The 57,425-nt window shown below is 40.3% G+C and overlaps 1 protein-coding gene across 1 annotated transcript; it reads left to right on the plus strand.

The window, feature by feature from the left end:
- Nucleotides 1-44,548: 44,548 nt before the first annotated feature.
- On the plus strand, nucleotides 44,549-44,926 carry KCNE1 (potassium voltage-gated channel subfamily E regulatory subunit 1). Its single transcript, XM_063304414.1, has one exon. The coding sequence runs from the start codon at nucleotides 44,549-44,551 to the stop codon at nucleotides 44,924-44,926; it is 378 nt and encodes a 125-aa protein (XP_063160484.1).
- Nucleotides 44,927-57,425: the final 12,499 nt, after the last annotated feature.

Here is a 57,425-nt window from a genome sequence, read left to right on the forward strand (position 1 = left end):
ATTGTGGTAGATACCTTACTCCATACCTACTTATTTACTTACTACTACTTACTAGGGCTGTGCAAATTACAGAAATGATTTAGACCTCATGCAGTCATAGCACCTTTCTCCTATTTCTGAAAGTAGCTCAGCTTATTTAATTCTTGCATATGAGCCTCAAAAACAATGTGGCTGCTTTAAGAACCACATTAATCTAAATGAGTCTGTTCTTTAAAGCAGCCATTTTGTTTCAGGTTCCTACAGAAGCCTGAAAAAAGCAGGCTGCTTTCCTGAATAGTAGGTGCAGAGCTTGTACAAGATCTGAAGTACTTCTTCCAAATTATTATCAAAGGATGCACAGTAGCCCTGTTAGCTATTGCTAAAAGACATACTCTTTTTTGTACCATAAGGTAAAGATAAAGGTTTCCCTTGACATTAAGTCCAGTCATGTCTGACTCTAGGGGGCGGTGCTCATCTCCGTTTCAAAGCCGAAGAGCCGCCGTTTGTCCGTAGACACTTCTGTGGTCATGTGGCTGGCATGACTAAACAGAACGCCGTTACCTGCCCGCCGAAGCGGTACCTATTAATCTACTCACATTTGCATCTTTTCGAACTGCTAGGTTGGCAGGAGCTGGGACTAGCAACAGGAGCTCACCCTGTCACACAGATTTGAACCACCAACCTGATCAGCAAGCTCAGCAGCTCAGCGGTTTAACCCGCAGTGCCACTGCATCCCTTTTTTTTTTGGTACCGTATTTTCAAAAAAAAAAAAAAAAACCTCGACTGCCAAGTGACATCACATTGGAAAGCTATTCCTTTGAGAATGGATTCTCAAATGGATTTTAGGAAGCTTTAAACAAAATACATTTCACTGTTCAATGACTAAGAAAAAGTGCTTTCTCCACATTTCTATTTTCATGCTGCTTGCATTTTTTAAAGAGAATCCCGGTTGTTTTTTGTTTTGCTTTGTTTTGTTTTGTTTATAGATATCAATAGGAGAACTGTTTCAGAAGAAGCTATTCTTTTAGTTAAAAAAAATGTTAACAAGGGGGCTTTCCACTGTAAGTTTTGATTCCCACTTTAGAAGAGATGTAGCCAATATGGTATAAATAGCTTTATAAAGTCAGCAATGCAGAATGTCCTGCGTTTGTAATATTCTAGTTTTGCCCTATGTATGTGATACAAACTGTAAAGCCAATATATGAATGTATAAGTGTAGTATATATTTTGTTTTCTTTCTTCCTTTCAAAAGGCAGCCAAGATTCAGTAGACCTAGACTGTTCCTGTTCGTATAAAATATTCATTAATTGGAGCTACCTTCTGGTTAGGTTCCTGTCACAAGCTACATAAGTTTATTATATTGTTTTCCCCCTATAATTATGAATTGCTTCTGTACTGCCAATTTTTTAAAAAATCCACAAACATGAAATCTGTTAAGTCTGAGGACTACTCAATGCCTTAGATTTGCAAATAAGTGTTATTTATTGGATTTAAGCTATGAATAACAGTTTCTTCTATTGATATCAAAGATGTAATTTGCTTAACTATATATAGATAATTACAAAACTGGTAGTTGCTGTAATCTTGTTTACTTTCAATAGCTTGACATAAAGGTGACTGCTGAGCTGAATTCACAATCTAAGTATCTTTCACGGCCATGTCTGTATGTGCGACTTTCTGATGACTGTATCATAGTGGAGCAGGGAAGCCCTTCTCTTTTACACGTACGCTGAGAGCACTAAGGACTAGAAGATACCAATTGTTCACAGTTCACAAAAAAATGTTAAGCACGCGGAGTGTACTGTATATGTTGATCAGAATGTGAAACTTCACATCTCTGCCTGAATTTACCAGTTCAGAAGTAAGGTATCTGTAATGTTGGCAGGATTTGGAACTCTTTTTAACAGGAATACTCCAGTGCTTTGCTTCTCTTTTGTGTAACTTAACTGATTAAAAGTTGAGTCATTTGTTCTTGCCAAATATTACACTCAAGAGAATATCTTCTTTTCAAATTTTGGGGTTTTGTTGTTTTCGTTACCTTTTGAACCAAGTTACCACACTCACAAAAATAACTAATGAAAGAGAAACATGTCTTCCTTAGTTGTCATTAGCATATATCCAAAGAAACTTACATAAATTAGAATATAAAGTTAAATTTACAAGTAGTTATTTAAAAAAATATCAAGCATTAAGCTTGCAGAATTTAACTTAATACGTCCCGTGCTTCTTGTTATTTGCATGACTGGCACAGAAAGAGTTATTTGAAGTACCTCTCTTGTCCTGCAGGGGGAGCTAAATACCTAATAATATAACATTAATTGCTACAGTAAGCTGGAGAAACTCTAGCCTGCTAAGAATCCTTATTGAAAATAAAGAACTTCATGAACAAAAGCAGCTTACATAAACTTTGTGATTGCTTAGGACATTCCATTTCCAGACAATTTGACCTAGGAAGCCCATCACTGAATGCATGGTAATTTCCACTATATGCATGGTAATTTCCACTATAGTTGCATATTAAAATGTATTTTATCATTTCTGGCTTATTCCAAGGAAGCGTATAGCCATGCCACATTATGATTCCTATTCCTATTATGCATGCCACTGAGCCATTAACCTTAAGGCTGCTTTTGTCACGTGCCTAAAATGTCCATGGTCCAGAGTTTGTAGCTTCTCAAATGTAACTGTAGCTTCTCAAAAAATCGTTACATTAAGCATCTATTGCTAGAAAGACTACCACAAAAATGCTGCATTTGATTTATTTGATTTTTCTCCTTTCTTAAGGAAAAATAGCTGTTCTATATTTGTTCAGATGAGAAAGAGTACCATTTGTTTTGTAGCCTTTTTATCTGTTTACTGTGACCCAATCCTGGAAAAATAAAACAATTATTTTTGCAGACTTTTAGAGTTGTTGAGTCAAATCAGAACCAGGGCTATAACACATTGATAGATCTTCAACATTATCCTGTGTTAAAATGTAGCTTCTTCAACACTGAGGAACACTCCAAACAGTAGTTCATATATAAATTACACGTTGGATCAAACATACTTTACGTATAATACCTTTGTGCTTAGCATCTATCCCTCCCTAGCCCAGTGGTGTGTCAGAGGAATAGGAATGCCTTATATCTTGAGGACCAACATCTTTCCCTGACCTGCAACCAACATGCTGACAGATTGCCCATTTTTCCTTTATTAATGTTGGAGGTGCCAATTTCCAAGTAAGACTGGATCTTCCCAAGTGAGATCCAAGACTAATGTCCAAAATTATCCTTAAGTGAGATTAATTTTATGGGACAATCAATAAAATATGATTTTAATGGAAGTTGCAAAGCAAAATTATAGTAACAACAGAGAGAGATGTGATTTAATATAGTTAAAAAGAGGCATCAGGAGATACGGGGAGAATTTTTAAAATACTCATTTTAAAGTCTATCACATGTATTGTTGCAATAGAAAAGAATGAATCTCCTGGATTTTCCATTATTATTGCATTCTTGGGCCAGGAATGCCCTCATGGCTATGTTTGGCAATACTGCTTAGTTTTTACAGAGTTCCTATTCCATAATAACTGGCAGAATTGTAGAAATTGTTTCAAGAAGGAAAAAGTTGTGGTTTCAACCATTAACTATAGTTGACTTGGTTGAGGAGGACTGACTATTTCATGTTCATGGTTATTCGCACTCTTTATTTTATGAATGCGTGTTAATATTTCTACCAGCCTTTTTGCTGGAGGTAATACTTTATGCGTACATTTCTTTTTCCCCATTACAAATGAAAAATAATAAGCATACATTTGCATCATATTTGTGCCTCATAAGCAAGGATGTGATTAAATTTTCCATTGCCTTGAGCTTTAACAAAATACCTTGCAGTCATTAATAATATGATATATGCAATAGAGGAAAAGAATAACTCTGAAATAAGACATGATTCTATTTAATTTCTTTCTTTGATGTGTGACATGAATTAATCCACTCTGTAGTGCTGCTTTGATGTGTGAATAGCTCAGTGAGTTATCAATTTTCATTCATTCTGTGATACAGCCTTTTCCTTGAGATTAGGATATAAACTTTAGCAGGTTCACATTCAGTTTACTATGCAGACATTTAAACATACCTGAAAATAATTGGATCTTGAATCTATTAAAACAGAAATAGCATTTTGAAGATGTCTTTGGAAGTTTGCAGAAATTAATTCCTAATCATTTATTGGAATCTCAATTCATCAAAACAATTGTGCTTATAAAATACAAGTAAATTTACTTCATTATTAGCTAAAAGAAAGACTTCGCAGACTAAAGATGCAACAGGCTAAAGGAAGCAAGATAATAACTTTAAATCAATGACCCTTCTAAACCAGTGCATGAATATTACTCACTGAGGACTTAAAATCCACTAAAGTGAGATTTAGTTTATGGAAGTAGAGCAATTTTTAAAACAGAAAAAAGGCCATATGATGAAGCAGTTGTAACTTGTTATCATGAACCTTACTCATCAGCTTAAAGTAAACTGGGCTGTAATTATTAAGTGTACCTTTACTTCCATTGAGCATGATGGTTGAGTTAGATATTTGCAGAAAAAGTGCTATTTAATCTTTTCTTTGGTATGTAAAAATTCTTCCATCAGTTCAAATATGGAAGCAAAGTAGAGTATATGTGATGAGAAACAGAGGCAAGAAGCCTATGCCTAACATGATGGAAGTCCCATTAAAGTTAATGGATTTATTTCTGAATATAAATGTGTTGTTTTGCATTACATAAGAAATTACCAAACCAAGTTGAATTCAGTGAAGAATGTTAGGTTGGTTTATGAATAATACTTCACAACCGTTAATCTTTTTGCTTTTGATTCCCATTAAAATGATTTCAGGATTGGGAAGGACCTTCAGCTGAGATTTAGCTCCAATCAGTATTATGATGATTCAGTCCAAGATAGTTTGCTTATATATATGTATAAACACACACACACACACACACACAAATACTTCCATCTAAACATAAGAACATGAAGCATATTCTTTAAAGAAATTGATTGTTTTCATGACAGATATAATTAATTTATTTGTTGGATTTGTACTCTGTTTTTTCTCTAAGATTTCAAGATGGCTTATACAGGGATCTCACTTCATTTTATCTGCACAACTATCCTGTGAAATAGTGAGATAGTGTGAATTAGTGATTGGCCCAAAGTTACCCAATGAGTTGTCTGAAGGTGCTGAACCTGGGTCTTCTCAGTCCTAGTCCAGCACTTAACTACTACATCACATTGGTGTAGACAGGGAGAGAGAAAGAGAGAGATCTTAGATTGAGAAATACTCCAAGATCAATCTATCTCTTTTTTGTGAACATGTTTTTCCTCTACCCAAAAGGAAAGTGGAAATCTATAGAAAATTACTAGTGAGCTTATTCAGTAAAAATATCTACACAGTAAATAAATACAATTCAGCCCTGAGCTACAGATATTCTCTTCTATTGAAGTACATTAAACATGTATTTTATATCATAAAGCTATTATAAATTTAAAATATGAATACATGAAATCTAAAAAAAATGTACATACATGAGATGATAGTGAGGAGGGATAGAATGAAACCATAAAAAGCATTCATGCATGCTTTTATTATTTTGTTTATACATCTGGCTTCCAGTTCAGCCTCATCTCTCCTTCTGCAAGGACATGGAGAGCCCATATGTTTCAGCTCCCATGTGAGGCACCATTAAAAACTAATTAGATAATATGGTTGTAAACCCAAAGTATTATCCACATTATATGGAAACATCCATGCCAGCCCCCAAGAACATATGATACCGATGTGAAACTTCCATACATCAACCAGAAGAACCATTTACTATATTTATACTATATATACACAATATGTGGGTGTACACACACACACACACACACAAACACACACACAGCATATATAGACACATTATACACACACACACACACACACACAGTTTTAAAAAGGAAGATAAAAACTAATGCAAACTAATATAAAGTAAGAAGAAGGAAAAAAAGAAATCAGAAAAGAAGCTAAAAGTGCAAGGAAGGAAAAAAAGAAAAAGATACCAAAAAAGTGGCTTCTGATCTTCTTTGCAGCAGTTATAAGTACAAATATAAATTTACCTCTTACACTAAGGTTACAACATGAGTCTCTTCTTTTTATAGTCTATCCTATCTAACCATCAAAACCATAAATCATAAGTTAATTTTTTTCTGTTTTACGGAAAAAGTCCCTAAGGTCTTTCCAGTCAGCAATATTGTCTTTTCTCTGATCAAAGAAATCAATTTAGCCATCTCAGCAAGTTCCATCATCTTCACCAACCATTCCTCCATTGTGGATAATCCCGAATCTTTCTTTGGGCATACAATAATCTCACTGCAGTTATCATGTACAAGTTCCATGATTTTTTTTTCCAATTGTTTGTCTATCAATCCCAAAAAATCTCTGGTCTCAATTATATATTAATCTTTAAAATCCTCTGAATCAGTGTATGGATTTGAATCCAAAATTTTCTAGCTTTTTTACACCTTCACCAAGCATGATAAAATGTCCCTTCTTGTTCACATTTCCAACATAAATTTGAAGTGCCTTTATACATTCTAGACAATTTTTCTGGTAACATATACCAACAGTACATCATTTTATAAAAATTCTCTTTAAGATTATAATATAAATTTCAGTCCCTTCAACCACATATTTTCCCATTGTTCGATCTGTATATTATAACCAAAATTTTTATCATATATTCTTTCACTTGTTCTTCTGTTTCAAATTTCAATAAAAGTTTATATATTTTAGCAATTATATGTTCATCATTTGTACACAATTCAATTTCAAACTCAGTCTTACAATGTTCAAAACCATAAACTCTTTTGTCTACGTTAAATCTTTCTAATAACTAAATAAGAAAACAAGAAAACCGTTGGCACTTATATTCCTCCACCACCAGTATTTCTCTTGATTTTATTTTGTATTCCCCTTGACAAAATTCTAGTATTTCACAATAAGTTAACAATTTACGTTTGCCTGTTATTTCTCATCTATAAAATGTTTCTTGTGTTGAGAGCCACGAAGGTGTTTTTGAGCACAGCCTGGGTTTGTATCTATTCCATATTCTCAATATGGAACGTATTGATTTTTAAATCCACATTAACCTTGACTTTATTGTACCACAAATATCCATGCCACCCAACTATCAGGTCATGTCCTTCTAACTCCAAGAGCCTTCTATTTCTCAGCAGCAGACAGTCTTCCATCCAAACCAAACAGCAAGCTGCAAAATACAATTTCAAGTCAGGCAGAACCAATCATCCTCTTTCCTTTCCATCTTGTATTTAACTCTTGGTTTTTTTCCCCCGCCACACAAATTTAGATACAGGTAGTCCTCACTTAATGACCACAATTGGGACCAGAATTTTGGTTGCTAAGCAGTGGTAATTAAGCGAATCTGACCTGATTTTATGACCTTTTTTGTGGTGGTCATTAAGCAAACCACATGGTCGTTAAGTGAATCACACAGTTTCCCATTCATTTTGCTTGCTGGAAGGCAGCCAGGAAGGTTGAAAATGGTGATCATGTGACTGCAGGATGCTGCGACAGTTGTAAATGCAAACCGGTTGCCAAGTGTCGAAAGTTTTTAAATCTTTGAAACCCCGCCCCTTTTTTTCCTTTTTAATCCAGAAAGAATGTTGACTCACCAAGTAGAATTCTCTTATCCTGTTGCTCAGAAACTCTCTCCTTAGCTGTAAATTAATTACATCCACAAGTGTTTAAGGAATGAGGCTTGGTGAACCTTGTGTCCATATAGGCTTCATTATGGCTGTGGGCTTGGCTGAAATCCCTCAACTCCCAGCTGCTCAACTCATGAGCCAACCTCAAAAAAACTCATTTCCTGCAATCTACTCATGAGGAATAGCTATCTGGAGTGCAAGTGGGCAATCTCATGTCTCTCCTTTATCTGGAAAGACTGCACTGGCCAGAATTCACTGTCTTGTCACTGATCTCTGCCACAGTGCCATCCCTGCTTCTTCATTTAGTCTGCCATAAACATCAGAAGCCTCCAGAAGAACCATTTACTGTAAGGATGGAAACGTGTTATCCAGATGTTGGACTCCAAATCCAGTCATCTCATTATTAACCATGATGGGAAGAGCTGCTGATAGAAGTTGTAGTCCAACAGAATCTGGAAAGCTACTCCTTAATTTAGTAGAACTTAGTATACAATAATGCTTGAATGGGACTAAGTAGTTTATGATTCAGTGTAAGAGTTAGAAGTTCAAACCCATTGTCTTAGTTTGTTGCCCAAATAAGACCATAATGCCAAACCATAATATGGTTGATTTGTACTGTATGAATGTATCATATCAATGTGAACATAGCAATTGTGTATGGTTAACCTGCATTCAGCGTTTTGCATGTTGTAACAACAGCAGTGGCAGGTTCAAGAATCTGCCCCAGGAAGTCTGTTTCAGGAAGATTGTACATGTTAAAGGGATGTACCAGGGATAGTGAAATAGATGCCTCATCAGATATTACTGAACTAATTCCCAGCAGTCTTAGGCAACATGACAAACTATGACAGGTTATGAAACTATAATTGAATACCATCTGGACAGCCATATCTTTGTAGGTGTCCAGTAGAAACCATTATGACATTTTATTTATTTTATTTTATTTTATTATTTATATTGAATGTATAGGGCCACCCAGGGCAGCGTACAATAAAAAGCATTAATAAAATACAAATGGAAAACCCTAAACGTATGGGAAAAAACCACCATACTAGCCAAAAGAAATACAGACAGTCCACCACTCACTCAACCCAAGTCCTGGGGGAAGAGCCAAATTTTCAAGGCTGTTATAAACACAGTCAAGGTGGAGTGGGGAGGGCAGATGAATCTTGAGGGGATGAAATTCCAAAGGGCAGGTGTTGCAACAGAGAAATGTAGAAAGTAAAGAGAATGACCTTGACAGAGGGAGGGGAGATTTATTACCAAACAGCAAGGAGGGAGACATTGCTTTGGTTGTTTAAAAGGAGGAATGTAGAAACATCTCAGACACTCCCTAATTCACATTAGTATAAAAGGGGTGGAGGTTAACCATAATTAGACTTGCAAGCTTCTATTACTATAGCCAAGCTTAATAAAAGTAGTTTTAATCTTAATGTAGAGTTGATTTCTTATTATAAACTACATCTTGGGGCTGACAAGAAGATACCACATGCTAGTATGACTTCATGATGATATCATAATTCATGTTATTTGCATAATGACAAAATTGTATGCATGACATGCTTGCCCCCCTGCAGATGTGCATACATATATTTTTATAGCAGATGTATGATACTGATTTCTGCTCTGATTACACTATTTAAAAGTTGTTGCCATCCAGGTAAGGGTGGGTGTGCATGTGTGTACATGTAAATGTCCCTACACACTTTAACCATTCTTAACAATTGGGTTAATGAAGAAATGTAGGAAGACTTATTTTCTAAATCTTACAGTGGGTATCTGTTATTCTCTCATAGCACTCATGTAACATGCAAATTGGCCCTGAGAGAAAAAGCAGAAAAGAATTAGAACATTAAGCTCAACAAAATATATATAGCCCTGAATTAACTTTTACTAGTTCTTTTCATAATAGCATTATCTTACAGAAATTAGGTTCTGAGTTCAACTGAAGAGTTGAACTAAGTGTAATATAATTTGAGAGGAATTAGGGATTATGATTTATACCTAAAATGGTAAGAAAAGAGAAATGTGATGTCTTTGGGTTTTTTTAAAAAAAAAAACTCATAATAAAATCTGGGTGAAAAAGCACTTGAAAGGGATGCTGATGATGCAAAACCCAAAAGCTTTTGGGAGGAGCACAAACAGAAGGACAGCGGTTGCAAGAATCACTGTGTATATATTGTCTGAAAGGGTAGTTGTCCTCATATTCTTGTTCAAGAGAAGGTATGGAAAGACTCAGTACCTGTTTTTTACATCGCAGAAATCTTTTATTTCTGAAGTGTTGTTTTGTGATATGTTCTAGTTTGGGTGAAGAAAATGTTCAGAGGGAAACAAGTATTTATTTTTGCAAATAAAAATATTTCTAAATTTAAGCACACATGTGTCATGTTTATAATATTTTCAGTTCAGAAGAAAATGGTTTTGAAACTACAGTATAATTCCGAAAAGAAGATAAAATGGATGGGCCAGTTCACATTCTTTTCTTTATGCCAAAACAGCCTTTTCTTTTCTTTACCATGCATGTACTCAGGACCACTCAGAGAAAAATTACTGTAAGTCAATTCAAATTGTCAAAGAATTTGAAAAGAGTGTAAATAGTTTTGTCATATCATAAAGATCAACCCATCTATTTTTGCATGGGCTTTTATGGAATACAGCCTGTTTCAGCTGATGCATTCATACACCTGATGAAGGACTATAATGAGACAGTAACTAGTGGGTTAATATTTAAGATAGTAAGAGGGTCTGTTGTTTTTGCTACAGAAAGATTAACATAGCTAACTCTTTAGAAAGAATGGTCTAATTATTAGATCTCTAGGGGGGGGGAAAGAATCAGAAGAAATGTGTCTTTTCTGTGTTGACTTGCTTCTCTATGCCCAACCATTTTGTTGAATTTAAGACAAATCATCACCCATCCAAATTAAGTACCTAGCTTCAGGGAAGTCATGACTCTACTTATTTTGTAGGCCTCTACTATGGGCCAGCTTTCATGTACCAGGTGCTCTCCCATTATGTCCCAGTCAATATTGCCATTGGAGTACTCCTGACTCATTTGGAGGGAAAGCTGAAAAAGGTTACTATACATCCTGTGAAGTTTTCAGAATAATATATAAAAAAGAAGGAATAATACACTAAGAAAAATGAATAACATTACAAGTTGAGCAAATTTTCATAAGGTATATTTTTAAAGGAAAAATTAAAAATGAAACAAGGACATTTTAACCCCTACTCCACCCCAATATTCCATGAAATTGCCACTAATTGGCAAAATGTATTAGCCAGAGTTAGCAGTCTCTCTGATATCATTCAAAATGGCAAGTTTTAACTATAGGGTGATTGTGGGGGTCCTGAATTTTTACTTTGCTTGAATGTGAGAACTGGAAAACAGTGTGCTTTCAGTCACATCCACAGCTAACCATCATGATACCAAAATGATGACATGTGGGGGGGGGGATATTGTCAGTTAAATGCACCATGATTGTATGTTTGCATCCCAACATCTGACCCAACTGTGTAAGTTACTGCACTTGCATAATTATATCATCACCACACATGTTCAGTCATTTGCTCCCCTGCAGACTCCCCATGCATGCTTTAGCTATACCTGGTGCACAGACTACTTAAGTGCAGTTCTGTGAGGAACTGACTGCAGTGTTTGCACACTTTGTTAGTTCAAGGTGAGATCAGTAGAAAGAGCTCCCTTGATTATATCCCTTGTTGGTTTCAACATTGACTTTAGTCTTTGCAAACAAATCCCACCTCAAAAGTAAAGGGGCTGCTTTTGATAAATTAAATAATTTTTACTGAAAAAAAAATCTGACCATGGTAATCTAAGAGAGAAGCATCGCATTCCCAGTTGGCTCCATATCAGAAATTACAAATGGTATGTATATTTGTATAAACCTATAAATTAATCACTTCCATGAGAAAGAATTTTTGTTCTGAGAATGAATAGATTTTTGAAAAGCTGATTTTTTAGCTTCAGAGGAGTATCTGTTGTTCATGCTTCAGTTATGCTTTTGTTTCACTTTGTTTCTTTGCCCTTTGAACTCTTTTTCAAAAACTATGATGTTAACTAAATGTACAGAAAGGGTATTCCTTTTCTCTTTTTTCCCTACAAAATTGTTTTATTATAGAATGCAAATAATACATTGTAGAATACAAATTCCCATTGTAGAATACAAGTCCCATCCTTGGGAGAAGAGCAATGACAAATCTCGATCAAATAGTTAAGAGCTGTCCTAACAGCCAGGAACCACGCTGAGACAAGGAACAGGTCTCTAGTGTTTTATTGCTGCTACATAACAGGAAAATCCTAACAAACTGAAGAAACGTGGGAAAAACCCAGACATATAAACCCCAAAGGTTAAGGCGGGCCCGATCTGTGTCTCTTGGAATGGCCACCTAATTCCTCAGTGCTACGCATGCGCTTTACAGCCTGGATGGGAGCCCCCTTACTCATGACATCACCCTCCCCTCCAGATTCACATTCCATTTCAGCCCCCTCCCTTCCAGAGTCTTGATAAGATTCGCCATCTGCTTCTAAGGTCCCATGGGAACTGGGCAACGATGGAAAGTCTTCAAAGGAAAACTCCTCCAAGGACGAATCAATGCTGCTCTCTAGGTCTGATAACGCTTCTGGCCCAGGTGGCTGCTGCTGGAAAATAGCTAGATAATTAGAAGAGTCGTCCCCCCTCCCCCCTGGGAAATGCATGCCTGAGGTGGAGGGCTGCGCCCCCCCCCTCCTCTGTAACTGGAGTCAAGGCTTCAGGCGGGGGTGGAAGGTGCAAACTTACGAACTCTTCTGCTTGGGATTCCTCTGCCTGCTCAGCCAAATGAGGAATCTCTGGTAGAGTGCGAGGCTTGGGTTTGTGAGGGAAAAGCTGATGGAAATGATGAACCAGTGCTGGAGCATGTACATCTCTGGCATTCTCCCATGTGCGCTCTTCCTCAGGGTACCCTTTCCAGTGTATGAAATATTGAATGCCCCTTCCCCTCCTCCTAGAGTCCAGAATTTCCTCAACTTTGTATTCCTCCTCCCCCTCCACAATTACTGGAGGTGGAGGGGGCAGTTGCGATCGCAAGGTGCTTGGGGGAGGGTCTTTGGCTAGCAAGGCTCTGTGAAACACTGGATGGACTTTCATGGATGCTGGTAGCTATAAACGATAAGCCACTGGATTTATCTGCTGCGCCACAGTGAAAGGGCCCACAAACTTAGAGTCCAACTTCTTGGAGGGCCTGGTAGAGTTCAAAAACTTGGTAGAGAGCCACACTTTGTCTCCTACTGCAATCGCTGGCCCCTCTTGTCTGTGAGCATCTGCAGCTCTCTTGTAAGCACTCTTTGCCCTGTTCAGCTGCTCCTTTAACAACTCCTGTGCGGCTTGTTGCTCTTTAAGAAAATCAGCCGTGGCTGGAACAGTTCCCTGCTGGGAGGAGGTGGGCAACACCCAAGGGTTAACCCTGTAGAATGCTTGGAAAGGAGACATCTTGGTAGAGGATTGCACAGAGTTGTTATAAGTAAATTCTGCCATGGGTAGCAGGGCTGGCCAATTGTCTTGCTGATAAGTGGTGTAACACCTGAGATACTGCTGTAACCATTGGTTAATTTTCTCAGCTTGCCCATTACTAGCAGGATGATGTGCTGATGACAGGTGGATCTGGACCCCTAATGACTGGAAAAGGGCCCTCCAGAACCTGGAAGTGAACTGTGGGCCTCTGTCACTCACCAAGTGATTCACCATGCCTCTATACCTAAAAACATGGTCCATGAACAACTGCGCTGTGGCTTGTGCAGATGGGAGGCCCTTGCAAGGAATGAAATGCGCCATTTTTGTGAAAAGGTCCACCACCACTAGTATGGACGTCAGCCCCTGGACCGGCGGTAAATCAGTGATGAAATCCATGGAGATTGTATCCCAAGGCCTACTGGGGGTGGGTAGGGGTTGCAAGAGTCCTGTGGGCTTCCCTGGGAGAGGCTTGGCTCGTCTGCAGGTGTGACAAGAAGCAACGTAACCCTTTATGTCTGCGGCCATCTTAGGCCACCAGTAGTCTCTCAGAGCTCTATGGAGAGTTTTGAAAACACCTCCGTGACCTGCCGTTTGGTGGTCATGGCAAAGTCTCAGTACTTCTTCCTTCAATGAAGGGGGAATATATAATCGCCCACTATGCCAGAGGATTCCTGCCTCCACATTGAAAGGGGGGGCAGTGTCTTGCGGGCCCCTCTGGAGGTCATCCATCCTGGCCCTGGCATACGGGTCCTGTTGCTGCTGAGCTCTGTCTCTTGTAAATAGGTCCTCTGCTTGTCTGCCTGCTGCTAAAATCTCTGTTTGGTTCCCCCTCATAGACTGATCAAAGTTGTGAGGTTGTAATATGGTAGCCTGTACCTCCTGGTGAGTAGCGGGGGTTGCCTGAAAGGATCGAGACAGGGCATCTGCCAAGCAGTTTTGCGCCCCGGGCACATAAGAAATCACAAAATTGAAACGGGAGAAAAACTGGCTCCATCTGATTTGGCGTGGGGTGAGGGATCTGGTGTTTTGTAGAAGCTGTAAATTCTTGTGATCAGTGCAAACTTTCACAGGAAAGGCTGCACCTTCTAGCCAGTGCCTCCACTCTTGGAATGCTGCTTTAATTGCCAGCAACTCCTTGTTAAAAACATCATAGTTTCTCTCTGCTGGTGAGAGCATGCGGGAGAAAAATGCACAAGGGAGCAATGTATTCTCGGTTTTGTTTGCATATTGCAATAACACCACCCCAGTGGCAATATCGGAAGCATCTGAATGCATTATGAATTGCTTCGTGGGATCAGGGTGTCTTAACAGCGGCTGGGATGCAAAGAGTTGCTTAAATTCTTGGAAGGCTGCTTGCTCTCTCTCCCCCCAAATGAATTTTGATCCTTTCTTCAAAAGCTGTGTGAGGGGTCTAGCCCTGTCACTAAAGTTTTTTATGAACCATCTGTAAAAATTGGAAAATCCTAGAATTCTTTGTACATCTTTAACATTTTGGGGAGGTGGCCAAGAGAGAATTGCCTGGACCTTAGAAGGATCCATGGATATGCCTTCTGTTGATACTTTATAGCCCAGGAAATGTAATTCAGTTAAATCAAAGGCACGCTTCTCTAGCTTGGCGAACAGCTTGTTCTCTCTCAGTCTTTGTAAGACATTACATACATGGGTTACATGAGTTGTAGCATCCTCAGAGAAAATTAATATGTCATCTAGATAAATGACCAGATACTTATCTAGTAAATCAGGGAAAATTTGATTCATAAATCTGGAAAATATGGCTCCTGCATTAGACAAGCCAAAGGGCAAAACAAGGTACTCAAATTTACCAAACCTGGTGTTGAAGGCAGTCAGATATTCATGCCCCTCTTTCATCCGGATCAGATTGTACGCATTCCTGAGATCCAACCTGGTAAAAATGTGTGCTTTCTGTAAGCGATCTAGCAGATCCGAGATTAAAGGCAGAGGATAGGATTCTTTTTTTGTTATTTTATTGAGGGAACTGAAATCGTGGACCACTCTCATGGGTGTCTCCTGGGTTGCAGGTGCCAACGGGTCAGGCTTCTTTGGTACGAAGAAGGTAGAAGCAGACGCTGGGGAAGTAGATGGTCGAATGAACCCCTTTTGGAGATTAGAGTCCAAGTAATCCTTTAAGGTGGCTAGTTCCTTGGGAGACATGGGATATTGTTTCTTTGCTGGAACCCTGGCTCCTGGTATCAACTCAATGGTGCAATCACAGTCCCTATGGGGGGGTAGTGCTGTGGCCTCTTGTTTGCTGAAAACATCTGTGAAATCTGCCTACTTGGCTGGCAACTGGACCCCCCCTGCTTCCGTGACTGCGTTGGTTGCTGGAGAGCAGAGAGCGGCTTGAATCTTGTGGTGCTGGCATTCCTTAGCTGGGAAGGAGATTGCTCCCGTAGTCCAGTTCAGCAATGGGTTGTGGATCCTCAGCCAAGGCGTGCCTAGGAGTACAGGCACATTAAGCGATGCAGTAACATAAAGCTGGATCCACTCAGTGTGGTCTCCCGTTGTCAGTTGCACCGGTTCTGTGAGCCTTCTAATCGGCCCTGCCTTGAGGGGCTGGCCGTCAATGGTCTCCACTTCTATGGGACATGGCAATTCTCTGGTCAGGATGTTGAAGTCTTGTATGGTCTGCACATCAGTAAAATTGGTTGAAGCTCCGGAATCCACGATGGCCTCTAGCTTGACCTGGTGCTCTGGGCTGACGTGCATTATTACGGGTAAGTAGTAAAAGGCTTGCCTGGAATCCTCGGAATGAGCCCTCCTTAATTGATTGATGGTCTCCCTGCTGAGCTCTGTGGAGGGAGACCGATGGAGTTTCCCTGGTTGGAAGCAGAGGCGGAGATGGCTCTTGTTTCAGCTGCTTGCCCTGGAGGTCTTACTGAAGTTGCTTGGCCTCTCGCTGGGCAAGCTCTCACCATGTGCCCCTGGGCTCCGCAGTAGAAACAAAGGGCTCTCTCTCTCCTTCTCTGCCTCTCAGCCTCGGAAATCAGCCTCCTGCTCACCCCAATCTGCATCGGCTCCTCTGGTCCTGAGTGAGTGGATGCTACGGAGAGAGCTGGAAATCCTGGAAACGCTCTGAGGGCCCTGTTTCTCCCCCGCTGCATCTGTCTGAGCTCTTCTAGCCTGGCATCTATGACCACAGACAACTGATATAAGGCTTCTAGGGTAGCTGGTGTTCCCTGGCGCACTAATTCATTCTTAATTTCTTCATCCAGCCCCTGTTTGAATTGGTCTTTTAATGCACTCTCATTCCAGTCCAGATCTCCTGCTAACAACTTGAAATCAGCAATGTAGATTCCCACCCTCTTGTTACCTTGCTTGAGCTTCCGAATTTCCCAGCTGGCAGTGACCTCTCTGATTGGGTCGTCAAAGTGTGCTCGGAACCCTGCCAAAAAGTTCTGGTAGTTGTTGAGAATCGGGTCATTGTTCTCCACCATGGGAATAGCCCATTTGGCTGCTGGTCCCTTTAGCAGGCTTAGGATAAAGGTGACTCTGGTTCTGTCTGTGGGAAACTCTGCCAGTCTGCTGTCGAAAAACATTGTGCACTGTGTGAGAAAGGTTCTCAACTGTCCTGCTTCTCCTCCAAACTTTTCTGGTAGACTGCCCTGGGATCTCAAGACTACTGGTGGGCATGCTACTGCTGCTGCTGGCGCCGGTTGTGGGTTAATCGGAACTGGTTGTTGTAACTGCTGTAGCATGGCAGCTTGTAATGTGTTAACCTATAGATCTACCTGTTGTTGGTGTTGCTGCAGGGCTGCTGCCAATTGTTGGATGGAGAGCCGAATTTCTTGGTTTTCTGTAGACATTTCCAAATGTCTCTCCTTAAATTCTTGTTCCTCCCTCTTTCGATGGGAGTAGGAGTTTGTTAGGATTGATGTCCTAACAGCCAGGAACCACCCTGAGACAAGGAACAGGTCTCTAGTGTTTTATTGCTGCTACATAACAGGAAAATCCTAACAAACTAAAGAAGCATGGGAAAAACCCAGACATATAAACCCCAAAGGCTAAGGCTAATCTGTGTCTCTTGGAATGGCTACCTAATTCCTCAGTGCTACGCATGCACTTTACAGCCTGGATGGGAGCCCCCTGCTCGCCATCCTTACTCATGACAAGAGCAGAGACATCACACTGACAACAAAGGTCCGCATAGTTAAAGCAATGGTGTTCCCCGTAGTAACATATGGCTGCGAGAGCTGGACCATAAGGAAGGCTGAGAGAAGGAAGATCGATGCTTTTGAACTGTGGTGTTGGAGGAAAATTCTGAGAGTGCCTTGGACTTCAAGAAGATCAAACCAGTCCATCCTCCAGGAAATAAAGCCAGACTGCTCACTTGAGGGAATGATATTAAAGGCAAAACTGAAATACTTTGGCCACATAATGAGAAGACAGGACACCCTGGAGAAGATGCTGATGCTAGGGAGAGTGGAGGGCAAAAGGAAGAGGGGCTGACCAAGGGCAAGGTGGATGGATGATATTCTAGAGGTGACGGACCCGTCCCTGGGGGAGCTGGGGGTGTTGACAACCGACAGGAAGCTCTGGCATGGGCTGGTCCATGAAGTCACAAAGAGTCGGAAGCGACTAAATGAATAAACAACAGAATACAAATAAAAGCTCAGTACAGTGGTGTCTACACAATAGAAACTTGAAGCTGTTAATGCTGTGATGATTAAAGTCAATTAAACCTTTCAAAATAGAAACTGTATATCAATGTTAAATATAATCTCTAAAATATATATGAACATAGAGTTGCTTAAATTGTAGTTGGTGCTTAGTATGACATTGATAAGAAGTTGCAAAGTGCATTTATTTTGTAATATGAAAATGTATATACTACTAAAACTCTTGTGTCTGTACTTTGTAACCTTTAACTGGGTGTGTCACAGGCAACAATTTTTGAACCAAGGTACCTCAAATGTGCTAACTTACAGAATGTGTCCAAAATCCAGGACCCATGACTCCCATGGAATAGAACTTTGGCCAATTTTATAAAACATTTTATGACATAAAAATTATCATAAAACATTTTATGACATAATACAAAATGTCATCAAACATTTCCTGTGGTCTACTCCTGATGTTTGACTGGGCTATACAGTTCAACACTGGCTACTTTCAAGGCAGATACATCTCTGAATATCTCCTTGAATTTTTAAGAACTTTCCAAGTGAAGGCAGTACGTTAGAAGCTCTGCCACTGTTGAAGGCATTGAGGAATCTGATAAGGAAATATCTCTGAAACAATGACCCAACAGGTCACGAGTCATCTAGTAGTTTATATGATTGAACTTAATACTAAAATCTCGACTCTATTATTATTTATTGTTATGTATGATTACTAAAAAAAGGAAAAAAAGGAAAAGAGAAAAAAGAAAGGTGCTTGGAAAAGGAAAATAGGTATTTAACTTCACTCTTCTCTGTACTTTTATTGATTCGTGATTTTATAAACATTTAAACCCCCTTAAAAACCATACTGTAAATGTTTGTATTTGCCTTGCTGCATGATGTTCTGTATATATGGAAGCCATTCTTGCTTAAATTTAATTAAGCTTCTGTTGTGGATATATGCTGTTAGTTTTGCCATTGTTGCATGTTCTCCAAATTTTAATTCCCAGTCAGATATTGTTGGTATTGTATCTTTCTTCCAATGTTGGGCAAAGTTTATCCTCATAGCTGTGAGCATGTGTCTCAAAAAATTATGGTATTTTTAATTAATATATTCTGGGATTATACCTAATAAGAATGTAATTTCATTTCAAATTTAATTTCTAAAATTCTCTGAATGGTGCTATGTATGTTTCTCCAATACTTTTGAAAGTTTTTGCATGTCTACTATATCTGATAAAATGTTCCTTCTGTTTCATGGCATTTCCAACATTTGTTAGTGTATGATTTGTCTGTCTTTGAAATTTTTGATGGAGTTGTATGCCATCTATAAAACTTTTTATATCAGTTTTCTTTTGGGTTATAGTTTAAGAGTAAATTTTATAGATTTGTTCCAGAATTCTTCCCATTGTTGTATTGTGACTGTTTCTTTAAAGTGTTGCATCCATTTTATCATGAAGTTTTTAATTTGTTCTGTTTCTGCATCATATCTAAGGAGGAGTTTATATATATGCCCTACATATGGTATTGGTTTTTGTATAATCGTTTTGAATTCTGTCATTTTTCTTAGAGTCCCTCCCTCTTTTTTAAAATCAGTTTTTATCCTTGTAAGTACATCAACCCTGGTATGGTCGGCATTCAGTGAATAATTCTTGTTGTGTATTTAGTCTGTTTGTAGAATCTGGGTGGACCATATCTGCATATGCCCTTTCTTACCCCCAACAAGTTCTATCACTTTCTCCAAATAATAGTTCATTACCTCTATAATATACTTCTAATACTGAATTAACCAAATGTTGTGATTGTCTAAATGCGTTAAGTGCCAGCGATTACTGTAATTCTCATTGTCTCAAAGACACATATTTGCAAAGCATGGTATACATAAACTATTGACATCACCCAAGTTACTTTCACTTAAATGTGAAATTGGAGCTACAGAACTTTTACCCATCTTTGACATTAATATAACAGCACAAAGCAGACAAAATTATTCATCTCATATTCTTTGGGAATTAAAAATAAGTTTGTGGATGTTAATTCTGGGTGTTTAAAAGTGACTTTATCTTATATCACACAGACCATTTGTAACCCTTATTCAGCAATGATTTTGGTATAGTGGTTAAGGCTCTGGGCTAGGAACCAGGAGACTGAGAGTTCTAGTCCTGCCTTAGGTGTGAAAGCCAGCCGGGTGACTTTGGGCTAGTCACTCTCTCTCAGCCAACAATGTCTGCTTGGGCGACAAGCTGGTCAGTCAATTCCTGTCACAACCAATGGATCAACATTCAGTTGATCTGAAAAGCAGAGCCTGAACTTGCAGGAAAACACTAGGAAGAAAAAAAAATTGCCACATAAAAAGAAAGAGGTTTTCATTTCTTATCACTTCAGAGTAACAAAACTGATTTTAACTACTTCCAAACAATAAGATTAAAACAAACAAACAAAAAACCTAAGGCAGAAACCTTTTTAGCTTCTGCACATGTAAGAACCAAATATGCTATTTAACTGGAATGCTAGTTTGATTTTAGGAATCAACCCTTCATACAATGTCAAATTCATGTCTCTTTTTTACCAGAAATGTAATTGACTTGGAACATAGAAACTGATGTGCTTTGTTTTGTCTTATCCTGAGGACCATCCTTGAACATGATCCCTTTGTACCTAGTTGGGCCTGAAGGATTTATTGGTCTACTTCCTCTTCCCCTCCCCACATTCCCACTGCACTGGTTAGCACTGACTCTGGGAGGAGGAGTGAGAGGCAAGGGGCAAACTGGACTTCTTGAGCAGCACCTTTCCTGCCTTGTCTTCCATCACTGCATCCCAGGAACAAATAAAAATAAAAATGGACACCTGGCCCCCACCTCACTTGAGAATGAAGAAGAAGAAGGAGCAAAAAGGAACAGTTTCATTTTCTTCTTTCTCAAGTGAGGTGGGAGTTAAGCAATTTATTTTGCTCTCTTCTTCAAAGAACAAAGAGCAGTACCTGAAGCTTAACCTAGCTAACTTCATGCTAAGTCCCTCGGGGTGGGGAACAAGAAGCAGGCAGTAAATAGAAGTGAAGAGACCAGATTGTAATCATGCTCAGTTATTAGTTATAAAACATTATGCTTTTTCTGAGTTTCTGAACACAAAAAGTCAAGCTTTTAAAAAGTTTTCACATGTCCTGATGTAATGGATTCTTTTGTTTGTTTTTGTTTTTTAGGTAAATGTGGCCAGAAGTGAATTTTATTGTCGCAGAAATGCAGTTTGTTATTATCAGAATCTGAACAGTTTTTTGGATTTCAAGCTTCAATGGAGCTAATATATATATATATATATATATAAATAAATAAAATGTCTGGATCCCAGAATTATCACTCAGAAAGAAGTAGTAGACCTGATAGTCCCTTTCTTCTGTTTTTTTCCCCCTTCCAGATTTGTTTTCTTTGCCTTTGTTATTCTGTCTTGTGCTCTGTGTGTGTGTGTGTGTATTTTGTATTTATTTTTGTTCTTGAATGTTTTTAACAATTATAAACCGCCCAGAGTCACTGGGAGTCAGGCGGCATATGAATTTATCATCATCATCATCATCATCATCATCATCTAGTTATATACCCAATTTATGAAGTTTGGATCTATCATTCTTTGTATATCTGGCTTCAATTATAAGAGGTTCCTGAGTACTATCCGTTTCCTTTATTAAATGTGCAATTATGCATGCAAAAACTAAGGTAGCCATTTCCACCCTCACCCACCAAATAAGCAACAAGAAAAGTTAAAAAATGGAAAAAATACACTTTTTCTTCAGTGTTCCTCACTAGAAAAGACTCTCCCAACAAATGTCATTGGGGCAGTTTAAGCACTCACCAAAGCTCCAAGATGAAGAGAAGGCACTAGAAACTCAAAAGGGTATAACAGCTATTTTGCACGCCAAATTTCCTAGGTTTACTTCATCACCTCTTGAGTAACTCAGAAGATTCCAGTCTGAAACTCTGGACAACTACTGAGACACTGTATGCACAAATTACAATACCATCCCACTGTGCCACTTCCTATCTCACCCTTAAAATTCCTGCAGATTCTAAGGTTAAGTCCAAAACTCTATACCCCTTCTTGTAATTTCATCACAGCTATTCACTGGTTCAGCTAATCTCCAAACCCTTTAGAAGTTCCAGATGTTAGCTTCTGTTTCTAGCACTTCCTACAATGCCCTTTGCTAGGAATGTTTTGTATGTGGAAATTTTGATGCAACGTTAATTATACATTGCAATACAATAATTCAGTATACATATATAGGTCAGAAGAGTTCTTCCTTCATATTTCTGTGGTCTTCTGTTGCTATATAGAATAGTCACCTGTGCAGAAATCCTGATGTTTGCTTGCTTAAACCTTGTCCATTTGTTAAATATTAGAAAAAGGCTTATCATCCTAATGTAATGTAATGTATTATACAAAGTTCAGAAGCAATTCAATTCAAAATTTACCTAGAGAGCACTAAAGAAGACTTTTAAAAATGTTAGTTGCTCAGTAAATAGGCTGACCGTACGTCCCGTTTTGAATGGGACAGTCCCGTTTTTCTAACATTTCCTGACTGTCCTGTCATTTTAATATAAATGTCGATTTTGTCCCATTTTTTAAAAATGTTGGAGCCATTATTGGGAAAAGCAGGAAAAAATTGAAATTGAAATCGAAAAGGAGGCTGACTTGGCAATAGTTCTCAATCCGGCAGGAAGCCTCGAGCGGGAACCGCAGAAACAGCTGATCGGTGGTGAGCAAGAGGAAGAGTCGCTGCCGCCAGTCAGTGCAGTGGAAGACAGTCGGAAAAGCCCACCCAGCAGAAAAGAAGCCGATTTGTCCAAACAAGCAGGAACCACGCCGAGACAAGGAATAGGTCTCTAGTATTTTATTACTGCTACAGTAGACAGAAAATCCTAACAAACTGAAGAAGCGTGAGAAAAGCCAGCTAAACCCCAAAAGTCAAGGCGGGTCTGTTCTGTGTCTCTTTGAATGGCTGCTCAACTCCTCAGTACTATGCATGCGTTTTCCCCCCTGGATAGAGGCCCCCTCCTGCTCGCCATCAGCGCTCATGACACGATTGGCTCTCAGGCCAAAACAGTGGGAAGAAAATAAAATAAAAGGACACACCAGAGAGGAACAGGTTGTCAGGGACAACCGTTCACTAGACTCCTCCGTTCCTGTCCTCCCGTCCCAGCTCGCTGCCTCCCTCAGCCCTCCTGCAACCTCTCCGCCCAATACCACCCCTGCACCAGCCTCTCCGGACCCAACCATTGCCGCACCTCTCCCTCCTGCACCTTCCCAGCTTATTGTCGATAACATTTTTTTATCGTCTTTTTTGTGAATACAGAATATTACATAAGTTTAACCCTGTCCCATTTTGCCATCCCAATGTCCCATTTTTGTCTCAAGGAAATATGGTCAGCCTATCAGTAAATCATCTAATGTCAAACTGCTCTACTACTATTTAGCCTAATTTTATGTTGCATTTTTATGATGGCCAATCTTCTCAAAGGAGTTTCTTCTGTTTGGCTCATTCTAGACTTTCACAATCCAGAATGAAGTAATATGGTAATCGATGGCCTCAGGTTGCACCTCTAAGAACATGAGGAACAGGTGTGCCTTTTTCAATTTCTTGAAAGCTGCTACTTACCCAAGTGATCTCAGCACCATCCAGGACCTCAGCAGATGTGGTGGTTAGTGTGATGGGGTTCTTTTTTGAACTGAGGTGTATTGTTTTGCAAGGGTGGCAATTGACACAGAAAACAAGACAGTGGAGGCTTTTTATGCTGTTTACTACATACAGTGATGTTATTTACAGCGAGTATTTACAACACAGTCCCAGTGTTCACCTGGTGACAGGCTTCCTCCTAAGTCTCCCTCCCAGGGACTCTCCCCCTCTAGCTCTCCTGCCTCCTCCCCCTTTCTCTCCGTTTCCCTCCCCCATTTCTGGGCTTGACGGGAGAGAGAGTGAAAAGAAAGGAATGGGCTGGAATTTACTGTCCTGTGCTCAGCACAGCTTGACTTTCTCCTGGATCTGCTCAGCCAAACGCCTACTGCTTCTCCACTGGGGGAGAACCTCTCTCAGGGTCTTCTGCCCAGCCCTTCCCCAGAGACCAGGGCTTCGTCACCAACAGCTGATCTCCTCCTTTCCCTCTTGGGTCTTGGGAGAAGCCGCTATCTGGAGCCAACAGGGTCCCTCTTTCCTGGTCTTGGGTCTTGGGTGGAGCTCTTGTCCCTCTGCGTCCTCACTTCCCTTCTTCCAGGGATGCCATCCATGGACCCTTCTTCTTCCTTCCCAACCAGGAACCAACAACTGCTCCACACACTCAGCTTCTGTCTCCAACTTTTCTCTCCAGCCACTCTGTTCACTCTGTTTTGCAAAGATTTTTCTCCCCTCTCCTTCTCTCCTCTCCTCCTCTCTCTCTCCAATTTTTAAGGTTCGACCGGCAGCATGTCCCCCAGCAACTGAGGAGGTGGGTGTCCCCCCAGGGCTCTAGTCCCCAACACCTAAATACCAGGCTGCACCAATGAGACTGCTGTCTCAACATCTCACCACAGCAGCCCTGGTTAGCAGCCAGGTCAGCTCATCAGGCCTCGTGACAGCACAGCTGCCCTTCAAGGCCAGAAGTGAGCTGCTGCTTCTCCTTTTACTTGCTCCAATGGCTGGCTCATGCCAGCAGAACAGCAGCCAGGCCAGGCCACTAAAACCATGTGCCACAGTGGCATATGGGACTGTTTACAGAGGAAGCAGAGTCACCCAGGTTGAAAGCTGTGATTATCATGCAAATATAATCATCCTATAGCAAGTGCACACGTGCTTCCCAAACATGCCACTCACAGAGTCTATTGTCTAAGGAAGGAAACCAAAAGCAGTTCCCACATGCAGGAGTCATAGAGCTGCAGAGCAGGAAGAGACTCCAAGACGGCCTAGCACAATTACCTGCCCCAAGGCAATGGCTATTTTAGCTGCTCCCTGAATATCATGGATCTGCTTTTGGCCATTCCGTGATAAATATTTGCACCTGGCACTTCAATAAACAGGAAACAGCTTCTTGATGAACTCCAACCAATTGCTCCAGAAAAAATGTGGCTTAACAGGCCAGGACCGTTTGTATGTTTATCAAAGGGAAGATGATTTGGGGATTATATGACTGTAAATCAATCCAAGCTATCAGACTATATCAAAGAATGAAGAGTCCTTGCACAGCAGGGTTTCTCAACCTTGGCAGCTTTAAGATGTGTGGACTCCCAGAAGTCCCCAGCCAGCCTGCTCTAAAGTGCTCTAAAGGACAGGGAAAACAACAAAAACATGCATACTCTGAAACTACCGGGCAAATTCTGCCACAACCTTAGGCATGCTTATTGGAGCATCTCATAATGGGAGGAAACACAACTTTCTATAAAAATGTTTATATTCAATATTCAGATCATTGAGGTCCCCCTCCCCTGGATTTTGATTGTGTGTGCCTCCTTCTCCAATACTTTTAAAAAAAAGTGCTTCTTAAACTAAACTTCAGGGAACATTATTTGGAATTCTAGTGTGATTTTTGTCCTCTTGTACTGTTTCCTAGTAAATTCCTTTTTATAACTATAGATTTAGCATTATTAGTTTTATAAGGGAATATCTCATTAAAATCTTTATCATGTACAGTGGCATCTGCACCAAATGACGCCAAAATGACACATTCACAAATGCACCACTACACACCTGTGTCCCAACATCTGATGCAAGCAAAAAAGCTACTCACATCACACATGTTATCATTTCACACCCCCACACCCCCAGTTCCTTTTAGAGATGCCCATGCCCATGTGCAAGGCTGTATGGTTACACAGCAATCCTTTGTGTTTCCAGATTGTCTCAAAGTATGCTAATGAAAGCACCTTTCTCTCTATTTTTCTGCAGATAGGCTGAAGGGGGAAGTCCCAAGTAGAAGGCTTCAGCTGGATAGACCAGGGAATATTAGAAGTTCAATCCAACCAATAGCAGCCTATTTTACTTGGGAACCCTGGGAAGAACATTTTTAAACTATCCTTCTGGTGCCCATGCACTTGAGTGGCGCCAAGAGTATCCAGTCAAGAATTGACCAGAAGGAAACCTAATTCCCACTTGACTCCATACAGTGGTGAAGGATCAAGAGGAGGTTTCTGGAATAGTTGCAAGTATGCTTGTTTGTAAAATGCATGTGCATTCCGTATATGAACAGTGAACACACACAGGATTTTGTGATGCTCAGTGCTGGGCACTTAAGGAAAATCTGGTACCCCCAAAACCACAGACAAAGCTCTGAAAAGTAGTGAATTTATTAAAGAAGGAAAGCAAGTTCAAAAAATACATCTGGGGAATTAGAATCACACATGAAACTGAGGATGTTACTATTGCAGGGGGATTAGAATCATTTATAAAATATGATAAACATGAATCAGCAAGATCCAACAACAATAATGTTTGCATTTCTGAGACAGTTTGACTGGAAAACTACATCTGTACTATTTTTAGAAAGGGGTGTATCTGAGTAGCTTTGGAAACAAGAGCAGAATAGCAAGGAATAGCAAGGCCAGATTGTCCAGCTTTTGAGAAAAGAGGAAGAAAACGAAGAGTATAGGTGACCTAAACATAAAACTGAGAACATTCCTAAGGGAAAGGGAACTGTTCAATATAAACTTCAGAAAAGTTTACGGAGAGGTTTATTGGCTTATGGAAAAAAAATAGGAATTAGCATAAAAGTATACTTATCCTTATCTGCTGGCCTGGACGCCATAGAAATTGGCATAGCTTCTTCTGAAGAAGGAAGGTAGAAAGATCAGGGGCCGGGGTACTCAGCGATCATGAGGATCAGCCTTGCTGAATACCAAGAATCCTTCTTCTCCTTCAAATGCTGTAATGAGTATGGGTCTTTTTCTCACTTCACTGGAGTAGTTAGTAAATCAAAACACAAAACTAAGAGGACCCATCCAGATTTTGGAAATTATTGATAAGGGTGTCCTTCAGAAAGAAGAAAAGGAAAAACCACTCCTCCTTCCTGGACTGAAGAGTGGAAGAAGAACATAGAGACTTTTCAGCATACAAGGCTGCTGCAAATTAATAAACTGCAATGAAAGACTGTTTTTTACCAATGGTTTTTCAGGAGTAACTAGATATGGCTGCATCAGAAGGACTTGGTACATCTGGATTTTGAATTGACAGATTATTCAACTACTCAAAGGTTTTCAAAGTATAGAAGTTATGTCTGTGTGCTAAGTTACTTATAAAACCACCTTTACTCCCTTTTGGTTTAAATGGCAGGCGAGCAAAAGGAGCCTGACAGCCACCTGCTGACAGTACATCTCTCCCCATAACATTGCAAGCTGAAATTCAAAGCAGAGCCATGGTAAAGCTGTTCCACAGCTAGAAGCTAGATCTGTCAATCACAAAATGATAATCCTGTTCTCTTCCTCCTAGCATTTTCTTTATATAGGAAGCTTGGCGGGGAGGGGAACACCTCAGTATTTATAGTCACGTATTTTCACTGAATCACTCCCATACTTATTGCAAGACCTTTGCATTTGTAGGTATTGTAAACTGTCTTCTGAAGTGGATGGTATATAAATGTTTGCATGACTGAATGAATTAAAATATCCTGAATCTGCCTGAATCAGCATAATTCAACTTAGAATTCATTATTTATTCAAATCATGCAAACCTCTAGTTGAGATATTTGGCACCCAAAGTTTCATCCAACTGCATGAATTCCAAAAGCCTGTTTTTTAAGGAATGTTGCACATCTAGCACAATAGTTTTGCTGAGGTTTAACTAAGTGCATCTTCATAATAATAAATCATGTTTAGGCTGACGTTACTTATGACATTATAGCAGAGTTGACCTGGATTTCTCCAAACAGTTGCTTAGGCATTGCAGTTTACTATACCACAAAAACACACAACAAGAAAGCCTTGCTTGTTTCTCATTCTTATGGGAAAAATAAAAATACAGTTCTTCATATTTTTTGTCAATCCCATGTCTTTCACAATGTAGATGATCAGATGTAGCTCCTCCCCAGGTGATGAACTACCAATGATATCTGCATTTTTATTGGACCAGGAAATGAACTGCCAACTTTTAGCATCACTGCATTGCCTTGATTGTTCAAAAAAGCCCATGAAATTTGGGAAGTCATATATACTTTATTTATTTATTTATTTATTTATTTATTTATTTATTTATTTATTTATTTATTTATATTTATGGTATTTTAATGCTTTTATCGTTGTTGTAAACCACCCAGACTCCCCTTTGAAGGGAGATGGGCGGTAGCTAAATGTAATAAATAAATAAATAAATAAATAAATACACACACTTCGAAACCTTATAAACATGCAAATGTCCAGTTTTATCTTGGAAGCTTGGTCAATATTTGTGATACCTTGGCCATTCTCCTACAAAAGAAAACAGTAAGACTTACATCAGAAGCATTACCATATGTTTAACAGACATAATTCCACCTCTACTAAGGAATATCTGTCTTGCCTTACACAGCTATTATGAACAAAAAAAAATCTGTGGAAAAATGTGCCAACCATTTCTTGTTCTTATGTGGCCTTCATATGTACTTCCTACATCAGTATCTAATTAGCCATTGTGCAAAATGAAATTGTGGACTGACCGACCTCTTTTCTCAAAGACTCTTCTTAATTTTCATACGATACAGCCTTATCTTTGACTTTCAGAATTTTGTTCTAAACCAAATGAGTCATTTCCATCAACAAATGTAATTTATTTTTCCATATGATCATTATTAAGAACAAGAAAATTATATTCTTGGTAAAATCTAGTTTCTACCATTTCAGAATATCAGTCACAAGTCTGCATATTTCCCCAATTTCTGGAGTTTTTTTCCCTGAAGAAAAAACTGCTGTAGTGATTTAGTGGCAACTAGCCAAATTATGACAACAGTGAATCATTTTTTAATTTTTTTTCCAAAGCCAGCATCATTTCAGATTTAATTAAAATTGGTAACTTCCTTATTTTTCCATAGTGATCTATTAAGCTGATGGGAAATATTGGTCCTCACCCAGAAAAGTTTCATGGCAAATCACATATATTATATACACATACCAGATATGCTTCTAAATTTTATGCTATCTGAGGACTATAGGAATTAAAATCCAATAAAAGTCACCAAATTGGAAAAATCTGCAGGGCATATCACATGTACTTTAGCCTTCAGTTTTGGGTGGGCAGATCTAGGCAAGTAGAATTCAGGTCTTCTGCTTGTGCAAAATTATGTCCATTGAACATCAGTCTTTACTGAACGCAAATATATCAGTCTTCCCAAACTGAGGCTGTTCAGATGAGTTGGGATAGATTTCTTGGTTATAATAATCAGACTGAGAAGGAATGATCTGGCACTTCCTATAAAGGCCATGAACAGATTATATGGCCCTTCCACATGAAGATTCCCTGCAAGTTTGAAAGCAGCTCTTGACCTCTATATTCCTATAGGCTCAGAGTGTTGGAAAACTGAGCTCAATTATTTCTATCTTAGATGTAGTGTGGTTGAAATTACTGGGAATCTAGGGTTGGTTGGCTGGTTTTTAGATACTGTGGCTACTCCCTAACCAATGGAATTCCTACATCACCCCTTACACTGTCTTCCAAGGCCATTATGCCTTGGGCAACAGGAGTCTAGCTTTTTCACACAGGACTCTCCTATTGTCAGATCTTTGCGACTGTTTGGAAAAGAGAACCAGCTGAAATAGCAACTGACCTGTAATGATGGTGGGGCTGCATAGTGAATTGAGAAAGAGGGAGTCAGCCTCTTGCTGCCATTTCATAGTGCAACTCCTTCATGCCTTTCAGTTGCTGTTGAGACTGCTTCTGAACTCAGGTTTAGTGATCTTCTGGAAGTTTGATAAGTCCATGTTTAAAAACAGCCCGAACAGCATCCAACAGGTAAAGTGGCAGAGAGAAAGCTAACATGTACAACCCCTACCACCACATCTCTTAGCTATTTTTCATGCTGTTTTTGATATGGGTTTACTGCTCTTCCAGAGGGGCACTAAACTCATGTAAGAACAATCTACAGGTTTAGCACTTCTGGAAAGTTTTATTTTGTGCTCAAAATAAAACCAAATAGCAGCTGACTTGTAGTGAGGGGTGTAGCACAATGAAGTAGAAAAGGAAGAACTAGCTCAAGTACACACACACACACACACACACACAATCAGCTTTTGTTCAGGCTGCTAGCTATATGGGCTAATGATCCAAATATCTGAGCTGGGGATCAAATTGGAGACCTAGCAAGAAAACACCCTCCTCTCCCCCTTCATCTGCTACCTTTCCTATCCTACTGATCCTAAGACTGGGAAAGGTGGTGGTAAAAAGAAGGCTGGTTCTGACAGATGGCTAAATGTGTAGGTCTAGCTATCTCTCAAAACTCTTTCCAGTTACAACAGTGCTATCATTGTTGGAGAGCCAGTGGATAAGGCATCAGGCTAGAAACTGGGAGACTGTGAGTTCTAGTCCCGCCTTAGGCATAAAGCCAGCTGGGTGACCTTGGGCCAGTCATTCTCTTTCAGCCCTAGGAAGGAAGCAATGGCAAACCACTTCTGAAATCTTCCCAAGAAAACTGCAGGGACATGACCAGGAGTCAACACTGATTCAAAGACACCTCCCCTCCCCGCCAAAGCAATCATTGGTGGATAGTTTTCCTGATGCTTAATGACATTGAGAAGATATTTGAATTGGCAGTGGGGTCATCAAAATCTGTGCCGGTTTGCTTTTCTGCTAGCTCCCAGATGGAAAGCAATTTAAGTGAGGCACGGAGTATTGCTCTGGAAGAGAGCAATACATGTGGGAGATTGCCTTTCAGTTTTAGCTAACTTATTTATTGAAATAATTGACAAATATGTTTTCTATTATACTAGCCCAGCCAGAAAGTTTATTCAGTATTATGACTTAACCTTGATGGAGTTCACTCTGTACTCTCTTCTGGATAGGAAAGTCTCAAATTGGCCAATATCTCCTTGATAACACAGGAGGATGTCTGTATCTATTCTTCAGTACTTTCAGTATTGTAACTCAGTATTCCCCAACCTAGTAATTTTCAGATCTTTAGATTTCAGGTCCCATCATTCTCAATTAGCATAGCCAAAGGAATGGGGATGATGGTACAACATACGTGGAGGATAGCAAATTGGGAAGGACTGTAGTACACTACAATGTATCATTCAGAGATGTAAGGTCAGCATTCCATATTTCAACCCTGATTTAATGGGATGGTATCACCTATTCAGTGCAGGTGCCTGCCAACTTATTTCATGTGACTGTCAATATCAGTACAACTGTTGCTGTAGGTCTCATTAACTTTGGCTGCCATATTATAAAGCTTTTCGTTAGGATATATTGTTCACTTAGTTGCTCTGCCACTATAGTGGCTATAACCTTACTGTGCCTAATATCATCCTCTCCTGTTTTTGTGTTTTTTATACTTTTTAATAATGTTTTATATATTTATTGATTTTTTAATTAAGTGTTGTATGCTGCCCAGAGTCACTTTTCTGTGAGATGGGTGGCTATACAAATTTGATAAATAAATGAAAAATAAAAAATAAATAGTATCAACTACACATATTGTTCTGTTGTAAATACTTTTCTTTCTCTCCTGGACAAACCACTCAAGAAATCTGAATAATTTTGAATGCTTGTTCACACCACTATACGTGGTAAGCAATAAAACAAAAGTTGCTGCTTTCCAGCATTTGTATTTCAGATATCCTTTTTCCATAATCAGTGAACCAGAATAGAATACTTCTTTCAGATTATATTGTGATGTTATGGCTAGCTTGGTAAATCTATTGGTACAACTCATTTTGGAATTTTCTTTAAAGTTCAAGACACCTATTTTTGCTGTTTCTTTCTCTCTCTTTTTAGAGTTGATATTTTGGAGGGTGAGTTACATGTGTTTAGGCATTTTGAAGAAGAAGTGTTATGCTAGTACAATCTTTGAACTGTAAATTGGGAATGATGGGAGTGGTATTTCAACATATCTGAAGACAACAGATTGGAGAAGAGTAATATTCCACCTCCTAGAATTAGCATGTGGTTGCAAACACTTATCCTCATCCAGCCAGTCCCATTTCATGGAATGTGAGCATTTTGTTGAGTACAGGAACTTACCAAAGCACTGTGACTTAAAAATATTTGTTCCTGTGAGAACAATGCTCTTATGACATAAAAGACCTGCTTATTCCAGCATAAGTACAGGCATTGTGCTTTGTTCATTGTTCTGCAGAGTATCTGATCTACCATTGTACGGTATACTATCAGGCTGGTCTTATTACTCTGCTCAATGTGAGATACAGGTTTGAATTGCAGCCATAATTATAGATGTAGTTAGAGAGATTAGATTCCATTCTCATGGCTCCTTTCTTGCTGAATGAGCTATAACATTCAGTACTTTAATTTTTGTGTATGATCAGGCTGCACTAAAAAGAATATGGGAGATCTTGATGGTCAGAGGAAGATTCTCCACAGGGTTGTATCTAGGGAAGGGTTTTACATTCTGTCTCTTCTGCCTCTCCAGTTAGTGCTCCAAATGCATCGGACTTCCCATCCCATAATCTCCACCAAGCATAGCCAATGGGATGGTTAGAGATACAAGTTTTTTTCTCCTGCAGGTAACAGCAAATTTAAATGATGGAAATAACATGGAGAGAAAGTGTCAACCCCTTTCCCAGGGACCTGATCACAATCCATTTCATTCTCTATTTACCAACTGCTTACTTTTATATCTTTAAAAAGTATTAAAGATCCAGCCACAGATCTTCATATCAGTCGAAGTTATAACTTTAAAACATTCCTTATTATCCCCAGATAACTAATATTTAATGACATCTTTGTTCCAGTTTATTTTCCAAGAATATTTTCTAATTCTTTTAAAATATATATTACATTTATTTTACCATTAAATCATTTGAATGAGTGAACCATAAGTGCCAATTGTTCTTAAAGAAAGCTCCCAAAAAAGAGAAAATAGTTTTAAAATAATTGGGGGTTTCATAGTTCCAGACTACAAAATCATAACAACTGCTGTTTGTAGTAAAGAGTAATTCTGCATCTTTCTGCACTGTCCGTGAAGCCACCAGAAGTGGGGTTCAGTAGAAAGGAGACTTTTACTTTTTATTTTTCCTTAGGAGTTTACATACAGTGTATGTTTTCCTATGAAGGCACATGCATATACTTGTTTATCCGACTGGATTGGCTTCCTGATGTTCTTCCAAACCCTTGCTTTGTGTTCCTATTATAATTAGAGCAAGGCAAAGTCAGCTTGAGTTTGCCAGGTGTCCCAACCCAACTTGCTTCTCACTGAGGAGAAATGACTCCCCTAAGCTTCATTCAATCCTCCACTGTCAGTCTTCTGAGGCAGTCCAGACAAGAAACCAAAACCATGAGCACTAACACTACCTTTATTGTAAGGCCACCATAACAGAATCTTGCAAGTCTGAAAGCACGTCTCCCCTCCCTTGCCTTTACTTTCCAAAGAACAAGGGAGGATCCCTTCAGAGACGCTTTCTCCCCTTCCTTCTGTGGGCAGAGATATCTCTTGTCAGACCATTGTCTAGGCTGCAGCTCTTCCTCCTAGTTATTCTCACAGGCCATTACATCCATGTACTCCTCAGGAAAGCTGGCTGCCTAGGGAATCAGTGCTTCAAGGTGCTGGCAATTTCAGAGAGCTGTTTTCTTAGGTCTTTGCTGAGCAAACAAGGACCAAGTGAAGCAGGCCAATCATGGATCAGCTGCTTCCAGAATGCACAGAAGTCAGCAGTGTTTCCCCTCCCTGGTGTGCACTGAATCATGTGAGTGATGGGGATATATGACTGTAAATGGTGTGGATGTGTTTGAGAAAGAGAAAATGAATCAAGGTGTTTTGTTCAGGGTGGAGAGAGAGAGAAAGAGAGATCAGCATTATTTGGGAATGCAGATCTCTCACTGGGAACCCTACCTGGTCCTTGTAAAGACAATTTAAAATGGGGGAGGATAAAATGCTGGGGGTACCTCCTTGCCCCTCCAGTTACAGGCCTTTGCAGGCATGTGATTTTTATTTGCTTCCCCATAGCTAATGTGGCCTTGAAGTAAAAAGAAAACAGGATTTTAAATTCCTGGTTTAGAGCAGCTGGGTTTCTTGCATTTGTGTTAATATTATTTAGCAGTGGCTTAGTTTAAACAACCACAGGGAGTGTCTTTTAAATATTTCTCGTCAGTGTATTAGGTGTGATTGATCTGTGTTTATTCTAAGATTAACACATATTTTGGTAGATATTTGTTTTGTTTCTGCAAAGACTGATCTCTGTGTGTATCTGTGCATGTGTGTGTATTGTTATTCATAGCTTCCTTTGAAACACAGGCATAATTACTGATCTGCTGAAAGAATGTGATTTCTCTTAACACAGAACTTGTGTTCATAATATGTTTTACATACATAATGAAAGAAGTTTGCATACTTTCAGTAGTTCAGTAGCCTGAGAGATATATCTGAGAAGCATGTCTAAGAACACTCAATAAATTCATGGCTGATGTGAGATTTGAAACTGGAGCTTCAAGAATGCATTCCTTCCATGTGACTTACATACATAGAGACAACCAGGCAGTATTTCTTGTACTAAAAACAAACAAACAAATACCTCTATCAGGAAGAACCCTAAATGATTAACTGAATGATCAAAGAGATGTTTGAAGAGCCAGTTCTAGGTGTCATGGTTTGAAAATGTCTTCACACAAAGTACATTTGCAATGGCTGTAATCCAGAACAAAGTGACCCAGCTTCCAACTGATCACAGTAATTCTGAAAAACCATTTACAGAGATTTCCTTGTGCATAACTGTGGCTGACTTGGTAGCATTGCTTCTTGAAATAACTATGAGACAGTCATTTCCATATAAACATGTGCATGGATCCCTCATATAAACAGTTTCCCAACAATAACTGCTGAAGGCAGCATCTTTTCAAACAGAGGTATGTGCTCTGATTTGTTAGATACTAGTGTGATAATCCATACACATTTCCCAAAGTGTTACTGCTTATATAAATATACCTTTGGCTTAGTTTGTCTCTGATGGCATAATCTAATTATTAAATCCACAACCTGCACCTTGAGACTGATTTTGAACTACAGACCTCCTGGTTGAACCCACTGTCCTAATTTTTGGCCTGTCTTAATTTTTGCCAACCCCAGTTTTTATAACCACTTCCAAAAAACATTCTGAAAAACTCAAAAACTTGTATACTACTTGTGAAGTTTTAGTTAGTGCTCAGAAAATTAATATTCATCTATGGATTTTGGATTCTTCTTTCATGGAGCAACATTTCTTTTTATCTATGTGACAGAACAAAGCAGATAAATACTGTCTGCCATTGAGTAACATGATCTCCCAGACATATATGCTGTACTTATAGCTGATAAGGTTGGAAAATAACTGAAAGTAAAATAAATAAGGTTTTCACACAGAGAGGGGCTCTCACACTGGAGGAAGTTAAAATGGGCTAAGAAGCTGGCCGTTGGTGGGGATGAAGGGATGGAAAAGATGGCTGGCAAGCCAAATGGGATTTAGGTAGTTTGGGCTGCTGAAGAGTTGCAGTTCTGGGTTAGATGAAATATCACTGCATGCTCCTAGATGAATAAAGGTCACCAAAGATGCAGGAAGATGAGGGATTGTACTTACCTGGAAGAGAAGGAGGGAGAAGTGGATTCAAAGAAAAGATCAGCATTCCGCTAGCCATGAGAGATTGTCAGCTAAGTTTATCTGAAGCCCTTGATTAACTTTAAGGGGACCCTACTTATAACTACACAAGTCACAATAATGTCAACACACTGACTTCAGAAGAAGTATTACTTTGCAGGTAGGTAAATAGTTAATCACCGAATGGTAGAGCAGTTAGAATGGTTTCCTGCTTTTACTACATTTCAACCTTTCTGTAGCAGTTAACCCAGGAGAGGATCCAAAGTTGTTTATTTGCTTTAGCTGCATGATGCTTACAGAGCCATCTAACTGCAAATGTCAAACTCTCAGAGAAACCATTTTTTAAAATCTTACATTGTTACCAATTAAAAAAAATAGTGGAAACTGGTTCTCAAGATGGCTTTTGTGTGCTATGGTTTTGTCTGTCTGATCCTGAGAAAGATGCATTGTATCAAACCCGTCAGACACCGAACATGTTATATAAACCGGTCTTCCCCGTTCTGATGCCTTCAGGGGTATGACAATTTTAACTCCATGAATAGCTAAACAGAATTCTATATATTTGGAGGTGCCAGGTTGTAGGAGGGGGTTAATTTGATCTTCACACATTTACCCTTGCCCATGACCAATGAAGAGTTTACACATTAAACAGTTGTGTAATGCTGGTCTTTGAATAAATGTGTAGAGACAGAATGTAAGGTAAGATGTATAATTCTACTCCAGCTCATCAAATTTTTGATATAGACATATTCTGAACATGTATGTAAAACCAACATGGAATTTAAGTCTATGAAACACAAAGGTGTATACTAGTTAGGATACTGGTAAGTGATAATTAATCATTCATTTATTAGTGCTACCACAACATTAATCTGCCTGTTTCTTATGATATACATTGGTCCTCTATTTTTTTCCATTCAATACTGCTAGCTATTTGGAATTTCCTCCTGCTTCTGAGATCATATGTCTAATAACAGTATCTAGGGAAGTCTTTAGCTTTGAAGACCCAGGTTCACATTCATCTTCAGCCATGGAAGTTCACTGGGTAGTTTTGGATCAGTCACTCTCTCTCAGCCCAAACTACCCCACAGGGTATTGTGGAAAATATGGAGGTGGGAGTTTATGTATACCTCCTCGAGATCCTGGAGGAAAGTTGGGATATAAATCTAATAAACAATTAAATACAATTACTCAGTTGACTGAGCACAGGCTTCTTGTGGTGTTATTTGTAAAAATAGGCAAGCATTGTTCAACCTAGGGATCCAGGTTTCCAAGGGCTTTTCAAAAGTAGCATGAGACTAAAATTTTCTTGAGAAAAAAGGAAAAAAATTCATGCCCATTGGGAGTAATTGTATAAAGTGCATTTAAATAATTTGATTTAATTTATGATTCAATAAATGCCTTCATTTAAGTTACATGCTTGAGGCACATATACAAATTTGCTTCTGCTTGCCCTGTTTGCAAAAACTAGTTCTATGCATGTTTGTGTTTTTCCTTCATCCTCCATACCTCACACGAGTGCTGACTCACTCATTTCAGAATTAATATAGGTTTGTTTATAGTCCATGTGATTTCAGCACCCTGAAATCTGCACCGGTGTGTTTACCATGCCATGAATCACTAAGCCACTATGTCCCAGCAAGACAGATCTCCAGTGCAAATGATCCTACAATGGCCAAAGAATGAGCATACCTCAGCCATGGATGTCCAACGTTGTTATGGTCATGAACGGAAGTTGGTGGTGCTATCTTCTAGGCCTGCTTGTGTGTAGAAGTGTTTTTGGAAATGTGTCTCTTTCCTTTGCTAGAAGGTCACCAAATACTGGCAAAAGTATAGATTGTAAAAGAGAGTGAGCACTGCTTTATTTCTTGCTGGCTGTCTGAAGAACTTCCAAATAACTGAAGATCTAAGGCACAGGTCCAGAAAGCAAAAGTCATAAAATATGCACAAGCAAATGTGTAAGTATTCTTTCAAATTTATAGTAGTTTGAATGTATTTAGTTTTCACCAAAATAAACAAAAAGTGTGCCTCTGAATTTGCAGAAAATACTTTTTTTTTCTGCCCCTAAGCAGTCACAAACATATCTTGCTTCCACAGAGATGGCAGAACTTCCATACAGATGATGTTTCAGCATTCCACTGTTAGGGATTAAGCACTGACTCACTCCTTTCAAATAAAATATATTTACTATATGCAAAAATAGGGATCCCCTAGACATAACACTCTTGCCTTGGCTTTCGTTCCTTCTGTAATGCTTCATAAATAGATTCTTTCTCTATTCTCTATTTTTAATTTAAGTTGTGCCATGATTTCATCAGGAATATCTCTATAATATTAAGTGTAAGTATCTGGAAAGTATCACTGAACATGTGCAAAGCATCTTTGCCCATGCCAAATACAGTACTGCCGATAGCTGCCTTCCTTTAAAATTAATCACTAATACCAGCAATTTGATTTCAAGGTTTTTTCACCAAATTAAAAAAAAATAAGAACATGCTCGTTCAAAACTGCTGCCAAGTTGACAAATAGAATGGGGCGAGCAATTGATTAGCTTAGCATACAATGCTGTCAGCTGAGGATTTACTTGAAAATTATAGGAGATAGAGAGTCTGGTAGGGATGCTAGTGCTTTTTCTTCCTTTTAAACTTTAAACTTTAAAAAGTCCCTGTCTTTAAAATGGTAAAAGCCTTCCACGCAACAGTTCTTACAGTCAGGCTCTCAAAAGGCCCAATTCCGCAGCATTCTGGGAGAAGCAAGACCCACTGTGTTGCTAGGATGATTTTGAGATGCTTCTGAAGAAGAAACATTGCAGTTGGACAGTGTAAAACCAGATGCCATGCAAAATATCAGTATTTCATATGAAACTCTTTGCCTCCTGGTAAACAACGTTTTGCTTCATACAAATATACATACTCACACATCCTTTTCAATATATACCCCCATACTCATCTCTTTCTCTTCCTCCCAGCAATGCACTGGGCAGGAACCAGCAATCTGGTCCACACAGATTAGTTGATCATAATCCTCTGACTACCAGTGACCAGAGTGGCTGTGTTCACATGACATATTTATCCAAGGCAACTTAAGTACAATTTATTCAATAAACCCAATGTTCAGAATTTTCATAGCATTTTGAATCATAAATTAACTACATTGGCTAGAATCTCAGAATATTCTAGGGTAAAATGTGGCAGGCTTCTTTGTGGTTTAATATGGTGTTGTTTGATTTCCTGCCATTAATAGCAGCAAGAATCCAATGATCCAAGCTGATCAGGGTAACTCTGGATAGGGTAGTTGTTTAATATTTTTCACAAGACAGAAAGTTAAAGGAGAGACAAATAAGGTGGGACATTTCCTTTATAAAAACAGAAGGAAAGGATTCATCCCAGCTCAGAACTGCTTTGTGCATGCTAGGTGGGAATTCTGGGAACTGAACTCCAGCAGACCTGGAGGATATCAGGTTAGGGAAAGCTGCAAAATCCTTTGCCAAACTTGTCTTGTGCCATGAAATAGAACTTTAATGCCACCTTTTTGCAAGTTTGCGATTGATAGTGGAGTGATGAGGCCTTGCCCAAACTTTCTAATACGAAACTGCTTAGTCTACTCTGGATCTCATCACTGGCTACAAAGAAGAAAAGGAGCTCTGCAGAGCTGAACCGGTGACTTCTTTAATTGCGCCTGCCTATTTGTTCTTTGGTCAAAGCCAGAGTTATTTTGACCCTTGTGTTACAGATGATTGATTGACTGATAGATTTTAAGTGATTTATAGAGTCCCCCCACCCGCCAAATTGCGATTCTGGACACCTACTGTAGGATTAAACATGAAGGAAGCCAGTCCAGGGAATTGCCTAATGGTGCCACATGGACAGCAGGCTGCTCTCTGCACATGGCACGTTTCCTCACTTGTTTGCATTCCCGGGCATTCCTTCTCTGCCTGGAAGCCTGTGTCACCTTCCTCTAACTTGTGCTGCTGCCTTGCCAGCTGGATATAGGCTGCCTGCTCCTCCTGTGCATTCATAGCATGAGGCTGTGAGCTCAGCCACTAGGTCCCTCCCAGAAGGCACAGCCATACGGGGTGGATTCCCAACGCCCAGACCTCAGGCTTCTTTCTAGCCACTCTCAGAGGGTGAGCCTGACTCACAGCATCCAGGTTGCAATCTCCCTCCTTCGCACAACTCGGTGAGTTTGCCTGTTTTCCAAGTTTGCTTCTGCCCTTGCTTCTTGCTAATCAGAAATGCAAATCTTGTTTTCTGCCAAGGCACCTGAGGCAGTGCCTGGTGTCTGCTCTGTTTCTTTTCATTGACTTTATTAATTCTTTTTATTGATTTATTGATTTTGTCCTGATGTCATTTTATACTGTAAAATACATTTACTGCTGAAGAGGTAAGTGTGGCAAGAATTCATGCTTTGAAGCATCACAGTGCTTGAAACAAGAGGTGAATGAAAAGGTTTAACTTTTACATTCACTGTTACATTGGTTACATACAATGTTAACATCATGCCTGGCACTTCACCATTCAAATATTTTAACATTGCATGTGTGTGTGTGTGTGTGTGTGTGTGTACATGTGCACAAGTGCATGTGTAGAATTGCTAAGAAGAATTTTACAAATCGACATTATACGTGCAAATTAGAATGTCACAAACAACTGTAACTGTTCCCGCTGATGTAGTAATTCTTTACGATATTACATCCATTTATTTGGAAATAAATGATATTTTTTTTAAAAGATGGGATTACATTGTATTTAGAGCCTGGAGTCTTATATTAATAAGACCATACAGTATTCTTTTTTTTTTTAAATCCATGTAGGCAGGTAGCATGTTCCCTTAAGTACCACTTGATGCAAAAATCCACAGCTGCTTTTAACGCGCATACTGCACATTGCTTTGGGGCGGGGGGAGCAGAAATAACAGCAGGATTCTTGGGCATGCCTCCTGATCAGTGGAAACCTAGACACCTTTTCCAAAAATTTCTTCTGTTTATATCCAGGAAGATGGATCAGTTTGACATGAATCAGTTACAATTACAAACACTTAAGAGTGACTATATGGGCAGCCTGCAATGAATACAGTTACATGTGATCAGCACAGAGATATTATGTGCTTCTGTCTTCCTCAAGGTAGTGTCTCCAGATGTGTTTACAATTCCACCCCCCCAACTTCAAAGTTCTCAGGCGAAAGCCATATGAAGCAAAACATTCAGGAAGTTATGGTCCCAATAAATTTGGGAGGTGCTAAATTGAGGAAGGCTATTCTAACTGATATTCTCCTGAAAAAAAACTCCCTCAGAATGTACCCCCAGCCTAATCAATTTAATACACACACACAGAGTACAAAAAATAATTCAAGAACTAGAACCCAAAGCAACCAGGTATACTTATGACATGCGTGCTGCAGTCCTGAGCAATTTTTTTTAGAAACTGAAACCAGTGACAGAATCAGCTACAGAATTGAATCCAACCCAATTATTTCCACTAACAAAAGCACATTTTTCAACAGCCAAAGATCATCCAAGCATACAAATGAGCTACTGTGCCCTTCCAGATTTTGCTTAACTACAGCTCCCAGCATCCCTTGTTGCTGATGATTTTGGCTAGGCCCGCTGTGAGTAGAGTACAGCAATATCTGGAGGGGAACAGGCTGTCCTCTTCTGCATTGCCAAGCTCCAGATTCAACTATCAAAACCAAACTCACATCACAATAAGTGCACGGTTCCTAAGGAAAGCAGAAGTTGGGGATTATACATGGGCTAGAGTTGACCCAGTATAGTTTTTAGCAAATTTAAAAACCTTTCCCTACTACCAAGTTAGAGTGCTGTCCACCATCCTTGAACTTGCAGACACTTATACTGGCATAACATTGGCCAATCAACCCCATTGCTGATCTGTTTCCGACTTCTACTGCATCTGGTTGAAACCCATTAACAAAGACTAAGAGATTTACATACAGTCCCTTGAGGCTGCTTTTGGATGGTATTGGAGTAAGAGGAAAATATTGTTTTAACATTGGTAGAGCACAGGATATCTTAAACCTATATCAGTCATGGGCTAGGGATGCGATATAGGTAATATTACAGGGAGTTGGCATAAAAAGGATGTTGACAATGCATGTTTGTGCCATGATTACATGGAAAAAGGGACATGGCCAAATATTCAGAAATCTGATATGGAAGTAGGATATATTCATTTTGTATTAGCACTGTAATTTTCTAGAAATGACTGGGGGGGATTTCCAATAAATATGTCCTGAAAAATTAAAGAACAATACAGTCATGTGAAAATAAAGATATGAAAAGTTCTGAAATCTATTTTTTCCAGTAAAAAGTATTTCTTAATCACTATCCCATCCTAAGATTCCAGGATATCATCCACAAAAACAAAGAAAACCAAAATGTGCCACAAATGTGATATTACAAAACATAAAACAATGATCACTTCATTAAGAAACGGCAGTGTAGACTCAGAATATACTGTGAAAAAGGCACAAAACTATGCAGCACCCATATGCTTCATATTAGTAAAGGTAAAGGTTTCCCTTAACATTAAGTCCAGTCGTGTCCGACTCTAGGGGGCGGTGCTCATCTCCGTTTCAAAGCCGAAGAGCCGGCGTTTGTCCATAGACACTTCCATGGTCATGTGGCCAGCATGACAGTCACAGAACGCTGGTACCTGCCCGCTGAAGCGGTACCTATTAATCTACTCACATTGGCATGTTTTCGAACTGCTAGGTTGGCAGGAGCTGGACTAGCAACGGGAGCTCACCCTGTCATGCAGATTCGAACCGCCGACCTTCCGATCGGCAAGCTCAGCAGTTCAGCGGTTTAACCCACAGTGCCACCGCATCCCTATGCTTCATATTAGGTTGCTTCATATTCAAAAGAGGAGCCTATCTACTTAGACAGCTGGGCCAACTGCAATATCCCACCTGTGCTCCCACCTATCGCAATCATCTTCATTCCCCTCCCCCTCAAATGCCCCAGAAATTCCATGTTTCTGAAACATTGTGGATCAGTTCTTGAGGTTCTTACTGGTTGATAGTATGTTATTGCAGTGGTCACCAGATTTCTGAATGTTTTAGGCACTGCATTGGGGGAAAATTAAGCACACTTGGAAGCCTAGATTGCATCACGATCAGCAGTGGGCCTGGAAGTAGTTGCACAATCACATCAGACCTGCATACTCTCACCTAATCAGGTACTCTGCATGATTTGGGTCCCCAACTGCATGGAGAACCATTCCTACAACTCTTTTCAGAAATTAATTACATGGGTACTAGGGATGAAGGGTGGAGCCAGTAGAGGAATCCACTGCCCATTTTCCCCACTAGAACTCCTAATTTGCATCAAAATTATCTGCCTACAGCACAAATTATCTGCCTAATGAATGAAGCAATTTCACTCTCCTGCTTCTAATTTTCATACCTGTGAAGTTAATTCATAAAAAGGAAATGGTGTTAACCTTTCATGTCTCTTCCTACAAGGGTCTTGTTTTTAATTTAAAACCAAGTCAGAGTTAGACAGTGATACAAAATGGGTATCAGGTAGCTTAACTAAAATTTAACTAAAATTTGGGCAATCCCTAGCCAACCAGGGAATATAGCAACTTTTCTATTGTTGGTTCCCTTTTTCCCTTTACTAATTTCTATCCAACAGATAATGAACCCCAGCCATTTCAGTGTACAAATATTAATCAAGGAAGTGCTTAAGCAAGCTGTAATGATTGTATAACTTCCTTACAATGAAGAGAAATAGAACTGTAGAGCTCTGAAAATCTGATCTGTTCCTATGCTGAAACATTTAAGTTAGGAAGTTCTATGTAGAAGAGTCACTGTATATTCTGGTAATTAACAGCTGCTGTATTAGTCATCTAGCTGCTATAGATTTTTCCCCACAATAAAGTCACCTTAAATGATAAGCATTGCCTGTTTTCAAAAATCAGATATCAGAAATAATAACAATTATTTATTTAGCCAGCCAGCTAGCTAGCTAGTTATTTTACCAAGGATTATGTGCTGCTCCAGTCAGAACAACCAACAAGAGGGCTGTATAAGCACTTGTTTTCCTTGGCCAGAGTTGGTTGACTTTTGGGGACATCAGAGCAGTGGAGTCAGTGGCTAGTAAAAGAGCCGAGAATCTTTTACCAAACTCACTTACCATGAGTTTGTGCAATGGCTAGATTTCCATTGCAGCACAGCAGAATGCAAATAGTAGGTCTATCAGACCTGGGTTCTGCCAGTTCAGATGATCACTAGATGGTAACAAAAAGGGGCTTTGTTCCTGCCATGTAGGGTTCATCTGGATTTTGCAGCCCAAATCTGGTAGCCCTAGCAAACAGGTCTCTCCTCAAATGTGCATCACAACACTGACTCCTACAATGCACTACTTGAGATGGCCACTTCACTGTTTAATAGTAGTGGCAGCTTAGTGACAGGTTCCATAAAAATAGAGCAAGTGAAAAAGGAAAAGGCGTGGAAAGGAGAGATGTGAGAACAAATTGTAACCACAAAGGTTAACAGAAACTTGTTATTAAAAAAAAAAAATTATTGCTGAGGGACAATTTGCTTCTAAAAGTTTCTTATGAAAAGTATGAATAGGTGATAAGTTATAATAACCAACAGCCTACAGTAGATACTGAGGAATAGGGCAATGCATACCGTCAGATTTATTTTGTCTCCATTACTAAGGATATATCAATTCCTTCATTATTGCTTCACCAGGAATATCTTTCAGTACAAACAGTAGCAATATCCTAGACGGGGGGTGTTGGTCCATGGTTCACATGATTCATTCAAATGAAATAAAGATTTAAAGCATTCACAGTTCAAGAACCTATCTCAATTTTTTTCAAAGTGTAGCATATTTCTATCATTTTTATAAAGGAAAGTCAGTCTGAGATTTATACAGGTTTTATAATTTTCATGCATTCTTTTCAACTATCTTTTTTCAAACTTCTCTAGCATTTGTGGAAACGGCTGCATCCTTCATGACACAATGGCAGTGCCATCCAATAACACAGCTTTAACCTTGATCCTCTCAAAACTGCTAGAAGACTATGTAGAGAAGACAAACCATCCCAAGCCTGCACCCGTCATTGACTCTAGTGACCACCTGGAAGTAGTGTTTATACTTCTGCTGCTTGGATTTTTTGGATTCATCACCTTAGGGGTCATGATTAGCTACATCCGCTCCAAAAAGCTTGAACATTCCAATGACCCCTACAATATCTATATTGCCACTGATCTTTGGAAGAAGAGGGATAAAGCCAACTTGCAGGCCAAAGTGGTAGAAAATTATAAATCATGTTGCATATGGAAAAACCAGCATGCTGTCGAACAACCTACGAATCATATCCCTGAAGCGAAAGCGTAATAACAAGATGGTCAGCTTGTTTTAGAGGCACTGTGCTGTCCCCTCAAAAGAACCAAAGAAACAGCAGTTGGGCAACATGTTTCGAAAAGCAAAGGGATAGAACCTATAACCCCAGCTATAGCCTTCCCTAAACTTCTGCCCTGCAAATGTGTTGGATGACATCTTCCAGCAGTTCCAGACCAATATGTGATTACGGTTTATAGGAGTTGTTATCTGGAGAGCTCATTGTGAGGCACCATGTTGGGAAAGGCTGCTGTTCTAGCCTACAGAGTAAAATATAGGAGGTCTCTGTAGGCTGTGATATGTCCCAGCAGTTTTCCCCCCTCAAAAATCTGGATGTACTGTGAACAGAACCTTGTTCTAGACTCCATTCTTAACAACAAAACAACAAAGACAACAAAGTTGCCTCACTCTCACATTTTGCAGGTAACTCCATCTCGCCAACAGAAAACATGAAGCTGATTCATAAGAGGTGGCGGAAGATCACGCCAGTTTAATATAAACTTAGTCACATAATTTCTTTGCGCATAATATAGGTCATCCAAATGGATAGGCTTTTAGCCATTTACAATTGATGGCTGGGGACAGATTTTTTTTAGATTTAGGAAATAATGAGAAACAGCCATTAACAGCTGTGCAGTTTCACAAAATATGAAGTTCCAAGGGGAAAATGCATACAAACACACACACACACATACACACACATTGTGATAGTAGACAAAGACCAGAAGACAGCAGTGGTGATAGATGTAGCGGTGCCATGTGACGGCAACATCAGGAAGAAGGAATATGAGAAGCTGGAGAAGTACCAGGGCCTGAAGGAGAAGCTAGAGAGGATGTGGAAAGTGAAGGCCAAAGTGGTCCCAGTGGTGGGAGGGGCACTCAGGGTTGTGACACCCAAGCTGGGAGAGTGGCTCCAACAGATCCCAGGAACAACATCAGAGCTCTCGGTCCAGAAAAGTGCAGTGCTAGGAACAGTTAAGATACTGCACAGAACCCCCTGAAACTTCCAGGCCTCTGGTAGAGGATCCAAGATTGGGGAAGACACACACCACCCATAGGGGTGAGAAGGGAATTTTTTTGCTAAGGGCACCTCCACACCAATGTTGAACACCATTTGGGGATCAGCTCTGACCCTCATTGATCTCATGATGTTTGTTTTGGGGAGCTCAGCTGATTTATATCTGACTTTGTCCTGGTTTATTTATTGCAAAGCACAGGAAAGTGGTCATTGTCCCTTAAATCTCAGTGGTTCGCAAACCTTGTGGATTATCTGTTTTGCCACTGGTAGGACCTCTTGCTTCAACCTGGTTCATGGGCCCCAGTCAACCCAGTCCTTACTCTCCTTTCCCCAGAGTTCAACATCCGATTCCTGGAATTTCTCTTTCCCTCTATGCATTGCTTAGAACTTATTCTTCTTCTCACAGTCCAGACAGAAAAGAAACATACATATGATTATATATATGATAAGCATTTCACTGATAGCTGCTGATCAGTCCTTTTTTGACAACTCACTGATTCTTCTTTTAATTTGCATGATCTTGCTAATTTTCCTTCAATAAGTAATTTTTATTGAAGGTGTCTATAATTTCTGGTTATTATATAACTTCTATAGTATTTTAAACATATGGTTTATTTTACTCTATTTTTATACAATATCCTCTATTGAGGAACAGTTGATTAGGAATGTTAAATAGTGATGTAGGAATATGTCATTAAGGCTGTCAATTGACCAGAAAAATGAGCTAGTTTGTTCTTAAGTCTTGAACAGCACCTTGAGTTTCAGAAATCAGCAAGTAATTGGTATAGATATAAATGCTTTCAAATAATTGCAGCTTCAGCTGCTTTTGTTGACATGTCTTTATGTATACAAGTAAGGTTTTTTTTCCTGTGACTGCAATTAATCTTTATACATTTGTAATTTTTCATCACAAAATTTAATAAAAATGCTAATTTCAAATATTTGGCATATTGTCCTCTGTATATAGTCCACTCATGACAAAGTTACCTTGTCTTCTTCCCAGAAATAATTGATCTCTTCCCCTGGCTACTTCTTTGAATCTCACCAGGTTTCTCTTGGTTTAGCAGTCTATTGCCATCAGAATAAAGGTTCAAAAAAATCTATTTTGTATCCTCACTTTTCTAATTGTTGGAATAAATGAGTGTTCAATATTCTTTCCACTTAAAAGGGTTCTTCCCCAGACTTTAGCCACCCGTCAGTCCTTTTTGTACTAGGAAAAAAAAATCTAGCTGATCATCATCCAGAGAATTTCAGAGCTAAATGACAGTTTGAACCTGGATCTTGTCGTATCTCCACCTAGGATTCCCCAACTTGGTGCCCTCCCAGTGTGTTGCCTACAGCTCCCATTATATGCAGCCAACAAGCCAATTGCTATGTTGGCTGGAAAAAAATGAGATTTGCAGTCCAATACAACTGGTAAGCACCAGGTTGGGAAAGGCTGCTAATTCCATCATCCATATCATGATTTTTTAAGTGTGCTGCTACATAAAAGCTTGCTAGGACCTCTTAAAGATACTTAACTGCAACAATTACATTTTTAAATGAATCAAGAGAAACTGGGGTTAAAAAAAAACTTCACTTTTAAATAAAACTCTATATGGAGCATTCACTTTTCCTGGAAGGTAATTCTTGGAAAGTAATTCCTGGCTGCGTTCAGTGGAGGGTTCTTCTAATTAAATGTACATTGTTTAATATTAATTAAACATGGAATTAAAATTATATTCCATAAATAAGTTATCCAGTCCAACATATGATAAATCATGCTATAGGTAAAGGTAAAGGTTTCCCTTGACGTAAAGTCCAGTCGTGTCCGACTCTAGGGGGCGGTGCTCATCTCCGTTTCTAAGCCTTAGAGCCGGCGTTGTCCCTAGGGACACTTCCGGGTCATGTGGCCAGCATGACTCACGGAACGCCGTTACCTTCCCGCCGAAGCGGTACCTATTGATCTACTCACATTTGCATGTTTTCGAACTGCTAGGTGAGCAGGAGCTGGGATTAACAACGGGAGCTCACCCCGCCGCGCGGTCTCAAACTGCCGACCCTCCGATCGACAGCTCAGCAGTTTAACCCGCAGCGCCACCGTGTCCCCTAAATCATGCTATAGTTGCTATCAAATATACTAATAGTGGACAAAATAAAAGGTATACCAAAGTCAGGCCCCAAAGGTGAATCACAGTAAGTTTTATTAATTTTATTAATTAATATTTTTTTCAGGGAAAATGTTACAGTACTTAGGAATGTTCAAAGGTCATCAAATGAGTAAGGAAGTGTTTAGAAGAAAATGGCAACCAATTCGAAAACGTAATGTAATTTGTATAACAAATTGTCTGTGGGCCCTTACTTTTGGTACACCCTGTATTATATAGAGCATTTTTCTTCATCATCCATTCAAAGCCATCACATTTATTTATTTAATTAATTTATACACTGCCCATCTCACTATAAAAGTGACTCTGGACAGTTTACAAATAAAAAAGGCATAAAAATCCATTATAAAAATACAAAAGATACAAAAGATAGAAGAAAATAAAAGAGGGAAACTAAAAGGTGGAGAGAGCGTCCTTAAGCCATCAGCCACCCCCAGGGCTGGCTATCACTCTTGGATCCCCAAGCTAGTTGGCAGAGCCAGGTCATGATGCTCTTGCTGAAGGCCAGAAGAGTGGGGGCCAACCTCACCTCAGGGGGCAAGATGTTCCACAGGGCGGGGGCAATGGCAGAAAAGGCTCTTCAGGCAGAATTCTTTAGCCAACAGGGTTCATAACATGCCCTTCCTGCCAGACTGGGTGGGATGGGTCAATGTGATTGGGACAAGATCATTTGCTACATGAATGAACTAATGCATTTTGTGTGTTTGCTTCTTTACTGATCAGTGTAACTGGCTTGAGAAAACACAGCATAACAAGTATTTTCTTTTAAAGTGAATTCTAATATAACATTATTAATATTAATCATACTTGGTGTTTACTTGAGTCAAATATAGATATAATCTGGAAGAGTGAGTAGCAAAGCATCATATTTAAGCTTGACTCAGAAATAAATTAGAAACAAGTTAATTTCTGCATGTTGTATTCCCCTATGAATTACTCACTGACTTTTTTTTTTTTTCATGCAGCAAAAGCCATCCATCCTGTTTGTAAAAATTATGATCGAACCACTACCTGGGATAGATCACCACATTTAAGCTGAAGTACCTGCTTAGATCTGCTGACTGTTTTCTAGGGATCACTAATGCCAGGGTTTAGTGTAATATGTGAACTTGGACACTGTCTCATTGATGGGAGGTTCCATTAACATTTTGTTTCGTGTTTTATGGGCCCAGGGGAAAGGGTAAAGTCTGAAGTATTATGCTTAACCATATTCTTGCTTGAAATAACACTGAAAATCACTAATTATAATGAAAATGTCCTATACCTTTGGTGCTGGTTACGCTCTCATCAGCCAATTCATTCTGTCACTATCTGCATCTCAGAAATAGTAGCCTCCCCGACATTTTAATTTTTTAAATTTCAGATGCAGATTTTAAGAAACCTAAGGTTTCGGTATTATACCATGACATCCAAGTCCTCACACTGCTCAGTCATAAAGTTATCCATTTTCAAGAGATGTTTTGTAGTTTTTATAGCAGCATATGCCCAGAGTGTAAGAAAAACGTGAAACACACCAGGATTCATTTCTTCAGGTTTGCAAAATAAGAAATGGGTTTCATTTTGTGTGAGCACCATCTGCTGGTGGTATGATAGCATAAAGGCAACCACTGAATGTTATGTCATCATGATAATCCAAGCTACTAGTAACAGGATATTTATTTATTTGTTCATTCATTTCGATTTATATGGCTGCCCATCTTGCAATTCAATTTAAAAAACAACAGTAACAATAATCATATATATATATATATATATATATATATATATATATATATATACACACATACATACATACATACACACACACACATACACATACACATACATACATACACATATACATATATATATACACATATGTATGTATGTATGTATAGTAGTAGCCAAGGACAACAACAGTCAGTACAAATACATCCATCTCATGGGCCCCACTAACCTCCTAATCCCCACACCCAGGAAAATAGCAATGTTTTACAGTCTTTCAGAAATGCTGGCAGAGTTCAGGCCCGCCGGATCTTCGGGGTATTGTGTTCCAGGAGGCAGGCACTGCAACAGAAAAGACCTGCTTCCTAAGTCTCACCAAGTGACATTCCCTGATAGACAAGAATTGAACTGACACATAGGAGGGGAGCTGCACTGCTTTCTAATAAAGGAGTCATAACGAGATAAACCTACTCCACATACATTGTTTGAGAAGTCATTATAGGCATATTCACATTAGTAGAAAGTTTTTTAGTAATGCTGTATCATTGAAGATGTCACCTATGAAAAAGCAAAGTGCAATGGACAACTTGGACAAAGTAAGAATTTTACTTAGCATAACTGAATGGGAATAACCTGAAGTTTAATTATTATTGTGGAAAATATGTAGGCTACATATCAGTCAGGAAGCTACATGAAGCTTTTCTTATATTTCCCCAACAAGAACATAAGACCCAGAAAGCTTCTAACTTCATCTAGTTATAATTAAGTCTGATACAAAATTGATCACATGATGTAATCACAATATCCATATCTGTGTTACAAAGTGCATTCTAGGACCTTCTTTTTGGGAGGAAGGGGAGATCTCAGCAGGCCTTCTTAAAATATCATGGCCAACAGGACTTTGCTGTAGTGTGTTGGACCATCCCATAGTGCTAGAATCAATGGACTTGTGCTCCTGATGGGATTCCCTCACCACCATCCCTTCCTGAAGGAAAGAACAAACAAGCCACAGATGGCTGCAATGAAGAGGAATAAGTGCTAGAGACTTAGAGCATTTTAGGTATTTGGTTTATTTGCAGGTATATAAGTTAAAATTTATGGAAGCAAACAGCATACAGTCAGCATACTAAAATCTACAGAAACATGCATCCCAAGGTGCTTTGTCTCTATTTTTGCCAAAAACTGTAGGTTTATAATTAATATGACACAGCCACAGTGTCATGTTCCCCCTTTCAATGTTCTGTTAACATTGTAACGTTTCACATGTCAAGCCGTTTTCCGTGTATACCCGCCTTGCTCATTTCTGGGTTTTTCCATTCCTCCGCCCTCCGTTGTTTTGGAGCCTTGGAATGTGTGTTTGGGTTTGCACTCCTGTTCAAGGTTACTTTCCCAGGCACGTGTAACAGTTGCTAGCACCTGGGAGGGGGTGTGTGCTGACGGGTGCTTGGGGCGGGACTGGATTGAAGGCAAGGCTTTTAAGTTTGTATTTGGCGCGCTTTTGCTCATTCTCAGCTTTCTCTGTATTTGCATACTATTCCTTTAATAAATCAGTTATCTTTAAGCCCGAGCTTGTGAGACTGAGTATTTGGGATTAGGCAACCATTACATAAAGCTGAGAATCATTTATATCATTTCCGCTAGCCCCATCCAACGTTTGGGTAAAGAGGAGCGCTAGCGATGATCGAACCTCCGCTTCGCGAGGAAGGGAGCAAAGAAGAGCCGGACTCGATGAAGACTCTGATAGCTCCAACTTCGAGAGCGCAAAGGGCAGCACGTCAGGAGAGGCGGGATGTCCAACTGGATGATCTATTGTTGGCAGTGCAGGGCGCCACAGGGGGTGTACCCCAACCCCAACCCGAAGTGGAAGCAGCACCGGGGAGGGGATCTCCACAGCCATCCTGGGAACCCGAAATCCCCTTATCGCCGAGGGTGGTGGTGACCAATAGACTCTTAGAAGAGCCTGTCACCCCTGCCCGCATGAAAGCAATAGAGGACAAAATGGATATGATAGTAACCCTCTTAAAGGATATCCCCAGAGGCCCGGGGTCCCTACAGGAAGACTGGGAAGAGGACCCCTCTCAGCTGGTTTTCCCAAGACAGAGGTCCCTGTCACTCAGGGGAAGAAGTAAGACTCGGGCTCCCCGACAATCGGGAGGAAGGGAGTCGAGGGCATCCAGAGATCGGCCACCACCGGCGGCTCGACGCACATTGTTGTTTGCCAAGCCACCACAGCCGGTGGAGCCGGTAAAGACCTTCCCACCCTTTGGGGTAAAGTTTGATGGGAACACTACCACGCTCTCCTTCTTCATTACAAATGCTAGACATTATATGGAGGACTGGGGCCGAAGTTTTCGTTCTGAACAGGGCAAGATTAATTTTATTGCCAACAAGCTGAAGGGGAGGGCAGCTGATTGGTACGTACAGCTGTGCCAAGCGGAAGCCACAGAGTTAGAGGACTTTGATGAGTTTCTGTGGTTGCTAAAACAGCACTTTGAAGACCCATTGGCTCAAGAGAGAGCGAAAAACTCCCTGAGAAAACTTTTTCAAGGAACCCTCTGTCGCCGACTACGCTTTGGAATTTAAAGCCCTGGTGGGAAAGGTGGAGGACTGGTCCCAGTCGACTTTGGTGGAGATGTTCAAGCAAGGGCTGGAGACGGAAACCCTCCGTTGGGCTTTGTGTAGGGACGATTCTAAAACTTTATACGGCTGGATTCAGTTGGCAGGCAGTGCGGAAAGCGCTCTACAAATGTATGCCCATAGTAAGGAACTGAGACAAACCCGAGTCGCGAAGGGAGCTCGTACTTCTGGATATTCTACTCGCCCTAAATCAAAGACTTGGGAGGAAGAAAGGGAACGACGATTTGTGAAAGGCCAGTGCTTAAGATGCGGGAAAGATGGGCATCGTGCTACTTCGTGCCCAAGACGCCGACCAGAGGAACGGCCCGGGAAAGCACCTGGAAAATTGCCATCCCTGCCGCGCAAGATGAAGGCTGCCTGTGCTGAACTCGACCCTCCGGATCTCCCATTCGGGGAAGAGGAAGAGGAATTACAATTTGACCAGCTGGCAGAAAAAGCCTTCCACCTGCCCTGAAGGGCGCCATTGGGCAGGTGGAAGAAACCGGGCGTGACCACGATTCGGTGAGTGGGAACTTCCCTACAATGACTGTCAAAGTAAAATTGGGCTCTAGAACCAAAACTGTCGAAGTCTGGGCCATGCTGGACTTGGGTTGTTCTCGTTCGCTGATGTATCCTGATGTTGTAGCTGCCCTAGAACTGCCCACATTCCCTTTGCCACGGCCCATGATCTTCACGCAATTGGATGGGACCATGGCGGGGGGGAAAGCAGTCACTCACTCTACAGGACTGGTGGCTTTACAGATGGGCACCCATTGGGAGAAATTGCCTTTTGTCATAGCTCCAGTGGGGGGGCCTTTGGTGATTTTGGGAATGCCTTGGTTTGTGCAACAAAACCCTTTCATCAATTGGCTGCACAGAACTGTAACGTTTGCTGATGGATTTTATAAAGTACCTGAAAAGGACTTGTTAGAGGACATGGAGGGAGGACGGGTGGCTAACACTACAATACAAACACTTCCGCCACTAGAAGGACTGCCCAACCAATACCAGGATCTGGCTGATGTGTTTGGGGAGAAGGAAGCAGATCGCTTGCCACCTCACCGGAAAACAGACTGTGCCATTGAATTTCTCCCTAATGTAAAGTTACCTCACCCAAAAATCTATCCCATGTCTCCTAAAGAGCTAACTACGCTGAGGGAATTCATTGACAAAAACCTGGCTAGGGGTTTCATTGAGCCTGCAAACTCCCCGGTGGGGGCACCTGTTCTCTTTAGACCAAAAAAGGATGGCTCATTGAGGCTGTGTACCGATTTCCGTGGGCTCAATGCAGTCTCAATATTAAATAAATATCCTTTGCCCCTTATCAAAGATATGTTGTCACATCTGGCCAGAGGCAAAATCTTCTCAAAATTGGATCTGAGAGAAGCCTATTTTCGCATTCGCATAAGGGAAGGGGATGAGTGGAAAACAGCGTTTAACTGTCCTCTTGGAGCTTTCCAATACAAAGTCCTGCCCTTTGGTTTATCGGGGGCACCTGGGGTTTTTATGCAACTTATCAATGAGGTCTTGCACGACCACCTGTTTAAGGGAGTACTGGTGTATTTGGATGATGTATTGATTTATACTGAAACCATGTCAGAACATATTCACTTGGTGCGTCAAGTGCTTACTAAATTGAAAAAAGCTGAGTTGTATGCTAAACTGTCTAAGTGTGCCTTCCATCAATCCCAAATCGATTATCTAGGATATAGAATTTCCGCTAAGGGTATTGAAATGGACCCTGCCAAGGTTGAAGCGATTGTGGCATGGGAGCCTCCCCGTACCAGGAGGCAATTACAAAGTTTCCTTGGATTCGCCAATTTCTACAGGGCATTTGCCCAAAATTTTGCAGAAATCGCCCTCCCCCTTACTGAACTGTTAAAAACTAAAGCTCAAGGGGATACGCGACGCTCGAAAAACCCCGGAGCACTCCTTAAATGGACTCCAACTTGCCAACAGGCATTTGAGGCGCTCAAACAAATCTTCACTACCGAACCCATTTTGCAGCATCCAGACCCCACCAAGCCTTTCGTGGTACAGGTGGATGCATCTGATTTCTCCGTCGGGGCACTACTGCTCCAGTCAGACCAGTCTGACACCTTGAAACCCTGTGCTTACCTCTCTCGCAAGTTCACGGAAACAGAGAGACGGTGGCATGTTTGGGAAAAAGAGGCTTTTGCTGTAAAAACCGCTTTGGAAACTTGGCGCCACTTATTAGAGGGGGCTTCAAACCCTTTTGAAGTCTGGACTGACCATAAGAACTTGGAAGCATTAAGCACCAGTCGTAAACTCAGCCCCAAACAACTTCGCTGGGCTGAATTTTTCAGTCGTTTTGATTTTACCCTCAAATTCATACCAGGCAAGAAAAACTTTTTAGCTGATGCGCTATCACGCAGACCCCAAGATGCTGGCCCAGGGCCAACAGTGCAGGGTACTGTGTGGACAGAAAAGCAACTGAGTTTGGCAGCTGTGACACGCAGCCAAGCGCGAGCGCAACAAACTCAGCCTCAAGCCGCTCCGCCTACCTCCCGGTCGCCGCGCTTGCCAATTCCGGCAGACTTGCAACAACAGTTGCTATTCCACCTTAAAACTGATACTTGGTTACAAGCAAACTTACACACTGTAACTTTCACTGACAATTTTGCCTGGCAAAACGATCGTCTCTATGTGCCTGACGCTTTGTGAAAAACGATCCTCCAGCGTTGCCACAACGACAAGTTGGCTGGACATTTTGGATATCTTAAAACACTTCACCTGGTTAGGCATCAATTTTGGTGGCCAACTTTGCTAAAGGACCTTAAGGCATATGTCACTGCGTGCCCTGTCTGCGCGGCTACAAAGCGCAAGACTGGCAAGCCTCAAGGTCTCCTCCAACTGGTGGCCACCCCGTCCTTCCCATGGCAGGACATATCCATGGACTTTATTGTCGACCTACCACCCAGTCAACGATAAACTGTCATTTGGGTGGTCAAAGATTTTTTTTCTAAACAAGCTCATTTCATCCCATGCGCCTCTATCCCCACCGCGCAACAGCTGGCACGCATCTTCCTCGTTCACGTGTACCGCCTTCAAGGAATCCCCGCCCGTCTGGTGAGTGACAGAGGCACACAATTTATGTCACAGTTTTGGCGGGCATTTTTGAAACTGCTTGGCACCAAACAAGCCCTATCCACTGCATGGCATCCGGAAACGGATGGATCTACTGAGGCAGTTAATTCTACACTTGAGCAATACCTCCGAGCTTTTGTCAATTACCAACAGGACAACTGGGTGGACTTACTCCCATTTGCTGAAGTTGCTTATAACAACGCCATGCATCAAAGCACTGGTCAAGTTCCCTTTAAAGCTGTCTTCGGGCGTGAGTTCGTCCCCATACCGGAACTCCCGCACTCGCAGCCACTCCCAGCCTCTCTCACTGACTGGGCTGACACTCTCAAAGACTCGTGGCTCAATATTCAACAAGCTCTGCACCATGCCCAAACCACCTACAAACGCCATGCTGATGCTAAACGCTCCCGCGAACCTACTTTTGCTGTGGGGGATAAAGTCTACTTATCCACAAAATTCATCAAATCACCACAACCCTCCAAAAAACTTGGCCCTAAATTTGTGGGTCTTTTTCCCATTGTTGCACAAATTAACCCTGTTACTTTTAAACTGGATTTACCCCATAACCTCAAACGTTTACATCCTGTTTTCCATTGCAGTTTGCTCAAGCCCTACCTGCAGTCGGACCGCTGGCATCCCCAACTAGCTCCACCACCTCCGATCATGATTGATAACCAACAACACTTCAAGGTTACCGAGATCCTTGACTCCCGCCGCCAGCGCTCCACTTTGCAGTACCTCGTTCGCTGGAAACATTTCCCTCATCCTGAATGAGTTTCTGCTCCCGATGTACGCTCACGCCACCTGGTTGCTCGTTTTCACTCTACCTACCCGGACAAACCGGCTCCTTAGCATTGTTCTGGGGGGGGGGGGCGATATGTCATGTTCCCCCTTTCAATGTTTTGTTAACATCGTAACGTTTCACATGTCAAGCCGTTTTCCGTGTATACCCGCCTTGCTCATTTCTGGGTTTTTCCATTCCTGCGCTCTGCTTTGTTTTGGAACTTTGGAATGTATGTTTGGGTTTGCAATCCTATTCAAGGTTACTTTCCCAGGCGCGTGTAACGGTTCCTAGCACCTGGGAGGGGGGGTGTGCTGACGGGTGCTTGGGGCGGGACTGGATTGAAGGCAAGGCTTTTAAGTTTGTATTTGGCACGCTTTTGCTCATTCTCAGCTTTCTCTGTATTTGCATACTATTCCTTTAATAAATCAGTTATCTTTAAGCCCGAGTTTAAAGAACACTCATTTATTCCAACATTGTGAGACTGAGTATTTGGGATTAGGCAACCATTACACACAGCCACAGCCACACTTACATTAGTGTATTTGATGCATCACAACATATAGGAAGATTAAGTTTCTAATCTCAAATCAAAGGAGATGGAACAGAAAGTAGAGATGAAGTTAAATTAAAAGAGCAAAATAGGGTTGTTTCAGGCACCCATTTAGATTTTATTCTCTTAGGAGAAGGGAATATACATCTGCAGCTACTTGTACCCTCCCTGGTATCATGCCTGAATAGAGACAGCATTTCTTCCTGTGGCATAAAGACATTACCGCCCATGCTACTGCAGCATCCTGTAGGGTGCCATGACTGTTCCTCCCCCATCCTAGTAAACAGGATGCAACTGAGCTCACACATACACAACCTTATTTAAATCAGTTCCTTCTCTTTACCTGGGTGGAAAGGGTGTTATCATTGAAGTTCTTGTGGCCTCTCCCACTGAAAACACTCCCTAGCCATTTCCTAACAACCTGCTCACATTGAGGAAGCATTTAGCAGCCATTCTGAATTACTGAAATGCAATTTGCCTGCTAAAAGAAATGGCCAGCATGCCTGGCCAGTCATCATCACACTGTTATTCCAAACCACTCCAACAACCTGAAAGAGAAGAAGGGCCTG

This window comes from Candoia aspera, chromosome 5, assembly GCF_035149785.1.
Source record: "Candoia aspera isolate rCanAsp1 chromosome 5, rCanAsp1.hap2, whole genome shotgun sequence".
Classification (NCBI taxonomy): domain Eukaryota; kingdom Metazoa; phylum Chordata; class Lepidosauria; order Squamata; family Boidae; genus Candoia; species Candoia aspera.

Excerpts from the sequence above, each read along its gene's own strand:
- KCNE1 (XM_063304414.1), top strand. The coding sequence starts at position 44,549 with ATGGCAGTGCCATCCAATAACACAGCTTTAACCTTGATCCTCTCAAAA.